The sequence below is a fragment of the Oncorhynchus tshawytscha genome, linkage group LG22 (genome assembly GCF_018296145.1).
Source record: "Oncorhynchus tshawytscha isolate Ot180627B linkage group LG22, Otsh_v2.0, whole genome shotgun sequence".
NCBI classification, from domain to species: Eukaryota; Metazoa; Chordata; class Actinopteri; order Salmoniformes; family Salmonidae; genus Oncorhynchus; species Oncorhynchus tshawytscha.
Genome location: NC_056450.1, coordinates 1,491,140 through 1,557,378, shown reverse-complemented (window position 1 = coordinate 1,557,378; position 66,239 = coordinate 1,491,140). Strand labels below are relative to the sequence as shown.

The window sequence follows — 66,239 nt, the reverse complement described above, 5'->3', positions numbered from 1 at the left end:
ACGTCAAAATGAAGGGTGTTTCACAGAACAAAGTCATCATCGCTAACTAATCAGGGTATCAAAGCCAGAATGTCTAGAAAGCCGCTATACCCACATATTGTTCTGGCTCTGGCCCAACCCATCGGTTTCTGGGACCATTCAGATGGTCTAGAATACATTTCCATTCTAGAAATCGTCGGGGAGGTACTCAGATCCAGACTCATTGCGGAGAAGAACTAACGTCCGTGGACGTGGCATAGCGTTTTGCAGGAGCAAGGATTCTGGGTAGCCAGGCAAGGTCATTGGCCCTAACACCGCAAATCTACTTTAGTGCAGATGCATGTTTAAAGTCACAGTAAATTCAGCTGTACTTTTGGATTCATCACTTTGCCCTTTCAGGATGTGCTGTAGGTTAGAAACAGTGTGTGATGACTTACGAATGGATTGCACCCATTTGATCAAACATAAGCACACATAGTTGGACTACTTTGCAGAAAACAAATTGGATGTACTTCTCTTCTGATGATTCATAAATTAGACCCACTCTCCAAACATGCCTTCTCTCAGCAGACATGGCTCTCAACCAGGGTTGATCAGTGCCATCAGTCATACAGTGACAGCGTTGCCTGGCTCCCATTCCTTCCATTTCATAACTTCCGATTGTTGTATATATTTATTTGTGTGGGACCTCAGACTCTATCCATAACCCAGAGAATGCTTAATACGACTCAGGAGAGCTCCTGAGAGTCGGTTGCCAGATTGGGTAGGGATACTGCCTAAATGCTGTCTCTTTGCTTCTGTCTGTTTTGTTCCAGCATCAATAACAAACTGCAGCAGCCAGAGGCAGCATCTGGGGTCCTGGAGTATGCCATGAAGCACTTTGGTGAACTGGTAAGAGACTTCACTGACTTGTGGTCCATCCATCTCTATTGTACATACACTTTAAATTGTCCCTAGAAAGTGTCTCCTTATCTCCTACCTTGAAAAGCATCCCTTAACAACAGGATGAGCACCATTTGAAACATGGTCCAGGGGAATTTCCTGTGCTCACTCTCCAACTCGTGGCGTGCTCTGTATGCATGGGTAGATATATTGGTATTTTCTCCTGTAGTTTATGTATGTTTGCGTGGGTAGATATATTGGTATTTTCTCCTGTAGTTTATGTATGTATGCATGGGTAGATATATTGGTATTTTCTCCTGTAGTTTATGTATGTATGCATGGGTAGATATATTGGTATTTTCTCCTGTAGTTTATGTATGTATGCATGGGTAGATATATTGGTATTTTCTCCTGTAGTTTATGTATGTTTGCGTGGGTAGATATATTGGTATTTTCTCCTGTAGTTTATGTATGTATGCATGGGTAGATATATTGGTATTTTCTCCTGTAGTTTATGTATGTATGCATGGGTAGATATATTGGTATTTTCTCCTGTAGTTTATGTATGTATGCATGGGTAGATATATTGGTATTTTCTCCTGTAGTTTATGTATGTATGCATGGGTAGATATATTGGTATTTTCTCCTGTAGTTTATGTATGTATGCATGGGTAGATATATTGGTATTTTCTCCTGTAGTTTATGTATGTATGCATGGGTAGATATATTGGTATTTTCTCCTGTAGTTTATGTATGTATGCATGGGTAGATATATTGGTATTTTCTCCTGTAGTTTATGTATGTATGCATGGGTAGATATATTGGTATTTTCTCCTATAGTTTATGTATGTTTGCGTGGGTAGATATATTGGTATTTTCTCCTGTAGTTTATGTATGTATGCATGGGTAGATATATTGGTATTTTCTCCTGTAGTTTATGTATGTATGCATGGGTAGATATATTGGTATTTTCTCCTGTAGTTTATGTATGTATGCATGGGTAGATATATTGGTATTTTCTCCTGTAGTTTATGTATGTATGCGTGGGTAGATATATTGGTATTTTCTCCTGTAGTTTATGTATGTATGCATGGGTAGATATATTGGTATTTTCTCCTGTAGTTTATGTATGTATGCATGGGTAGATATATTGGTATTTTCTCCTGTAGTTTATGTATGTATGCATGGGTAGATATATTGGTATTTTCTCCTGTAGTTTATGTATGTATGCATGGGTAGATATATTGGTATTTTCTCCTGTAGTTTATGTATGTTTGCGTGGGTAGATATATTGGTATTTTCTCCTATAGTTTATGTATGTTTGCGTGGGTAGATATATTGGTATTTTCTCCTGTAGTATATGGGAAAATGTTTTTTTTTTTTTAAAGTCACAACTGATACTATTATTTCTACAATTTCTCTTTTCTCAAAATGATAAAATGCATACCAAAAACCATACCAAAATCCCTCACCGTATGTGTAGTATACACACTATTTTCTCATGTTCCTGTGGGATTGCTTCACATGCCAAGTGGAAAGCCTGCAAATTGGCACTTTTTCACATTTGGGGCGTAGGTGTTCATATCAACATGAACTATTTTGTTATTTTTTGTAAGATTCTTGGCCAAGGTCTATTTCTCTTTGTTACCGATTTTCAGAAGCTCCTCTCTTATTTTAACTGGGATATGTATAACTCCCTTCTGTTATTCCTCAAAGTGTTTGATATTCTCCAGAGGGATCAGCTCCAGATATGATATAACATTTTCTAAACAGAGGGCATACCTTGGAAGCCCTCACCCTGCTTCCACACACACACACACACACACACACACACACACACACACACACACACACACACACACACACACACACACACACACACACACACACACACACACACACACACACACATTACATAACCCTCCAGAAAGGCAGATCAGCTTTAATATTGCAGATAGATTGTGGCTTCCATCAATGTCCTGTTCTGCATAATTCTTTGTAGATATAGATATAAATTATATACACTACCTGTCAAAGGTTTTAGAACAAGTACACATTCAAGGGTTTTTCTTTATTTTTACCATTTTCTACATTGTAGAATAATAGTGAAGACATAAAAACAATGAAATAACACATATGGAATCATATAGTAACCTAAAAAAGTATTAAACAAATCAAAAAATATTTGAGATTTTTCAAATAGCCACCCTTTGCCTTGATGAGCTTTGCACACTCAAGTCCGGTCTCTGGCTGGGACACTGAAGGACATTGAGATTTGTTCCGAAGCCACTCCATCACTCCAGACTCACAGGTGTCTGCCTTTCCAAATCATATCCAATCAATTGAATTTACCACAGGTGGACTCCAAGTTGTAGACACATCTCAAGGATGACCGGTGGAAACAGGATGCACCTGAGCACAATTTCGAGTCTCATATCAAAGGTATTTAAATAAATAATAATATTATTTTATTTTTAATACATTTGTTTTCACTTTGTCATTATGGGATATTGTGATGTAGATTGAGTTTATTTTTATTTAATCCATTTTAGAAAATAAAAAAATTATAATATTTGTCACATGCGCCGAATACAACAGGTTTCACCTTACAGTGAAATGCTTTCTTACAAGCCCTTAACCAACAATGCCGTTGTAAGAAAAATACAAAAAATAAATAAATAAAAGTAACCAATAATTAAGAGCAGCAGTAAAATAACAATAGCGAGGCTATATACAGAGGGTACCGGTGCAGAGTCCATGTGTGGGGGCACTGGTTAGTCGAGGTAATTGAGGCAATATGTACATGTAGCTAGAGTTATTGAAGTGATTATGCATAGATAATAACAGAGTGTAGCAGCAGTATAAAAGGGGGGCAATGCAAATAGTCTGGGTAGCCATTTGATTAGATGTTCAGTAGTCTTATGGCTTGGGGGTAGAAGCTGTTAAGAAGCCTCTTGGACCTAGACTTGGCACTGCGGTACCGCTTGCCGTGTGGTAGCAGAGAGAACAGTCTATGACTAGGGTGGCTGGAGTCTTTGACAATTTGTATGGCCTTCCTCTGACACCACCTGGTACAGAGGTCCTGGATTGCAGGAAGCTTGGCCCCAGTGATGTATTGGTCAGTACGCACCACCCTCTGTAGTGCCTTGCGGTCAGATGCCGAGCAGCTGCCATACCAGGCAGTGATGCAACCAGTTTCGATGGTGTAGCTGTAGAACCTTTTGAGGATCTGAGGACCCATGCCAAATCTTGGACCATGTTAGTTTGTTGGTGATGTGGACGCCAAGGAACTGGAAGCACTCAATCTGCTCCATTATAGCCTCGTCGATGAAAATGGGGGCATGGTCGGTCCTTTTCCTGTAGTCCACAATCATCTCCTTTGTCTTGATTACATTGAGGGAGAGGTTGTTATCCTGACACCACACTGCCAGGTCTCTGACCTCCTCCCTATAGGCTGTCTTGTCATTGTCGGTGATCAGGCCTACCACTGTTGTCATCGGCAAACTTAATGATGGTGTTGGAGTCGTGCCTGGCCATGCAGTCTTGAGTGAACAGGGAGTACAGAGAGGGACTGAGCACACACCCCTGCGGAGGGAGGTTCTTAGTCCCAGGGTCCTTAGCTTAGTGATGTGCTTTGAGGGCACTATGGTGTTGAACGCTGAGCTGTAGTCAACGAATAGCATTCCCACATAGGTGTTCCTTTTGTCCAGGTAGGAAAGGGCATTGTGGAGTGCAATAGAGATTGCATCATCTGTGGATCTGTTGGGGCGGTATGCAAATTGGAGTGGGTTTCTGGGATAATGGTGTTGATTTGAGCCATGACCAGCCTTTCAAAGCACTTCATGGCTACAAACGTGAGTGTTACCGGTCGATAATCATTTAGGCAGGTTACCTTAGTGTTCTTGGGCTCACAGTGTTCTTGGTATTACAGACTTAGTCAGGGACAGGTTGAAAATGTCAGTGAAGACACTTGCCAGTTGGTCAGCGCATGCTCGGAGTACACGTCCTGGTAATCCGTCTGGCCCTGCGGCCTTGTGAATGTTGACCTGTCATCCTGAACAACGGATGCTCTCATGCATGTTTCAGTGTGGCTTGCCTTGAAGCGAGCATAGAAGTTATTTCGCTCATCTGGTAGGTTTTTGTCACTGGGCAGCTTATGGCTGTGCTTCCCTTTGTAGTCCGTAATAGTTGTGAGTCCTTCTGGGTAAGTCTGTAAGAGCTTTCCACATCTGGATTGTACAACATTTGCCAATTATTATTTCTAAATTCTTCAAGCTCTGTCAATTGGTTGTGGATCATTGCTAGACAACCATTTTCATGTCTTGCCATATTTCAATTTACGCTAAAAACTTTAATTCCGCCACTCAGGAACATTCACTGTCTTTTTGGTAAGCAACTCCAGTGTAGATTTGGCCTCGTGTTTGGGTTATTGTCATCCTGAAAGGTGTATTCATCTTCCAGTGTCTGGTGGAAAGCAGACGGAACAAGGTCTTCCACTAGGATTTTGCCTGTGCTCCATTCTGTTTCTTTTTAATTCTTAAAAAACTTCCCAGTCCACCTTGATGCAGCCACCACTATGCTTAAAAATATGGAGAGTGGTACTCAGTAATGTGTTTTATTGGAATTGTCTTAAACATAACAATTTGTATTTATGACAAAAAGTCATTTTTTGCAGTATTACTTTAGTGCCTTGTTGCAAACAGGATGGATGTTTAGGAAAATAAAATTCTGTACAAGCTTCCTTCTTTTCACTCTATAGTTACTCCACATTACTAACCAAACTGAAAATGTTGTTGAACAAACCTTGGTCGTCTCCTATCACTGCCATTAAACTCTGTAACTGTTTTAAAGTCACCCTTGGCCTCATGGTGAAATCCATGAGCAGTTTCCTTCCTCTCTGGCAACTGAGTTAGGAAGGACACCTATATCTTTGTAATGAGTGTGTGTATTGATACACCATCCAAAGTAATTAATAACTTCACCGTGCTCAAAGGAAATTTTAAGGGTTTTTTACCCATCTACCATTAGGTGCCATTCTTTGCGAGGCACTGGAAAATCTCCCCGGACTTTGTGGTTGTTTCTGTGTTTGAAATTCACTGCTTGACTGAGGGACATTAAAGATAATAGTATGTGTGGTGTACATAGATAAGGTTTGCTCTCTTACTGGGAGTCTGGTGAGTGAAAACATCCGAAGCTCATCAAAGGTAAACGATTTAATTTGATTGCTTTTCTGATTTTCGTGACCAAGTTGCCTACTGCTAGCTGGACATAATGCTATGCTAGGCTATCGATAAACTTACACAAATGCTTGTCTTGCTTTGGCTGTAAAGCATATTTTCAAAATCTGAGATGACAGGGTGATTAACAAAAGGCTAAGCTGTGTTTCAATATATTTCACTTGTGATTTCATGAATAGGAATATTTTCTAGTAATATTTAAGTCCATTGCGTTATGCTAATTAGTGTCAGATGATGACAACGATCCCGGACCCGGGATGGGTAGTTACAACAGTTAACAAGTCCAATACAGCAAATGAAAGATAAACATCTTGTTAATGTACCCATCGTGTCCGATTTAAAAAATGCTTTACAGCGAAAACACAACATATGATTATGTTAGATCACCACCAAATCCCTAAAAAACACAGCTATTTTTCCAGCCAAAGATAGAGTCACAAAAGCAGAAATTAGAGATAAAATGAATCACTAACCTTTGATAATCTTCATCAGATGACACTCATCGGACATCATGTTACACAATACATTTATGTTTTGTTCGATAATGTGCATATTTATATCCCACAAATCTCGGTTTACATTGGCGCCATGTTCAGAAATGCCTCCAAAATATCCGGAGTAATTGCAGAGAACCACGTCAAATAACAGAAATACTCATCATAAACTTTGATGAAAGATACATGTTTTACATATAATTAAAGATACACTTGTTCTTAATGCAACCGCTGTGTCCGATTTTTTTTTTTACTTTACGGAAAAAGCATACCATGCAATAATCTGAGACGGCGCTCAGAAATACACAACATTTCTCCGCCATGTTGGAGTCAACAGAAATACGAAATTACATCATAAATATTCCCTTACCTTTGATGATCTTTCATCAGAATGCAGTGCCAGGAATCCTAGTTCCGCAATAAATCGTTGTTTTGTTCGATAATGTCCATTACTAGTGTCCAATTAACTACTTTTGCTAGCACGTTTAGTTCACATGTCCAAACGCTGGTGCCGGTCCAGGCGAACTTGGACGGAAAATTCAAAAAGTTATATTCCAGGTCGAATAAACTGGTCAAATTAAGTAGAGAATCAATCTTCAGGATGTTGTTATCATAATATATCTAAAACGTTCCAACCGGAGCATTCGATTTTGTCTACAGAGTAATAGAATGCATGGCGATATCATGAGTAATGCGCATGACCAGGAACTGGCATTCTGCCAGATCACTGACTCAAATAGCTGCCATCCGGCCCCACATCACACTAGAGGCTTCATTCCACGTTCTACTAACTGTTGACATCCAGTGGAAGGCGTAGGAAGTGCGAACAGATCCATATCTTACTGGGATGTGAATAGAAGATGAGTTTAACATCAACCAGCCCCAGAATTTCCACTTCCTGTTTGGAAGTTTGCCTGGCATATGAGTTCTGTTATGCTCACAGACATAATTCAAACAGTTTTAGAAACTGCAGAGTGTTTTCTACCCAATAGTAATATTAATATGCATATATTAGCACCTGGGACAGAGTAGGAGGCAATTCACTATGGGCACGCAATTCATCCAAAATGAAAATGCTGCCCCCTATCCCTAAAAAGTTAACCGTTTTAGAAACTTCAGAGTGTTTTCTATCCAATGCTACCAATTCAGCAGGAAATTCAGGATACTGCCCCTAGCCCTAAGAGGTTTTAATTTAATGACTATTGTTGCACACAGAGTGAGCCGATTCAGTCTGTAACACAGCAATGTGGAAAAAGTCAAGGGGTGTGAATACTTCCTGAAGGGACTGTATCTGAGTCATTTCTTTAGTGCACGATGGCAGTGCCTGTTTAAATGTGCTTGTCTTTTTATGGAGACCATAAGGGGGAAATGAGTTGCAGGCAGTTTGTCTCGGTACAAGCACTAAAAGCAGTAATACAGGCTTTGTGTCGCTTGACTTTTCCTGAAGCAGACATGTGTGTGTCAGGGTTAAGTCGCAAAAAATGTAATTGGTCCAAACACGAAAATATGTAGCATCGAGTTTATTTCATTTCCTTCTTTAAAAATGTGTTTTTTTCATTGCACAGGGTCCAGTTGCACAAGCAGTGTTGTGAGGAGTGGACTCTGGTCACTGAGGATATGCAGGCCAAGATGGCACGGATGGCTGCCACTGCAGCCTGGGGTCTAGCTACGAGCTCTCACTCATCCCTGCATCATCACCCAAATATTACTATGGCAATAACATTACAATAGTATTACTATGTTTCTATTTTGTAACTGCAGTAACTTGCCAATTACATAACTATTTAAATGTGGATTGAACAAGGCAAACTAATTCATACAGACTCATTTTACAAATTGATGTAAAATGTATTACATTGTATTACAGTATTACATCTATTCAATACAGCTAGCCTATACATTTAAAAACCAGTTGATACAGCGGAACAGTCGACACATTTCATAAAGGCTGCAGTGTTGTTTGCCACAACTCTGCCACAGAGCTCCCCTGGGAGCACTAAACAGTAAGTGGGCTTCCATTTTCTCTGACTGGCTGGAACTGAAGCCAAACAGTGAAGATAACAGCCACAGCTCGACCGTCTAGATGGGAGTTGGCATCCACCCGTATGTATCCATAGATAATCAAATAAACGTTTATTGATCGCGTACACAGTTTAGTTTAGCAGATGTTAGTGGGTGGTTATGTTAATAGCTCCTAACAATGCAGTATAGTGTCAAATGAGTACACAAATAATAATTTTAAAAAGAAAACAACGTGAGATCAAGAAATGTCACAACGAATAAAATTAACAACTGAAATACCAGTGGAACAGTAATCAAAATGCAATCTACATATGTCAGTGGAGGCTCCTCAGAGGAGGAAGGGGAGGACCATCCTCCTCAGTGAACATCAGAAAAATATAAATAATGATACATTAAATGTATCCTTTTTATATAAAAACTATACTACATATACTAAAGTCACCAAATAATTGATTAAAACACACTTTTATGCAATGAAGATCTACAGGAAATGTTTGGCCTTTTATAAACGCATTTCATGCAATTCTACGTCATTTTACATGACTGGAGACTTTGGCGTAATATGTTTTAATTCCCCGTTCATGACAACTGGGAAATTGGAGCTAGGAAATCTCTGACTTCAGTGCATTCAAGACAACTGGGAAATCGGGTAAAAACGAGCTCCAACTTGGAGAAATCAATTTGAACAGTCATCCTACTAGGAATTCCAAGAACTCTGGCCACTTTCTAGAGCTCCAACTTTCTGACCTGAAGATCACTGACGTTTTTTCCCGTGTTTCCAGTCATCTTGAAAGCACCTTTAATACCGCACAAATGATCAAATGCCAGACTACTTTGACACTGACAAACTGAGAATCTGAGATCAATGAAAACAACTTCCCGACTGTATGCTATGCCTTGTAATTGGGCTACACTCCACAACTAGGCTATTAAAAATAAGCAATTTATCCTCTATGGCAAAAGTTTAGGCTTGCTAATGGTGTAGTAGGCTATTCTGATTTTTTTTTTTTTTTGAACAGACAAATTTCTTTCAATTTCTAATGCATGCTGCAGAACCCCTCACGTGGCTATTGTTCTATGAGGAAATCAATTATGAAGTGCCACGAGAGTTGCAGGCTCATGTCTATCAGAGCAGAGGGAGAGAGATCACAGAAAGTGAATCTCATTCTAGTTCTGTGACAGATGCAGGGGGGCAGGAGAAATAAGGAAGAGGCAACGAGAATGGACTTTGATTGTGTTTATTTAAATTTTTACATTGCAAAAAGTGATCATTATTTTTCATGCCATGAAAAGGTACCAGATCCGGCCAAAAAATGGAACAAAACAGTCCAAAACGGAGAGGTGACGATCGGGCTCAAATTAAGCACTGCTGCTATGAAAGTGAACTGTGTTTGTGTGTGATCAGGGGCGTATTCATTCCTCCAATTCTGTTGGGGAACGTTTCTTAAAACTTCTGTGGGATAGGGGGCAGTATTTTCACTTTGGATGAATAGTTTGCCCAGAGTAAACTGCCTTCTACTCAGTCCAAGATGCTAATATATGCATATTATTATTAGTATTGGATAGAAAACACTCTGAAGTTTCTAAAAGTGTTTGAATGATGTCTGTGAGTATAACAGAACTCATATGGCAGGCAAAAACCTGAGAAAAAATCCAACCAGGAAGTGGGAAATCTGAGGTTTGTAGTTTTTTAACTCACCCCTATCGAATACACAGTGGGATATGGGTTATTTTGCACTTCCTAAGGCTTCCACTAGATGTCAACCATCTTTAGAACATTGTTTCAGGCTACTCCTGTGAAGGGGGGCCAGATGAGAGCTGTTTGACTAAGGGGTCTGCCAGCAGCCTCGTTCTCAGTCACGCGCATTTCACATGAGAGGTAGCTCTCTTTCCATTGCGTTTCTACAGACAATGGAATTCTCCGGTTGGAACATTATTGAACATTTATGATAAAAACATCCTAAAGATTGATTCTATACTTAGTTTGACAAGTTTCTTCGACCTGTAATATAACTTTTTGAACTTTTCGTCCGACTGGACCAGAACGCGCTTTTGGAATTGTTTACCAAACGCCCTAACAAAAGAAGCTATTTGGACATAAATGGACATAAATGATGGACATTATCGAACAAAACAAGCATTTATTGTGGAACTGCGATTCCTAGGAGTGCATTCTGATGAAGGTCATCAAAGGTAAGTGAATATTTAGAATGCTATTTATGACTAATGTTGACTACCCAACATGGCGGATATTTCTCTGGCTGGTTTGGGCTCTGAGCGCCGTTCTCAGATTATGCTTTTTCCGTAAAAAATGTTGAAATCTGACACAGCGGTTGCATGAAGGAGAAGTGTTTCTAGTTCCATGCATAACACTTGAATTTTCATCAACATTTATAATGAGTATTTCTGTGAATTCATGTGGCTCTCTGCAATATCACTGCAGGTTTTGGAACTACTGAACATAACACACCAATGTAAAATACGATTTTGGGATATAAATATGAACTTTACCGAACTAAACATACATGTATTGTGTAACATGAAGTCCTATGAGTGTCAGCTTCTGACCCACTGCAATTGTGATACAGTGAATTATAAGTAAAATAATCTGTCTGTAAACAATTGTTGGAAAAATGACTTGTGTCATGCACAAAGTAGATGTCCTAACCGACTTGCCAAAACTATAGGTTGTCAACAAGAAATTTGTGGAGTGGTTGAAAAACTAGTTTTAATGACTCCAAATTAAGTGTATGTAAACTTCAGACGTCAACTGTATACCAAAACGTTTTAGGGTCCATACACAGATTGGCTACACATCCTTAGGCATAAAGGTTTTTTTATCCTCCAACCGAAGTGTATGTAAACGTCCGACTTCAACTGTATATATACCAGATTTGCGCAAAATATAATATGTACAATAGTAGATATATGGCAACACTTTACTTGACACGTAGTGTCATAACACGTTATGACACTGTCATAACCATGTCATAATATATCGTAACAGCTGACATAACTTTTCGTAACCTGTCATATTATGGTCATAGCACTGTCATCACCCATATATTTATACCTGTTGTGAAATACAGTACCAGTCAAAGGTTTGGACACTTATTCATTCCAGGGTTTTACTTTAGTTTTATTTTTTCTACATTGTTAAAAAAGTAGTGAAGATATCAAATCAAATCAAATCAAATTTATTTATATAGCCCTTCGTACATCAGCTGATATCTCAAAGTGCTGTACAGAAACCCAGCCTAAAACCCCAAACAGCAAGCAATGCAGGTGTAGAAGCACGGTGGCTAGGAAAATTGGCGGATATCAAAACTGAAATAACACACATATAATCATGTAGTAGTCAAAAAAGTGTTAAAACAAATCAACATATATTTTATAGTTGAGATTCTTCAACGTAGCCACCCTTTGCCTTGATGACAACTTTGCACACTCTTGGCATTCTCTCAACCAGCTTCATGATGTAATCACCTGGAATGCATTTCAATGAACTGGTGTGCCTTGTTAAAAGTTAATTTGTGGAATATCTTTCCTGGTTAATGCGTTCTGCAGCAATATGCCATCTATAACGTGTGCGTTGGGAGTCAGGAAGCAAGTTCAGGGAGTGAATAATTTAATGAATTAAACATAATACAAAACAAGAAACACAAACAACGCACAGACAGGAAACTGAAACAGAGTCAATAACGGAAGGAACCAAAGGGAGTGACATATATAGGGATGGCAATCAGGGAAGAGATGGGAGTCCAGGTAAGTCTGATGACGCATATATATATATAAATATATATATATATATATATATATATATATATATGTAAATAAATATATATATATATATATAAATATATATATAAATATATATATAAATATATATAAATATATATATATATATAAATATATATATAAATATATATATAAATATATATATAAATATATATATATATATATAAATATATATATATATATATATATATATATATATAAATATATATATATAAATATATATATATATATAAATATATATATAAATATATAAATATATATATAACAGGTGCGCGTAATGATGGTGATAATGAACAGCCTGGTGACCCAGAGGCCGAAGAGGGAGCACACGTGATATATATATATATATATATATATATATATATATATATATATATATATATATATATATATATATATATAAATATATATAAATATATATATATAAATATAAAAATAAAAACTTGAATGTGTAGGTGTGTACAAACTTTTGACTGGTACTGTATATTGTGGTGTTTTATGGCTGGTTATGACACCTACATAAGAGTGTCAATACCCACATTCATTCAAAGTCTTTTTTTCCTTGCTGGGAAGTTTCCTTGATTTTTAAGTTCGTTTCTTAAGTTGTTTGTTGTTATTTTAATGAATGTTTTCTTCATCATATTAAATCATTTGTATTACATATACTTTATGACACTGTCAAGAAGCATTATGACCATCATAATCATATCATAGATAGGCCTGTCACGTACATGCCCTTATATCAGTCATCAGTCAAAAAGAGGGTGTCTTGTCCTGCTCCTGAAATCTACTCCTGCATTCATCCCAGTTTTCAGTAACCGAGCATTGGGGTAGGTACATGTCTGACATCAGTGAGTGTGCAATTACAGTTATAATTTATGGTCAAGAACAAAATGTGAACATAGCCTTTGTGTCAACAGTATGTTTATGGTGTAATGGAATGTTTTGCCTTGTGTGGTAAGTTTAGTGGGTTTTGACACTCTTGTGTAGGTGTCATAACCAGTAATAAAATATCTACCGTGGTAGGTTTTGTGGGTTTCTACACTCTTATGTAGGTGTCATAACCAGCCATAAAATAACTACCGTGGTAGGTTTTGTGGGTTTCTACACTCTTATGTAGGTGTCATAACCAGCCATAAAATAACTACCGTGGTAGGTTTTGTGGGTTTCTACACTCTTGTGTAGGTGTCATAACCAGCCATAAAATAACACAATATATGTCACAACAGGTCTAAATATGACAGTGTTATGACCATATTTTAACAGGTTATATCAGCTGTTATGACATGATTATGAATGACTGTTATAACACGTTATGACGCTGGGTGTCAAGTAAAGTGTTAACATATTGGTATTTAAATACACAGTACAAAACCCCATGGCAAAATGAATAGAATTGCAGGAAATTAGCTTCCGGACCAGAGTACGGAATATAAATCTATATGTAATACAGCCCAACAGGATACTCTCGATTGTGAATCTCTAGACGTTTGTGAGGGTCTTATGGGCCAAGACAAATTTCTGCAGCCTCATGTGGTTAAAGAGGCGCTATTGCGCCTTTGTCATCACGCATTTAAGGTCCTAAGTGATGTGTGATGAGTACGCCGATGAACTTTAAGCTTTTGACCCTCTCCACTGCGGCCCTGTAGATCTGGATGTGGGCGTGCCCCTCTCTGCTGTCTCCTGTAGTCCACGATCCGCTCCTTTGTTTTGTTGACGTTGTGGGAGAGGTTATTTTCCTGGCACCACTCCGCCAGGGCTCTCACTTCTTCCCTGTAGGATGTCTCGTCGTTGTTGGTAATCAAGCCTACCACTATTGGGTCGTCAGCAAACTTGATGATTGAGTTGGAGACTTGTGTGGCCACGCTGTCATGGGTGAACAGCAAGTACAGCAGGGGGCTGAGCACGTACCCCTGTGGGGCCCTGTGTTGAGGATCAGCGTGGCTGATGTGTTGTTCCCTACCTTCACTACCTGGGGTTGGCTCGTCAGGAAGTCTAGAACCCAGTTGCACAGTGAGGAGTTCAGACCCAGGTCCCTGAGCTTGGGGATGAGCTTGGAGGGTACAATGGTGTTGAAGGCTGAGCTGTAGTCAATGGACTGCATTCTTACATAGGTATTCATCTTGTCCAGGTGGGATAGGACAGTGTGCAGTTCATCGTCTGTGGATCTGTTGGGGTGGTATGCAAATTGTGGTGGGTCTATGGTGTCGGGTAAGGTGGAGGTGATATGATCCTTAACTAGCCTTTCAAAGCGCTTTATGATGACAGAAGTGAATGCTACTGGGCGATAGTCATTTACTTAAATTACCTTTGCTTTCTTGGGTACAGGAACACTGGTGGACATCTTGAAGCAAGTGGGAACAACAGACTGGAATAGGGAAATATTGAGCATGTCCTTTAACACTCCAGCCAGCTGGTCTGAACATGCTCTGAGGAAGCGGCTTGGGATGCCATCTGGGCCGGCAGCCTTGCAAGGGTTAATAGGCTTAAATTTCTTACTGACGTCGGCCACAGAGATCATAATGTGCAAGACCACACTTACTGCTTATCAATTCCAGGTGGTCTATGGCTTCATTACATTAGAGCCTGATCCGTAAGCCCAACACAGTGTCTAGCCACTGGGCTCCATATACCCCATACACGCCCAGACATAGACTGCGGTCTTTAGTTTGTACATTGAGAAAACATACACATTAAATAATAATTAGTATGCTTATTGGATGTATTTGATTCATTCCATATCTGGATGATATTAAGAATAAAAAATATGTAAAATAGAAATTTATATTTACAGTCAGCTTAAATGTCATGGTGAAGTTGTACAAAGCACACAGCTAAAATCATACATGAAGCATAGAAAGGATTGTGTGTGTGTGCAGGCCACTGGGACAGCATGGAGGGGTCACACACAATGGAGCCTTATACAGGGTCGTGCTGGCTCTGCATCAGGACCTCATTGGCTCAGCAGGGGAGAGACATCAGCATCCATTGTTTTCCCAAAATGGTTTTCCTTGGCGTGGTGCAAAGGCCCCCGAAGTGACATGAAAGTGATTCAAATACCAATATATTCAATTGAAATCAGTAGAGACACGATTGTTTAGGTGTGGGTAACAAAGGTTACGGTAAGGGAAAAATACTTGACATATGCTAACCCAAGAGTAGACGTTTTTCTGCAGGTTTTACTTTGTCTTAAAGGATACTGTCCTGACACTTTTGAAGATTTCATAGCGAGGTGTGAAAAGGATGATCTGTTTATTTCCTTTTAGAACTTTAACATTGCTAATCATTTTACAGTCTTTTCCTGTTGAAAATACATGTACTGTATCGATAACCTTACAAGATTCCCATTTGTTGAATTCTTCCTTTCATAAAAGGGATAAAACATCCAACAGCTTTTTATTTTTCAACGTGGCACTTCCTTGGTGTGGAAACATTATGTAACTCCCACTCATAAATGTAACTTTCACCCCGGAGCAAACAATCAATCCCTATACCAGTCTGCTGTTCCCACATGCTTCAAGAGGGCCACCATTGTTCCAGTTCCCAAGAAAGCTAAGGTAACTGAGTTAAACTACTACCGCCCGTAGCACTCACATCCGTCATCATGAAGTGCTTTGAGAGACTAGTCAAGGACCATATCACCTCCACCCTACCTGACACCCTAGACCCACTCCAATTTGCTTACCGCCCAAATAGGTCCACAGACGATGCAATCTCAACCACACTGCACACTGCCCTAACCCATCTGGACAAGAGGAATACCTATGTGAGAATGCTGTTCATCGACTACAGCTCGGCATTCAACACCATAGTACCCTCCAAGCTCGTCATCAAGCTCGAGACCCTGGGTCTCGACCCCGCCCTGTGCAACTGGGTACTGGACTTCCTGACGGGCTGCCCCCAGGTGGTGAGGGTAGGCAACAACATCTCCTCCCCGCTGATCCTCAACACTGGGGCCCCACAAGGGTGCGTTCTGAGCCCTCTCCTGTACTCCCTGTTCACCCACGACTGCGTGGCCATGCACGCTCCAACTCAATCATCAAGTTTGCGGACGACACAACAGTGGTAGGCTTGATTACCAACAACGACGAGACGGCCTACAGGGAGGAGGTGAGGGCCCTCGGAGTGTGGTGTCAGGAAAATAACCTCACACTCAACGTCAACAAAACTAAGGAGATGATTGTGGACTTCAGGAAACAGCAGAGGGAACACCCCCCATCCACATCGATGGAACAGTAGTGGAGAGGGTAGCAAGTTTTAAGTTCCTTGGCATCCATATCACAGACAAACTGAATTGGTCCACTCACACAGACAGCATCGTGAGGAAGGCGCAGCAGCGCCTCTTCAACCTCAGGAGGCTGAAGAAATTCGGCTTGTCACCAAAAGCACTCACAAACTTCTACAGATGCACAATCGAGAGCATCCTGGCGGGCTGTATCACCGCCTGGTATTGCAACTGCACCGCCCTCAACCGTAAGGCTCTCCAGAGGGTAGTGAGGTCTGCACAACGCATCACCGGGGGCAAACTACCTGCCCTCCAGGACACCTACACCACCCGATGCTACAGGAAGGCCATAAAGGTCATCAAGGACATCAACCACCCGAGCCACTGCCTGTTCACCCCGCTGTCATCCAGAAGGCGAGGTCAGTACAGGTGCATCAAAGCTGGGACCGAGAGACTGAAAAACAGCTTCTATCTCAAGGCCATCAGACTGTTAAACAGCCACCACTAACATTGAGTGGCTACTGCCAACACACTGTCAATGACACTGACTCTACTCCAGCCACTTTAATAATGGGAATTGATGGGAAATGATGTAAATATATCACTAGCCACTTTAAACAATGCTACCTTATATAATGTTACTTACCCTACATTATTCATCTCATATGCATACGTAGATACTGTACTCTATATCATCGACTGCATCCTTATGTAATACATGTATCACTAGCCACTTTAACTATGCCACTTGGTTTACATACTCATCTCATATGTATATACTGTACTCGATATCATCTACTGTATCTTGCCTATGCTGCTCTGTACCATCACTCATTCATATATCCTTATGTACATATTCTTTATCCCCTTACACTGTGTATAAGACAGTAGTTTTTTTTTTGGAATTGTTAGTTAGATTACTTGTTCGTTATTACTGCATTGTCGGAACTAGAAGCACAAGCATTTCGCTACACTCGTATTAACATCTGCTAACCATGTGTATGTGACAAATAAAATTTGATTTGATTTGATTTGAAACTAAGTGAGTGAGGTATCAACAAGGTCTGTCCCATAAGCTGTGTTTCATTCTGGGATGAGCGATGGAGTCCGAGATGAGCTCATGGTCTCTCGATGTGGAGCCGTCCAGGCCAAATGCCAGGGAGGTGTCTGACACGGTCTGGATCGACCACTGACACCAACCAGTTCCTCTGGGCCCTGTCAACCCATCCCGCCCGTCACTCTATAACCCTAACCCCCAGAGACATGCACCCTGCGTGCACCCTCCGATCCTTTGTCCCTCCTCTAATTCTTAGATTAACTCCAGGTGTGGCATATAGGTTTCCCTCCGCTGAAAGGGAGAACGGTGACTATTAGAAGATCAGCCTATTCTCATTGAATGAGGCTGAATGATGGGGGAAAGGGTAAAAGCCCAGATGTCAACATGAACTCCGTTGTGTCTTCCGGGTAATGCTTGTTAATCTTTTAATTCCGGACCGTTGTACTCTGCGGATGTCTTTGGCGTAAGAGATACGTGTGTACTGGGAGGTTGAGAGCATGCATCTATCTGCCTGAGAAGTCATACGTCTATCTGGTAAATCAGCTGAAGTGATTGGTCTGTTACTACATCGTTTTCATAGACACAACAGTGTTGCTTAGAATGATCATTTACAATGCCAATATATAAAGCTCTACACTCTCCATTGCCCAGTTGATAACCAAAATGTCCTTTTCGTGTGTGTGTGTGTGTGTGTGTGTGTGTGTTCCAGTGGAAGCTGCTGAGGGGAGAACGGCTCAAAATAATGTCCGGGACAGAGCAAATGAGCTGGCATCATACACCTTGAAACCAATGTGTCTGATGTATTTGATACCATTCCACTCCAGTCATTACCACGAGCCCGTCCTCCCCAATTAAGGTGCCACCAACCCCCTGTGGTGTGTACCTACGTGTGTGCTATTCCAGTACATCGACAAGACCAGAGATCTACTGGATGCAGAGCTGACCGCCATGGCTGGAGAGAGTTACAGCAGAGCTTACAAGGTAAGCACGAAACTCTCCACTAATGTTTCACAACAACATTTGCAGGTATAACTAGTTGACAAAGGCTTGATGGTCGAAACGTGTCCATGTGACCACTGATAATAAATAATTCAATATCATTCATATTTTATTTGTGAGTGCTGGCCGACTTTTCATACCAATAATATAGAACCAAGTACCATACATACAGAAAAGCTTGTCATTGTCTACAATGGACATTTGAAGAAGCTAAGATCAGGATGTTAAGCTGACGATCAGCATACACTAGGACTTTGATCTGTATACTAATTGTCTAGGAAGTTAGCCTGGTCCTAGATCTGTTTGTGTCGAGGCGAACACTGATAACATTGTTTATGAAAGAACATTGCATGGCTCACTTCGCTATCAGTCAACTCTCAACAAGAGAGAATTCAAATTGAATGTGCTTTATGAAAATGGTCAACGGAGAGATGCAGAAAGCCTCCACAACAGATGAAAGAGGTTATTTAGTTAGTTAGCCCTACCTAATGGGATTATGCATTGATGTGGCTTTTCCAATGCCACGCTGGTGTTACACTGGTGTATACACCCAGATTCCTAACAACATGCACGTGGTTAGTTAGATCCTGTAATACACTCTTCAAGAGCAGTTAGGACAGTTAACCAATGTTAACCATTGACGGCCTGCTTTTGACATGTTTATACATTTTAATGAGCCATTTGCAGTTTAACTGTACCGCCCATGTGTACTTAGACTTGCATGGCTTTATCTTTGAGACATGCATATGCTACTGACACAATCAACCAGGTACAATGTATGTGTATGACTGTGCAACTCAATACGAACACCGACGAGAAAATGACCCAAACTAAAAATGTACTGGATCCATGTGCTGTGTATAGTTAGCCCCATTACCACCATCCTAATTGGAAATCAAAACAAGACCTTGGAGGTATTTTTAGGCCACTGTCGGTGCACGCTCAGACAGAAAACTTAAAAGTAGGTGTGGTGAGAGTTCCAGTATGCACTCAATGCCAATGCAAGGGAAGCAGTTCCCAACACGTGATGACTTCACTTTCAGAAGAGTGGTAAAAGTCATGTTTAATACTACCACTCTTTGTCTGGCTGGAATTCCAGCCTCTCTCTCTCTCTCCCTCTGTGAGGTAGAGTCTTGTTGACATTTTGAAGCTTTGCCTAAGACACCACGCAAACACACGCATACCCCTTCACCCTCACACACAAACCTCCACACAAGTGTTGCTTAGACACAAACCCAACAAGGCTATTATTTACTTCTCCTTAGGGCCTGTCACATCTCCCAGGGGGATATGTAAACCCCCAAACCTTAGATGGTTCCACTTTCCATTCATAAAGAAGAGAGGTGGGGGGGACCAGCAGAGTAAACAAGGGGATATGTAAACCCCCAAACCTTAGATGGTTCCACTTTCCATTCATAAAGAAGAGAGGTGGGGGGGGACCAGCAGAGTAAACAAGGGGATATGTAAACCCCCAAACCTTAGATGGTTCCACTTTCCATTCATAAAGAAGAGAGGTGGGGGGACCAGCAGAGTAAACAAGGGGATATGTAAACCCCCAAACCTTAGATGGTTCCACTTTCCATTCATAAAGAAGAGAGGTGGGGGGGACCAGCAGAGTAAACAAGGGGATATGTAAACCCCCAAACCTTAGATGGTTCCACTTTCCATTCATAAAGAAGAGAGGTAAAAGAAGAGAGGGGGGGACCAGCAGAGTAAACAAGGGGATATGTAAACCCCCAAACCTTAGATGGTTCCACTTTCCATTCATAAAGAAGAGAGGTGGGGGGGGACCAGCAGAGTAAACAAGGGGATATGTAAACCCCCAAACCTTAGATGGTTCCACTTTCCATTCATAAAGAAGAGAGGTGGGGGGGGACCAGCAGAGTAAACAAGGGGATATGTAAACCCCCAAACCTTAGATGGTTCCACTTTCCATTCATAAAAGAAGAGAGGTGGGGGGGGACCAGCAGAGTAAACAAGGGGATATGTAAACCCCCAAACCTTAGATGGTTCCACTTTCCATTCATAAAGAAGAGAGGTGGGGGGGACCAGCAGAGTAAACAAGGGGATATGTAAACCCCCAAACCTTAGATGGTTCCACTTTCCATTCATAAAAAGAAGAGAGGTGGGGGGGACCAGCAGAGTAAACAAGGGGATATGTAAACCCCCAAACCTTAGATGGTTCCACTTTCCATTCATAAAAGAAGAGAGGTGGGGGGGACCAGCAGAGTAAACAAGGGGATATGTAAACCCCCAAACCTTAGATGGTTCCACTTTCCATTCATAAAGAAGAGAGGTGGGGGGGGACCAGCAGAGTAAACAAGGGGATATGTAAAACCCCCAAACCTTAGATGGTTCCACTTTCCATTCATAAAAGAAGAGAGGTGGGGGGGGACCAGCAGAGTAAACAAGGGGATATGTAAACCCCCAAACCTTAGATGGTTCCACTTTCCATTCATAAAAGAAGAGAGGTAAAAGAAGAGAGGGGGGGGACCAGCAGAGTAAACAAGGGGATATGTAAACCCCCAAACCTTAGATGGTTCCACTTTCCATTCATAAAAGAAGAGAGGTGGGGGGGGACCAGCAGAGTAAACAAGGGGATATGTAAACCCCCAAACCTTAGATGGTTCCACTTTCCATTCATAAAGAAGAGAGGTGGGGGGGGGACCAGCAGAGTAAACAAGGGGATATGTAAACCCCCAAACCTTAGATGGTTCCACTTTCCATTCATAAAGAAGAGAGGTGGGGGGGGACCAGCAGAGTAAACAAGGGGATATGTAAACCCCCAAACCTTAGATGGTTCCACTTTCCATTCATAAAGAAGAGAGGTGGGGGGACCAGCAGAGTAAACAAGGGGGATATGTAAACCCCCAAACCTTAGATGGTTCCACTTTCCATTCATAAAGAAGAGAGGTGGGGGGGACCAGCAGAGTAAACAGGGATATGTAAACCCCCAAACCTTAGATGGTTCCACTTTCCATTCATAAAAGAAGAGAGGGGGGGACCAGCAGAGTAAACAAGGGGATATGTAAACCCCCAAACCTTAGATGGTTCCACTTTCCATTCATAAAGAAGAGAGGTGGGGGGGGGACCAGCAGAGTAAACAAGGGGATATGTAAACCCCCAAACCTTAGATGGTTCCACTTTCCATTCATAAAAGAAGAGAGGTGGGGGGGACCAGCAGAGTAAACAAGGGGATATGTAAACCCCCAAACCTTAGATGGTTCCACTTTCCATTCATAAAGAAGAGAGGTGGGGGGGACCAGCAGAGTAAACAAGGGGATATGTAAAACCCCCAAACCTTAGATGGTTCCACTTTCCATTCATAAAGAAGAGAGGTGGGGGGGGGACCAGCAGAGTAAACAAGGGGATATGTAAACCCCCAAACCTTAGATGGTTCCACTTTCCATTCATAAAGAAGAGAGGTGGGGGGGACCAGCAGAGTAAACAAGGGGATATGTAAACCCCCAAACCTTAGATGGTTCCACTTTCCATTCATAAAAGAAGAGAGGTGGGGGGGGACCAGCAGAGTAAACAAGGGGATATGTAAACCCCCAAACCTTAGATGGTTCCACTTTCCATTCATAAAAGAAGAGAGGTGGGGGGACCAGCAGAGTAAACAAGGGGATATGTAAACCCCCAAACCTTAGATGGTTCCACTTTCCATTCATAAAGAAGAGAGGTGGGGGGACCAGCAGAGTAAACAAGGGGATATGTAAAACCCCCAAACCTTAGATGGTTCCACTTTCCATTCATAAAAGAAGAGAGGTGGGGGGACCAGCAGAGTAAACAAAGGGGATATGTAAACCCCCAAACCTTAGATGGTTCCACTTTCCATTCATAAAGAAGAGAGGTGGGGGGACCAGCAGAGTAAACAAGGGGATATGTAAACCCCCAAACCTTAGATGGTTCCACTTTCCATTCATAAAAGAAGAGAGGTGGGGGGGGACCAGCAGAGTAAACAAGGGGATATGTAAACCCCCAAACCTTAGATGGTTCCACTTTCCATTCATAAAAGAAGAGAGGTGGGGGGGACCAGCAGAGTAAACAAGGGGATATGTAAAACCCCCAAACCTTAGATGGTTCCACTTTCCATTCATAAAAGAAGAGAGGTGGGGGGGGACCAGCAGAGTAAACAAGGGGATATGTAAACCCCCAAACCTTAGATGGTTCCACTTTCCATTCATAAAGAAGAGAGGTGGGGGGGGACCAGCAGAGTAAACAAGGGGATATGTAAACCCCCAAACCTTAGATGGTTCCACTTTCCATTCATAAAAGAAGAGAGGGGGGGGGGGGACCAGCAGAGTAAACAAGGGGATATGTAAACCCCCAAACCTTAGATGGTTCCACTTTCCATTCATAAAGAAGAGAGGTGGGGGGGACCAGCAGAGTAAACAAGGGGATATGTTCCACTTTCCATTCATAAAAAGAAGAGAGGTGGGGACCAGCAGAGTAAACAAGGGGATATGTAAACCCCCAAACCTTAGATGGTTCCACTTTCCATTCATAAAAGAAGAGAGGTGGGGGGACCAGCAGAGTAAACAAGGGGATATGTAAACCCCCAAACCTTAGATGGTTCCACTTTCCATTCATAAAGAAGAGAGGTGGGGGGGGGGGACCAGCAGAGTAAACAAGGGGATATGTAAACCCCCAAACCTTAGATGGTTCCACTTTCCATTCATAAAAGAAGAGAGGTGGGGGGGACCAGCAGAGTAAACAAGGGGATATGTAAACCCCCAAACCTTAGATGGTTCCACTTTCCATTCATAAAAGAAGAGAGGTGGGGGGGACCAGCAGAGTAAACAAGGGGATATGTAAACCCCCAAACCTTAGATGGTTCCACTTTCCATTCATAAAAGAAGAGAGGTGGGGGGGACCAGCAGAGTAAACAAGGGGATATGTAAACCCCCAAACCTTAGATGGTTCCACTTTCCATTCATAAAGAAGAGAGGTGGGGGGGGACCAGCAGAGTAAACAAGGGGATATGTAAACCCCCAAACCTTAGATGGTTCCACTTTCCATTCATAAAAGAAGAGAGGTGGGGGGGGACCAGCAGAGTAAACAAGGGGATATGTAAACCCCCAAACCTTAGATGGTTCCACTTTCCATTCATAAAGAAGAGAGGTGGGGGGGGACCAGCAGAGTAAACAAGGGGATATGTAAACCCCCAAACCTTAGATGGTTCCACTTTCCATTCATAAAAGAAGAGAGGTGGGGGGACCAGCAGAGTAAACAAGGGGATATGTAAACCCCCAAACCTTAGATGGTTCCACTTTCCATTCATAAAGAAGAGAGGTGGGGGGGACCAGCAGAGTAAACAAGGGGATATGTAAACCCCCAAACCTTAGATGGTTCCACTTTCCATTCATAAAAGAAGAGAGGTGGGGGGGGACCAGCAGAGTAAACAAGGGGATATGTAAACCCCCAAACCTTAGATGGTTCCACTTTCCATTCATAAAAGAAGAGAGGTGGGGGGGGACCAGCAGAGTAAACAAGGGGATATGTAAACCCCCAAACCTTAGATGGTTCCACTTTCCATTCATAAAGAAGAGAGGTGGGGGGGGGACCAGCAGAGTAAACAAGGGGATATGTAAACCCCCAAACCTTAGATGGTTCCACTTTCCATTCATAAAGAAGAGAGGTGGGGGGGGGGGGACCAGCAGAGTAAACAAGGGGATATGTAAACCCCCAAACCTTAGATGGTTCCACTTTCCATTCATAAAAGAAGAGAGGTGGGGGGGACCAGCAGAGTAAACAAGGGGATATGTAAACCCCCAAACCTTAGATGGTTCCACTTTCCATTCATAAAAGAAGAGAGGTGGGGGGGGGACCAGCAGAGTAAACAAGGGGATATGTAAACCCCCAAACCTTAGATGGTTCCACTTTCCATTCATAAAGAAGAGAGGTGGGGGGGGACCAGCAGAGTAAACAAGGGGATATGTAAACCCCCAAGATGGTTCCATTCTTTCCATTCATAAAGAAGAGAGGTGGGGGGGACCAGCAGAGTAAACAAGGGGATATGTAAACCCCCAAACCTTAGATGGTTCCACTTTCCATTCATAAAAGAAGAGAGGTGGGGGGGACCAGCAGAGTAAACAAGGGGATATGTAAACCCCCAAACCTTAGATGGTTCCACTTTCCATTCATAAAGAAGAGAGGTGGGGGGGGACCAGCAGAGTAAACAAGGGGATATGTAAACCCCCAAACCTTAGATGGTTCCACTTTCCATTCATAAAGAAGAGAGGTGGGGGGACCAGCAGAGTAAACAAGGGGATATGTAAACCCCCAAACCTTAGATGGTTCCACTTTCCATTCATAAAGAAGAGAGGTGGGGGGGGGACCAGCAGAGTAAAAAGGGGATATGTAAACCCCCAAACCTTAGATGGTTCCACTTTCCATTCATAAAGAAGAGAGGTGGGGGGGGACCAGCAGAGTAAACAAGGGGATATGTAAACCCCCAAACCTTAGATGGTTCCACTTTCCATTCATAAAGAAGAGAGGTGGGGGGGGGACCAGCAGAGTAAACAAGGGGATATGTAAACCCCCAAACCTTAGATGGTTCCACTTTCCATTCATAAAAGAAGAGAGGTGGGGGGGGGGGGGACCAGCAGAGTAAACAAGGGGATATGTAAACCCCCAAACCTTAGATGGTTCCACTTTCCATTCATAAAGAAGAGAGGTGGGGGGGACCAGCAGAGTAAACAAGGGGATATGTAAACCCCCAAACCTTAGATGGTTCCACTTTCCATTCATAAAAGAAGAGAGGACCAGGGGGGGGACCAGCAGAGTAAACAAGGGGATATGTAAACCCCCAAACCTTAGATGGTTCCACTTTCCATTCATAAAAGAAGAGAGGTGGGGGGGACCAGCAGAGTAAACAAGGGGATATGTAAACCCCCAAACCTTAGATGGTTCCACTTTCCATTCATAAAGAAGAGAGGTGGGGGGGACCAGCAGAGTAAACAAGGGGATATGTAAACCCCCAAACCTTAGATGGTTCCACTTTCCATTCATAAAAGAAGAGAGGTGGGGGGGACCAGCAGAGTAAACAAGGGGATATGTAAACCCCCAAACCTTAGATGGTTCCACTTTCCATTCATAAAGAAGAGAGGTGGGGGGGGACCAGCAGAGTAAACAAGGGGATATGTAAACCCCCAAACCTTAGATGGTTCCACTTTCCATTCATAAAAGAAGAGAGGTGGGGGGGACCAGCAGAGTAAACAAGGGGATATGTAAACCCCCAAACCTTAGATGGTTCCACTTTCCATTCATAAAAGAAGAGAGGTGGGGGGGGACCAGCAGAGTAAACAAGGGGATATGTAAACCCCCAAACCTTAGATGGTTCCACTTTCCATTCATAAAAGAAGAGAGGTGGGGGGGACCAGCAGAGTAAACAAGGGGATATGTAAACCCCCAAACCTTAGATGGTTCCACTTTCCATTCATAAAGAAGAGAGGTGGGGGGGACCAGCAGAGTAAACAAGGGGATATGTAAACCCCCAAACCTTAGATGGTTCCACTTTCCATTCATAAAGAAGAGAGGTGGGGGGGACCAGCAGAGTAAACAAGGGGATATGTAAACCCCCAAACCTTAGATGGTTCCACTTTCCATTCATAAAGAAGAGAGGTGGGGGGGACCAGCAGAGTAAACAAGGGGATATGTAAACCCCCAAACCTTAGATGGTTCCACTTTCCATTCATAAAGAAGAGAGGTGGGGGGGGGACCAGCAGAGTAAACAAGGGGATATGTAAACCCCCAAACCTTAGATGGTTCCACTTTCCATTCATAAAGAAGAGAGGAGGGGGGGGACCAGCAGAGTAAACAAGGGGATATGTAAACCCCCAAACCTTAGATGGTTCCACTTTCCATTCATAAAGAAGAGAGGTGGGGGGGGGACCAGCAGAGTAAACAAGGGGATATGTAAGTAAACAAGGGGATATGTAAACCCCAAACCTTAGATGGTTCCACTTTCCATTCATAAAGAAGAGAGGTGGGGGGACCAGCAGAGTAAACAAGGGGATATGTAAACCCCCAAACCTTAGATGGTTCCACTTTCCATTCATAAAGAAGAGAGGTGGGGGGGACCAGCAGAGTAAACAAGGGGATATGTAAACCCCCAAACCTTAGATGGTTCCACTTTCCATTCATAAAGAAGAGAGGTGGGGGGGACCAGCAGAGTAAACAAGGGGATATGTAAACCCCCAAACCTTAGATGGTTCCACTTTCCATTCATAAAGAAGAGAGGTGGGGGGGGGACCAGCAGAGTAAACAAGGGGATATGTAAACCCCCAAACCTTAGATGGTTCCACTTTCCATTCATAAAAGAAGAGAGGTGGGGGGGGACCAGCAGAGTAAACAAGGGGATATGTAAACCCCCAAACCTTAGATGGTTCCACTTTCCATTCATAAAGAAGAGAGGTGGGGGGGACCAGCAGAGTAAACAAGGGGATATGTAAACCCCCAAACCTTAGATGGTTCCACTTTCCATTCATAAAGAAGAGAGGTGGGGGGGACCAGCAGAGTAAACAAGGGGATATGTAAACCCCCAAACCTTAGATGGTTCCACTTTCCATTCATAAAGAAGAGAGGGGGGGGGGACCAGCAGAGTAAACAAGGGGATATGTAAACCCCCAAACCTTAGATGGTTCCACTTTCCATTCATAAAAGAAGAGAGGTGGGGGGGGACCAGCAGAGTAAACAAGGGGATATGTAAACCCCCAAACCTTAGATGGTTCCACTTTCCATTCATAAAGAAGAGAGGTGGGGGGGGACCAGCAGAGTAAACAAGGGGATATGTAAACCCCCAAACCTTAGATGGTTCCACTTTCCATTCATAAAGAAGAGAGGTGGGGGGGGGACCAGCAGAGTAAACAAGGGGATATGTAAACCCCCAAACCTTAGATGGTTCCACTTTCCATTCATAAAGAAGAGAGGTGGGGGGGGACCAGCAGAGTAAACAAGGGGATATGTAAACCCCCAAACCTTAGATGGTTCCACTTTCCATTCATAAAGAAGAGAGGGGGGGGGGACCAGCAGAGTAAACAAGGGGATATGTAAACCCCCAAACCTTAGATGGTTCCACTTTCCATTCATAAAGAAGAGAGGTGGGGGGACCAGCAGAGTAAACAAGGGGATATGTAAACCCCCAAACCTTAGATGGTTCCACTTTCCATTCATAAAGAAGAGAGGTGGGGGGACCAGCAGAGTAAACAAGGGGATATGTAAACCCCCAAACCTTAGATGGTTCCACTTTCCATTCATAAAAGAAGAGAGGTGGGGGGGACCAGCAGAGTAAACAAGGGGATATGTAAACCCCCAAACCTTAGATGGTTCCACTTTCCATTCATAAAGAAGAGAGGTGGGGGACCAGCAGAGTAAACAAGGGGATATGTAAACCCCCAAACCTTAGATGGTTCCACTTTCCATTCATAAAAAGAAGAGAGGTGGGGGACCAGCAGAGGGGGGGGACCAGCAGAGTAAACAAGGGGATATGTAAACCCCCAAACCTTAGATGGTTCCACTTTCCATTCATAAAGAAGAGAGGTGGGGGGGGACCAGCAGAGTAAACAAGGGGATATGTAAAACCCCCAAACCTTAGATGGTTCCACTTTCCATTCATAAAGAAGAGAGGTGGGGGGGGGACCAGCAGAGTAAACAAGGGGATATGTAAACCCCCAAACCTTAGATGGTTCCACTTTCCATTCATAAAGAAGAGAGGTGGGGGGACCAGCAGAGTAAACAAGGGGATATGTAAACCCCCAAACCTTAGATGGTTCCACTTTCCATTCATAAAGAAGAGAGGTGGGGGGACCAGCAGAGTAAACAAGGGGATATGTAAACCCCCAAACCTTAGATGGTTCCACTTTCCATTCATAAAAGAAGAGAGGTGGGGGGGACCAGCAGAGTAAACAAGGGGATATGTAAACCCCCAAACCTTAGATGGTTCCACTTTCCATTCATAAAAGAAGAGAGGTGGGGGGGGGGGGGGGACCAGCAGAGTAAACAAGGGGATATGTAAACCCCCAAACCTTAGATGGTTCCACTTTCCATTCATAAAGAAGAGAGGTGGGGGGGACCAGCAGAGTAAACAAGGGGATATGTAAACCCCCAAACCTTAGATGGTTCCACTTTCCATTCATAAAGAAGAGAGGTGGGGGGGGACCAGCAGAGTAAACAAGGGGATATGTAAACCCCCAAACCTTAGATGGTTCCACTTTCCATTCATAAAGAAGAGAGGTGGGGGGGGACCAGCAGAGTAAACAAGGGGATATGTAAACCCCCAAACCTTAGATGGTTCCACTTTCCATTCATAAAGAAGAGAGGTGGGGGGGGGACCAGCAGAGTAAACAAGGGGATATGTAAACCCCCAAACCTTAGATGGTTCCACTTTCCATTCATAAAGAAGAGAGGTGGGGGGGGACCAGCAGAGTAAACAAGGGGATATGTAAACCCCCAAACCTTAGATGGTTCCACTTTCCATTCATAAAAGAAGAGAGGTGGGGGGGGACCAGCAGAGTAAACAAGGGGATATGTAAACCCCCAAACCTTAGATGGTTCCACTTTCCATATATAAAAGAAGAGAGGTGGGGGGGGGGACCAGCAGAGTAAACAAGGCTCGTTTAATGACAGCGCCAGAGTCTCAGGTTCAAATCTTGACAGGCTTCCCTTCTACCGTGACTTATTGGCGTCTAACCTGACCCCTCTGTCAAGAGAGTCGCACACTCCTCTGTCAAACGACCTAGATTGAGTTCCAAATAGTACCATCTTCCCTTCCTGGTCAAAAGTAGTGCACTTTGGGAATAGGGTGCCATTTGGGACGCAGGCCTGGAATGAAGGGGAATGCATTGCATGAGCTAAAAACCATGTTGACTGTGTCCCCACATTAATGTCCTGGGCTCTCAAACAACGCTGCAGGACACACTTGTGCACACTATGGTCGTTGTTGTGTTTACCCATTACTTATATGCGCTTGTGTGCACTTTGTGGGTAATTTCTTCCCCCTTCAACCAGGCTGGTCTTCAACCAACTTTTGTTTGCACACGTGTGTTTGTTTGTATTCTCTAGTGTCTAGAGAATGTGTTTCTAAAAGAGGAAAATACCATCTACCTGGACATTGTGTGTAAAGTCTGGTCAATTCTCCTGGAAAGCAATTTGTGAAAACTACAAATGTGTACAGTTCCTTCAGAAAGAATGCATACCCCTTGACTGTTTCCACATTTTGTTGTGTTACAGCCTGAATTTAAATGATTACATTGAGATTTTGGCCTACACACTATCACTGGGCTACACACAAAACCCCATAATGTGGAATAAAAATGAAAACCTGAAATGTCTTGATTCAATAAGTGTTCAACCCCATTGTTATGGCAAAGCCTAAATATGTTCAGAAATAAAAATGTGCTTAACAACTCACATAATAAGTTGCATGGACTCACTCTGTGTGCAATAAAAGTGTTTAATGTGATTTTTGAATGACTACCTCTTCTCTCTACCCCACACATACAATTATCTGTAAGGTCCCTCAGTCGTGCAGTGCATTTCAAACACAGATTCAACTACAAGGACCAGGGAGGTTTTCCAATGCCTAGCAAAGAAGGGCTCTTATTGGTAGAGGGGTAAAAACTCAAATAAACATATCCCTTTGAGCAAGGTGACGTTATTAATTACACTTTGGATGGTGTATCAATACACCCAGTCACTACAAAGACACAGACATCATTCCTAACTCAGTTGCCGGAGAGGAAGGAAACCACTCAGGGATTTCACCATGAGGCCAACAGTTAGAGATTAATGGCTGTGATAGATGAAAACTGAGGATGGATCAACAACATTGTAGTTACTCCACAATACTAACCTAAATGACAGAGTGAAAAGAAGGAAGTCTGTACAGAATAAAATATTCCAAAACATGCATCCTGTTTGCAACAAGGCACTAAAGTAATACTGCAAGTAATGTGGCAAAGGAATCCACTGAATACAAAGTGTTATGTTTGGGGGGAAATCCAACACAACACATCACTGAGTACCACTCTTCTTATTTTCAAGCGTAGTGGTGGCTGCATTACGTTATTGGTATGCTTGTCATCTGCAAGGACTAGGGATATTTTTGTATAAAAAGAAACTAAGCACAGACAAAATCCTAGAAGAAAACCTGGTTGTCTGCTTTCCAACAGACACTGGGAGACAAATGTACTTTTCAGCAAGACAATAACCTGAAATACAAGGCAATATACACTGGAGTTGCTTACCAAGGCGACATTAAAAGTTCATGAGTGGCCAAGTTACAGTTTTGACTTAAAATTGTCTTGAGAATCTATGGCAAGACTTAAATTGATGTTTAGCAATTAGTAGTGAGCGATTTACATAAATGTCAGTTCAATTATTTGAATTCCATTTTTTCTTTCTATGAGGTCAATGCACAGTTTTTGTAGAGATAAATAAGCTTGAACTGTGTGACATAGTAGGGAGTTAATAGTTTTAAAAAAACTTGTATTTGTTTTATTCTGTTTTGTTACAACATTCAAACCACATAATGCATAGTGCATTTAATGTCAAAACAAATAATTAAAACTGAAATCAATAACTGAGATTATTTGTTTATAATCGAACCGACCTCGAAAAGCACGAATCGCTCAACACATCTACAACTACTACTACAGTGATCAACAACCAACTTGACATAGTTTAAAGAAATAAAACAATTATAATGTGCAAATATTGTACAATCCAGGTGTGCAAAGCTCTTAGACTTACCCAGAAAGACTCAAACCTGCCAAAGGTGATTCTAAAATGTATTGACTAAGGGGTCTGAATCTTTATGTAAATTTGACATTTTCTGTACTTAATTTTCAATAAATTAAAGCGAAATGTTGAACAACTTTTTTTCAGTTTGTCATTATGGGGTATTTATTGTATGTAGCTGGGCCGGAATAAAACCCTATCTAATCCATTTTGAATTCAAGCTGTAGTAAAATAAAATGTGGAATAAATCAAGGGGTTTGAATACTTTCTGAAGACACCCTAAGAAGGGCTTTATAAAATACATTGAATTGATAGATTGAATTCAGGCTGTAGTAAAATAAAATGTGGAATAAATCAAGGGGTTTGAATACTTCCTGAAGACACCCTAAGAAGGGCTTTATAAAATACATTGAATTGATAGATTGAATTCAGGCTGTAGTAAAATAAAATGTGGAATAAATCAAGGGGTTTGAATACTTTCTGAAGACACCCTAAGAAGGGCTTTATAAAATACATTGAATTGATAGATTGAATTCAGGTTGTAGTAAAATAAAATGTGGAATAAATCAAGGGGTTTGAATACTTTCTGAAGACACCCTAAGAAGGGCTTTATAAAATACATTGAATTGATAGATTGAATTCAAGCTGTAGTAAAATAAAATGTGGAATAAATCAAGGGGTTTGAATACTTTCTGAAGACACCCTAAGAAGGGCTTTATAAAATACATTGAATTGATAGATTGAATTCAGGCTGTAGTAAAATAAAATGTGGAATAAATCAAGGGGTTTGAATACTTCCTGAAGACACCCTAAGAAGGGCTTTATAAAATACATTGAATTGATAGATTGCTCTTTGTTTCTCTTTCTCTAGGTTTACCAGCGGATCGTAGAGGACTGGCAGAGGACCCTGATGGTTTGCTCGCTGGTCATCAACCTCCACGACGACATGAGGACCTGGCTCAAGTACGCCAGCCTCTGTGGCAAGAGTGGACGTCTGGTGAGTTCACTAGCACAGGACAGCTAATGGGTCAAGGGCCAAATGTTTCAAAATAGGGATGCCAGTAAGGGTTATTTTTGCAACCGGTTAGCCTGCACCTCTTAGGGAGGCTGCAAATTTTCGCAGCTTTTTGTTAAAAATCGCGCAACATTTCAGCGCCCTGCTACTCATGCCAGGAATATAGTATATGCATATGATTAGTATGTGTGGATAGAAAACACTCAGACGTTTCTAAAACTGGTTAAATCACGGCTGTGACTATAACAGAACGTGCGTTTCATCGAAAAGTGCAGGAAAATCTGATCACTGAAAATGGGAAAATATATCCATGCGCCACTTCAACCCATTGTTAAAAGTGACCAACATTAAATGGGGCCGAGGTTGCAGTACCTACAGCTTCCACACGATGTCAACAGTCTTGTCATTTGTCTCGGATTTGTTTCTTGGTCAAACCGAAACAAGGCAGCCGATTTATTCCGGTCTCCGACAGGATGTTTTGGTTGAGACATATCCGGACATGATTTCAAGACGTGAAGCTAAAGAATATACATCGCCCCATAATCATTTTGATAGATGATTAACGTTTACTAATACCTAAAGTTGCATTACAAAAGTATTTAGAAGTGTTTTGTGAAAGTTTATCGGCGACTTTAATTTTTTAAAAATGACGTTGCGTTATCAAACTCAGTTTTTTCCTTGATTACACAGTCTTCATAGATCGATATCTAGGCTATATATGGACCGATTTAATCGAAAAAAGACCCAAATAAATGTTTATGGGACATCTAGGAGTGCCAAGAAAGAAGCTCGTCAAAGGTAATGAATGTTTTATATTTTATTTCTGCGTTTTGGGTAGCGCCGGCTACCGCAAAATCTGTCGTGTTAGGTGACGTTGCAGTATTTTGGGGGTACATGCTATCAGATAATAGCTTCTCATGCTTTCGCCGAAAAGCATTTTACAAATCTGACTTGGTGGATAGATTTAATAGCTTTAATTCACTACCTTGAATGTGTATTTTAATGAAAGTTTAATGAAATTATGAGTTTTATCAAAAACTATAGGTGGCGCTCTGAAATCCGCTGAGTGTTGTTCCTGCATGGGAACAGCATTCTGCGTCATCCTTAAGAAGTTTTAACCAGTTATCCTTTCCCAAAATGTTTTTGTATAAAATCACGATTAAATGCACTACGTTGTCCAGCTCACGTCGTTTTATCAAGTGTAACGTTTTGACCAGGCCTGACAAAGACCTTCTGGACAAAACGTTGGACTCCATAAAACAGCGGGCACAGATATCTCTGTCAGAAATGGCTATAAAACCCAGTATTTGGCAATCAGATTGTATTTAAAAACCTTTCATCTGGATACAGACTTAAGTTGCTGTATCAGGTTCAAAATACGTCATTTATTGCCACTTGACTTCACTACAACCAGAATGTGACAAATTTGCTTAAAACAATATTTTGAAGCTTTCCTGTCAATCCAAGGGGATACCTCAAACCTGTTTAATAACATTGTTATAGTTTTTCCTCCCCCACGCCACTTTTATTGTAAGTGATTGTATTGGCTAGCAGGCAGCCGAACCTGTTTTCCACTCTCAACATAAAATCATTTCATTACGTTTAGGTATGATGTCATAGCAGCAAAACAAAGTGAATTGGTCCATACAGTTTAGCAGATGTTCTAGCAGGTTCAGTGAAATGCTTCTGTTACTAGTTCCTAATAATGCAGTAAAATGTCAAACAGATGCTCAAATAATAATAAAACACTTTTGTTTATCCCAGTAAGAACAAGAAATCAAGAAATGTCTGAAGGAATCCAATGAAAAACCCAAATACTGTAACAGTCGTCCAAATACAATCTATATGTATATACACCAGATTCATTTACACAAGATATACTAAGAAATGTCTGAAGGAATCCAATGAACAACCCAAATACTGTAACAGTCGTCCAAATACAATCAGGGGCAGAGCGACAGATTTGTACCTTGTCAGCTCGGGGATTTGATTGAGCAACCTTTTGGTTACTGGCCCAATGATCTAACCACTAGCCTACCTGCCGCCCCGAATACAGTTTATAAATAAATATGCAGTGTGTATGAACAGTGTAACTAAAATGCTGTTCATTGAATGGTGTATATAGAAATGATGGATGGTATGTATAGTAGTGGTTATATATGATGAGTGACCAGTGTTCAGTGTCTCTATGTATATAGAGCAGCATTCTCTAAGGTGCAGGGTAGAGTACCGGGTGCTAGCCGGCTAGAGGTGACTGTTTAACGGTCTGATGGCATTGAGATAGAAGCTGTTTTTCAGTCTCTCTGTCCCTGCTTTGATGCACCTGCACTGACCTCACCTTCTGGATGATAGCGGGGTGAACAGGCAGTGGCTCGGGTGGTTGTTGTCCTTGATGATCTTTTTGGCCTTCCTGTGACATCGGGTGGTGTAGGTGTCCTGGAGGGCAGGTAGTTTGCCCCCGGTGATGCGTTGTGCAGAACGCACCACCCTCTGGAGAGCCTTGTGTTTGAGGGCGGTGCAGTTGCCATACTGGTGATACAGCCCGACAGGATTCTCACGGTTGTGCACCTGTAAAAGTTAGTGAGGGTTTATGGTGACAAGCCACATTTTGTCAGCCTCCTGAGGTTGAAGAGGCGATGTTGCGCCCACCAGCATGCTGCCCGCCACAGAGCTATAGTAGGGCCAGCTGCAGGAGCCGCTCACAAGGCAGGAATCTTAATGACACATGCACCCCGGTCCCTGCCAGAGAGGAGCCGTCCATCCCCACTCTGAAGGGGGAAACGTTTTGAAACTAATTTAAAGATAAAGACAAATACTGTTGAACATCACTCTTATCAGATGGTGTTGGGGAATAGCGTAGAGAGCCTGGAGCCAGTTGTATTTTGACTATGTCAGGAGAGTTGAGTTGAATCACTGTTTTGAATGAGAATTCCTATTTGACCCCCCCGTGTGTGTCTGTTGTTCTTCCGTCCCCCATGAAATTGAAGCCTTCCAGCACACACAACACTTTGTCCAGGGGATGCAGCAACAGGCCCAGCATGCCGCTGAAGACAAGCAACACCAGCAGGAGCTCCACAAGCTCATGGCCAGGACTCCTACCGCAACTACTTTAGGAGAAAAACAAATCAGTCGCACTCTATTTGTTATTGCAGTGTGAGCTTTAAAAACACACAAACGTTTTCTCAGCCCACATGTTCTCCCTCATCTAAAGGGTCACATACAGAGTGTTCTACTCTTTCTCCGGGACCGTGACCCGACCCCGGTGCTGTTACTCTTCTACGTCTTGCAACCCCAGCCAATTTCTCTCTCGTTTCATTCTGTGTAAACAGACTCTGGGACAGTTGTAGGATGGTAGATCCCAAATTCATACAACCAGTAGGCCTAGGCTAGATCCAATTATAAGCGCAGCAATGCGCACATGGCAGTAGGCTAGGTTACACGCAAACGTTTGTTCCATAATGCAATTAGTGAGAGAACACCATTATGAGTGGTTTCATGTGACAGACATCAAAAAATCTGTTAGAAATTTAGAAAGTGGGGACATCCAAATATGCAACAACTAGTATGTGTTGCCAATATCACTAGGATTGTGCCTTGTGCTACTGGACAATGAAAGAACATTGATTTTAAAAACCAATAGAACATGAGAGAAAAATACTTCTGGTTTATAAAATAATTGCCTGCATGTTTAGTTGGATTTTAGCTCGGCTACTTTGAAGCAACATAAGACAAGCCTCATAATACCCTTGGTACCATGCCACATTTGGTTGGAGATAAGTAGCTGGATACCTGCTGGCTGAGGATGATTGATTATACAGTCTCCAACGGGCAGCTTCATTAAATAGTACCCGCAATACACCAGTCTCAACATCAACAGTGGAGAGGCGACTCCAGGATGCTGAACTTCTAGTCAGAGTTCCTCTGTCCAGTGTCTGTGTTATTTTGCTCATCTTAATCTTTTATTTTTTTTGGCCAGTCTGAGATATGGCTTTTTCTTGACGTTGAGACAGGTGTTTTGTGGGTACTCTTTAATGAAGCTGCCAGTTGAGGACTTGTGAGGCGTCTCTTTCTCAAACTAGACAGACTAATGTACTTGTCCTCTTGCTCAGTTGTGCACCGGGGCCTCCCAACCCTCTTTCTATTCTGGTTAGGGCCAGTTTGCGCTGTTCTGTGAAGGGAGTAACGATCTTCAGTTTCTTGGCAATTTTTCCCATGGAATAGCCTTCATTTCTCAGAACAAGAATAGACTGAGTTTCAGAAGAAAGGTCTTTGTTTCTGGCTATTTTGAGCCTGTAATTGAACCCACAAATGCTGATTCTCCAGATACTCAACTTGTCTAAAGAAGGCCAGTTTTATTGCTTCTTTAATCAGGACAACAGTTTTCAGCTGTGCTAACAAAATTGCAAAAGAGTTTTCTAATGATAAATGAACCTTTTAAAATTATAAACTTGGATTAGCTAACACAAAGTGCCATTGGAACACAGGAGTGATGGTTGCTGATAATGGGCCTTTGTACGCCTATGTAGATATTCCATAAAAAAATCAGCCTTTTCCAGCTACAATAGTCATTTACAACATTAACAATGTCTACACTGTCTATAAGAGTGTGCAAAGATGTTATCAAGGCAAAGGGTGGCTACTTTGAAGAATATAAAATATATTTTGATTTGTTTAAAACCTCTTTGGGGTACCCCCCCCTCTTCTCAATTTCCGCCTAAAGACATACCCTAATCTAACTGCCTGTAGCTCAGGCCCAGAGGCAAGGATATGCATATTCTTGGTATCATTTGAAAGGAAACACTCTGAATTTTGTGAAAATGTGAATTGAATGTAGGAGAATATAACACAATAGATCTGGTAGAATAAAATACAAGGAAATAAACATACGTTTTCTGTTTTTTATTGTTGCTGCATCATCTTTCAAATGACCAAGAACAGCCAAACATACAGATAGGATGCTGGGAATGATTGTAATGAAGAACATAAGACGGCAACAACAGCTGAGCAAAGTTGTGGACAGATAACTTCAAAAATGAGCGAGCTACATGACATTGAGCATGAAGTCACCCAGGTGTCCCACACAAATGTACCCAAATGTACCCAAGTGGCCGAATTGGTACAGTGATACATTTGGAAGGAAATAACTATATACAAAATACATAAATGCTATTCTAACACACCCCAAAAAATAATATATAAAATGAAAAAAATAATAATAATAATAAACAAACATATAACCAGGGTACCTATCTACACATTTTCTATTCACAATATTGTGAAGACCCTCAGTCCTCTACACAATATTGTGCTGCTGGTGCCATGGCCCATAGCAGTCTCTTTCTGCTGTAAAGCAGAGGCTTACTGAACAGGTGGTGCAGGTGATGGGGCATTTCCTGTGACAAAGGGCACAACGATGTCTGCCTACTGTGCCCTTTCTGCCCTGTGGCACATTCATGCCTGCAGAGAGTGAACACCACTGGTTGGAGCAGAAGGTGCTGCAGTGGACTTGCTGTAGCTAGCAAGCTCCTGGTTGAGCAGGTCCCTGAAGGCTAGCTGTGAGATGGGGGGCTGTCCACAGCTCTTAGCCATTTCCTTCTGGAGGATGAAGGCATTCATCACAGCAATGTCAATGAAATGATAGAAACATGTCTTGTACCATTTCATGGTCTTGTGAAGAACATTGTAGTATCCTATCAGCGCATCTGACAGGTCCACACCTCCCATGCTCTTGCTGTAGTCCTTCACAGCAGCTGGAATGGGGACATTTTTTGTGGTCCATACCCCGGCACCGTCCTTCACACGCCTGATGACGTGATCTCCACTGAAGGACTTGTGGATACTGGAGCACATGACCACCTCTCTGGTACCCATCCACTTCACAAACAGCAGGCTATCTTCACGGATCCATCACATGGTACCCCGCTCAACCCGCTTAGGCATGTCGTTCACCTTGGTCTTTGGAAATCCCACCATGTTGGTACGAATGGTGCCACAACCCCACACCTCCCGCTTCCTGAGCTCTGTAAACAGGGTAGGGCTTGTATAGAAGTTGTCCACAAACAGTTTGTAGCCCTTCCCCAGCAGTTGACAATCCAACGGAATCATAACTCAGTCCATTACCGGTAGCAAAACTGTTTTTCCCCTCATAAATGAAAAAATTGCAAGTGTCCACACAGAATCATGAATCACGCTATATCTACCGTGTATCTTGATTGGACTGATCATGTCAAGCTAGACAAGCAGTCATCATCATGAATCACGCTATATCTACCGTGTATCTTGATTCTTGATAGACAAGCAGTCATCATCATGATCTACCGTGTATCTTGATTGGACTGATCATGTCAAGCTAGACAAGCAGTCATCATGAATGAATCATCTTGATTGGACTGATCATGTCAAGCTAGACAAGCAGTCATCATCATGAATCACGCTATATCTACCGTGTATCTTGATTGGACTGATCATGTCAAGCTAGACAAGCAGTCATCATAATGAATCATGTCGACAATCCACTAACTGGGGTTTCACTGCCAAAATACAATGAAACCATCTAGTGTTCAGTGAATAACAACACAATGTCAAAGACAGGTAGCCAAACCCTTTTAACCTGTGGTGAGTTATTCACAATTTTGTAAGATGGCTAAATAAAGAATAAAATAATTGATTTTTATATTATTATTTGTGCCATGGTCCTATAAGAGCTCTTTGTCACTTCCCACGAGCCGGATTGTGACAAACACTTGATCTTACGTTTAATAAATGTATCGTATAGTGTGTGTGTGACAGGCTTACAATGATGGCAAAAAAAACAACATTTGAGAGTGCGCTGACCCTGGTGCTAGAGGTGGTATGCAGCTGGAGGTTGAATGTTTGAAGGGGTATAAAAAGTTTGGTAACCAATCTACTAGAAAATCCTTCTAAATTCTTGTCATATGAAGAGAAATTATAGATAAAACGTATCGCTGCTCATTGGCCATTGGACATAAACATTGAACAACAAGCTGGAAATTTCAAATTCAACAATGAGTGGTTTGGAAGGAATCAGTGGCTAACTGCAAGCATTGCAAAACAATCACTACCCTGCTATTCAGTAGAGTCGGTGTGTGGTCTGGGTTTAAGGGTGTCTTTTCCAAGCTTAAAATGATAAACATTCTACACCATGGGCCAGAAAAGGTTGAATACATTGGCCATGCTGTCAATCCAGCATGATTTATGCCACGTTCAAAACAACTGGAAACTCGGAACTGGTCAATTTCAGACTTTGGTAAGGTCAAGACAACTGGGAACTCTGGAATAAAAAGAGCTCCAACTGGGAAAATACGTTTTGAACGGTCATCCAACTCCGAATTCCAAGTCGGGAACTCTGGCTTCTTTCTAGAGCTCTGGCCTGAAGCTCAATGATGTCATGATTCGACTTTTTCCGAGTTCCCAGTTGTCCTGAATGAACCATAAATCCAGAGAATGCCAGAATTTGATGACAACATTTTCCCACAAAAAGGATAGCTGCGCCACCTTCCTGTTGTGAGCACAGCACTACAAGGTGAGTCCAAAAATGTCTTGTATGCTGCTGCATAAATGATGTAATATGCCAGGGAGATACAGTTGTAGTCGGAAGTTTACATACACCTTAGCCAAATACATTTAAACTCAGTTTTTATGCTTTTATGTTTTTATGACATTTATGCTCGTAGAAATTCCCTGTATTAGGTCAGTTAGGATCACCACTTTATTTTAAGAATGTGAAATGTCAGAATAATAGTAGAGAGAATGATTTATTTCAGCTTTTTATTTCTTTCATCACATCCCCAGTGGGTCAGAAGTTTACATACACTCAATTCGTTTTTGGTAGCATTGCCTTTAAATTGTTTAACTTGGGTCAAATGTTTCAGGTAGCCTTCCACAAGCTTCCCACTGTAATGTGGGTGAATTTTGGCCCATTCCTCCTGACAAAGCTGGTGTAACTGAGTCAGATTTGTATGCCTCCTTGCTCACACACTCTTTTTCAGTTCTGCCAACAAATGTTTAATGGATTGAGGTCAGGGCTTTGTGATGGCCACTCCAATACCTTGACTTTGTTGTCCTTAAGCCATTTTGCCACAACTTTGGAAGTATGCTTGGGGTCATTGTCCATTTGGAAGACCCATTTGCGACTAAGCTTAAACTTCCTGACTGATGTCTTGAGATGTTGCTTCAATATATCCACATAATTGTCCATCCTCATGATGCCATCTATTTTGTGAAGTGCACCAGTCCCTCATGTAGCAAAGCACCCACACAACATGATGCTGCCACCACCGTGCCTCACATTTGGGATGGTGTTCTTCGGCTTGCAAGCCTCCCCCTTTTCTTCCAAACATAACAATGGGCATTATGGCCAATCAGAACCTTCAGGTGTTTGGAAATTGTTCCCAAGGATGAACCAGACTTGTGGAGGTCTACAATGTTTTTTCTGAGGTCTTGATTTCTTTTGATTTTCCCATGATGTCAAGCAAAGAGGCACTGAGTTTGAAGGTAGGCCTTGAAATACATCCACAGGTACACCTCCAATTGACTCAAATTATGTCAATTAGCCTCTCAGAGCTTCTAAAGTCATGACATAATTTTCTGGAATTTTCCAAGCTGTTTAAAGGCACAGTCAACTTATTGCATGTAAACTTCTGACCCACTGGATTTGTGAATTATAAGTGAAATCTGTCTGTAAACAATTGTTGGAAAAATTACTTACGTCATGCACAAAGTAGATGTCCTAACTGACTTGCCAAAACTATAGTTTGATAACAAGAAATGTGTGGAGTGGTTGAAAAACGAGTTTTAATGACTCCAACCTAAGTGTATGTAAACTTCCCACTTCAACTGTATCTACACAACCTACTCCAAAGATTCAAAGTGCAATAAATAAAACATTTAAAAATCAATTTAAAAAAAGGAAAATGTCTTGATTGCATGTCTTCACACCCCAGAGGTTATTATTGGTGGAAACTATTACATCTGTGAATCATGAATAATATTCTGCCAACTTTTCACAACTCTTAGGGAAACAAGTGGCCATTGTTTTTGCCAGAATTGCTCAAGCTCAGTAATTTTGGTTGGGAATCATTGATGGACAGTAATATTCAAATTGAAAGCTGAAATAAATAATTCTCTCTATTATTCTGACATTTCACATTCTTAAAATAAAGTGGTGATCCTAACTGACCTAAGACAGGGAATTTTTACTAGGATTAAATGTCAGGAATTGTGAAAAACTGAGTTTAAATGTATTTGGCTAAGGTGTATGTAAACCTCCGACTTCAAATGTATGTAGGATTAGATTACATTTTCAGGCATTGCAGTCTTCACCTTTTAAGGGGCATGCAGTCTTTCACTAGCCACTCTACAAACACACCTCATAATTCCATTGAGGCAACAAGCGAACATGACACCAGGAAAGGAATGTTTCATACCTGCCATTGCACTTCCTGACAGGGATTCTCATTGTCTGTGGAATGTTGTTTCGGGAAAACACCTGTGTAACTTGGTTAGCACCATTTTCTTCCAGACGTGCTGACACACTTTCCCGAAAACAGGTCGGCACTGTGGAAAGGTGCACACCTGGTCCGTGCACACACACACACTCCATCTCCCCAAAATAATTTGCTGTAATTTTAGAGCTATTTATTTGAAAACTGGACACGTTACAAGGCAATTACCATGATAAGACCTGCAACCTTGGAATCTTCTGAGTTCTCGTGGTAACACAGAAGCACTACTGGCACTAGTTTTTCTGTGTTTTTCTTAAGGAGAAGAGGTTTGTCAGAGACAAACTGAACCGGTTGTGTATTTTCACATGGAAAAGTACTCAGCAGGATTAGGTAATGCTGATGGATCATTTATTAGAAGTTCTCTCTGGAAATAGTGCTCCACACAGTTAGGAGCTGAGGGGTGGAACGCTGTGCAGCACTCTCCAGTTCCTGGTGAGATGTGTTATAAACCAATCACACGCTTGGCAATATTAAAAAGAGAAAGAAGATTGATGTCGCGCAAAGACGTTTATCAAACTTAGGCATCATTACCAAAAGCAGCGGCACATTACTTTAGCTACAGAAAGGTCTTAGAATCACTTGTGATTTTTTATTACAACTCTTCCCATCATTCTTCTTCATTTTAATTAATGGACTGCACTTGTACTGTGTTGGACATCCATTGCCAACTCTCCCAGACAACTTGTGGTGACAGTGAGCACAGTGTATAAATGATAACTTTACCAACATATTTAAGAAGTTGTAACAACCGAACAGACTTTTCTCATAGTCAAGTAAAAAGTGGATTCAGTGAATTCAATTTTACTCCCGAGTTTAGCACAGATCTGGGCCTAAGGCCATGTCAGTGGACAAACAAGGCAATAAGGGGTAGAGAGGGGTGTGTGGACGTGCCTCCTCTGTGGCAACTTCTCTGTAGATTGGCTGCCAGGAAACACCACGTGGAAAGCATTCATCATCATGCTAACAAACAAGTTTATATGGCCTGACTTACTGTAAGAGCTTCATATCACATACCAGCCCTTAGCTGTTGACACAAGCTTGCCAAGGCTCTTCAGATTAATTGGACCTTGATGCAACCCTCGGCCCGTATTCATGAAATGTATCATAGTATGAGTGTTGATCTAGAATTATTTGGCTTCTAGATATTTATGAATGAGATGGGGACTTGATCCTAGATCAGCACTCCTACTCTGAGAGACTTTGTGAAAACAAGCCCTAGAGCGTAGGCCGTATTCGGCTGACGACCCATCGTGTGACCAAGACTCTCTCCCTCCATCCCTCCTTCCCTCTCTAAGTGCTTCCTGGAGCGAGGTGAGTGGCAGCTCAGTCTGGAGGGCTTCAACGATAGCACCATCCCCAAAGAGCTGCAGTACTACAGCCACTCCAAGAAGCACGACCGCAACTGATACAACGTCAGTCACCTCCCTCACCTTTCACCTCTAACCCCTGTCACTGCCATCAGGCATTCATGTTGAGTCCTCCATTTACAGTGGTTCCTCCTTAAACAGTTGTGGCACACCTTGCGGGCAGCATTTTGTGGCACGTCATTTAATTGGGCCATTTTTTTTAGCAATTTTTTCTGTTAATGCAAGTTATTGCTAGTTTGACCACCAGAGGGCACCTTTGAGAAGCATTTGATAGTCTTTCATATTCCAGGCAAGCAGGAGACCAAAGTTCAATCCCCCGACCGGGAGGAAGGGGTAGGCTGTCCTTGTAATAAGAATGAGTTCTTAACTGATTCCAAATATGTTATTTATTCTACAATGTAGAAAATAGTAAAAATATAGAAAAATCCTGGAATAATTAGGTGTGTCCAAACTTTTGACTGATGCTTGCTTATTTATTCTACTTGCTACTTGCTTAATTCATTTGATTAATATTATGGTGTTTCTATTCCATGAAAAATGAAAACCCCTCTGGGTAAATTGAGAAAGTTTCACTCTCAGAGCGCACACTGAACATAGGGTTGATTTGAGTGTTCTGGCCTTACAACGGCAGTCATACACACAACCTAACGTTGGCTAGCTTGCTAGCTACTTCCAGACACAAATGAGACCTCTGACCATTTTACTCACCATAAATTCATTATTCTACGAAAGCACCTGAATGTCCATTGAGAACGCAGAATGACTATAGCATTTAGCTACGCTAAGAATGACGGGAATAATCAAGTCATTAAATGTTGAGTAGTTAGTTAGATAGCCTATAGTTAATATACGGGCAAGTTTGATGTATAACTACTAATGTTAGGTAGCTAGCTAACATACTGCTGTAATGATATGCTATGTGGTTTGTAAGGACAGCGTAGCTAACAAATTGTCAGCCAACATCACGTGTAAGGTAACTTATTTGAAAAGTCATTACTTTATTACATTGAGTAGCAAGCTACCGCAAGGGCACACTCTATCGACTCTGGGGCTTGAGCATGCTTTTGTGCACTGTCGATAATGCGCTGGCCTTCAGGCAAGAAGGTTGAGGGTTTGAAATCTGCTCCCTGTTTCATTCGTCCACAATAATCAGTTTATTCTTTGGTTTATACTGCCCATTCAGTCAGTTAGAGACACAGTAGAGCATTGGGACAAAAAATAATAATAATAATCAGTGCTCTAACTACCCCTTTGTCGTCAGGGCAAATCTGGTCAGTGATAGGGCGGGCGGTTTCACACCTAGCTCGGCTATTAGACTATTCTTTACTAAAGGTTGAATAGTCTATTGTTCAGCTATTAGCCCCCCTCCCCAACTTGGAACAAATGGATTTCTTTTTGTTGAGAGCAAAACGTTTTTATTTTCAATCCAAAATATTTTTTTCTGAAGGCAAAAACGAGGCTTCAAAGTAAAAAAAAAAAATTTGCAATCAAATATTTTGTAATACAGCGCAAAACATTATGCTTTTTATTCCCCAAGAAGATTTAGAGAACAAAAAATGCATTTGAAAACAAAAAAGGAAGTCATAGCGGACACCTACGTAGAAGGACTGTACGGCATCTCAGGTAAGCAGCACTGGGCGCTCTTCCGTCCAACTTCTAACGTTACATAGCTAGTAGTTAGCTCCTAAGATTCAGTGTCGGTTCATAACATACTACTATATTACATACATACATACAGTGGGGCAAAAAAGGATTTAGTCAGCCACCAATTGTGCAAGTTCTCCCACTTAAAAAGATGAGAGAGGCCTGTAATTTTCATCATAGGTACACTGGACAGGTATCTTTTATACTGATAACAAGTTAAAACAGGTGCCATTAATACAGGTAACGAGTGGAGGACAGAGGAGCCTCTTAAAGAAGAAGTTACAGGTCTGTGAGAGCCAGAAATCCTGCTTGTTTGTAGGTGACCAAATACTTATTTTCCACCATAAGTTGCAAATAAATTCATTAAAAATCCTACAATGTGATTTTCTGGATTTTTTTCTCTCCTTTTGTCTGTCATAGTTGAAGTGTACCTATGATGAACATTACAGGCCTCTCTCATCTTTTGAAGTGGGAGAACTTGCACAATTGGTGGTTGACTAAATACTTTTTTGCACCACTGTACATCCCGTAGAATGATAAATCATGCAATTTTTATTCTCATGCTAACTAAAAATATTTAGCTACAAATTCCTGTTCTCGCCATTTTCAGTTGAATTCATCTAACTTTCTTTCTTGGCAACTCATAAGCAGGCCATGTCGTATTTGCTTCATAGTCGATATGTAATCATATTTCATGACAGTGTAACGGTTAGCTGTTTTTACAGAGTGATGAAAGAACACAATATGTCTGTAAGGGAATGCTATTCTGATATGTCAGATGAAGAGTTAGACCAGAAAGTCAGGGACATTAAGGCAAGATGCCCCATGCGGGCTTTAGAATGGTCAAAGGAAGTCTCAGAGCAGTGGGCCATCGTGTACAATGGTGAATAGTTAGGGAGTCTCTGCAGTGTGTAGATGGTGCAGGTATCATTGCCAGAATGATCCAGCTTCGTTGCATTGCTCGGCAAAAATACTCAGTTCCTGCACCCCTGTCTCTTGTACACATTGATACAAATCATACATTGATAAGGTACTAAGATGTATAATGTCTCCATCAAATCTAAGAAGTTATTTTATCTTTTTTAATCTTACTTATTCCTAGACACATTTTCAATGATGTATGAAATTGGATATGTTAAACTGGTAATAGATAAATAATGAATCAGGTTAATAGGTTAAACATTTCACATTTAATTCCAATGTGGTTTTTTTCAAGATACAACATTTGGTGGTATAGATGGATTTTCAAGGAAGGTGAGTATATTATTTTGTATACATATTGCATATGTCCCATCACCTAATGAACAACCACAGCAGCAGTCTGGTGTTAAGCTTTCTGTGCTCTATTGTCGCATCCTGAAAATTACATCTGCTGCTTTAGATTGAAAGGTCATATCTCAGTTATTATTTTCATATCTACAAAAAATAAGCTATTTTCTTTCATTTCAGATGTATGTTCACTGTCCGAGGAACAGGCCGTGGAAGCTTTATTGCTGCCAAAAGTGTCCATAACCAGAGGTAATTAAACTGTTCTGTGTTGTTTTTCTCTCTTCCTCTCTGCCTGTCTTGTTGTACATGGAACCTGTCTCACAAGCATTAATTAAACAACCCTTAAGGTGTCAGCTGCTAATATTCAGATTTACACCACATTAACACTCAACCATTTTCACTGGACTGTCAAGCCCCTGTTGCTGCCAAATGTATTGTCACTGTTACAGATGTGTTTCTTTTGAGCGTTCCAGATTCAGCAGGTGGAGGACCTGTGTCACGGTCTTCCTCCTCTTCTTCCGAAGAGGAGAGGCGAAAAGGAGAGTCGGACCAAAATGCGGCGTGGTAAGTGTCCATGGTAAATCTTTAATAAAGAAAGTACTGACACTGCATACAAAACAATAAACAAATGACGACCGTGAAGCTACAACATAGACCTGTGCTGACACAGGCCACTAACATAGACAATCACCCACAAACAAACAGTGCAACCCAGGCTACCTAAGTATGATTCTCAATCAGAGACAACTAATGACACCTGCCTCTGATTGAGAACCATACTAGGCCGAAACATAGAAATGCCCCAAAACATAGAAAAACAAACATAGACTGCCCACCCAACTCACGCCCTGACCATACTAAATAATGACAAAACAAAGGAAATAAAGGTCAGAACGTGACAACCTGCTTTCTCAGGAGGATAATCTGGTATCTGGAAACACTGACAATGGGGTCATTGTTCCTGACATCCCATGCCCCTGTCTACTGGGAATCTTGCTGTGCTGCAACGTCAAGTGAACCCTACCACTGACTCCTCATATTTTGGTCAGGACATATACATGCATGCTATTCGATTAGTTATGAGTATCCAGCCTTTTTAGGTGCAGTCCTGCCACACTATGTAGGATATTGTTTTAGCCCCAGTGCCACTCATGATAATTGCAAACAGTTGTATTTTTTGGAGGAGGGGGAAGGATAGCAGGCCCAGCTGTCAAAGTGAGAGAGTAGGCTATTCTGGATAGAGCAGGTACTTTTGTGTAGTCTACTTCTTGTGAGATTTTCTGGCCTCAGATAAAGAGAGCTGTGAAAGCCTGTCTGCAGATTAAGAGTTCCCAATGAAGAGCAGTGGTTCTCATTCCTGGGGACTCAGAGGTGCACATTTTTGTTTTTGCCTCAGCATTGCAAAGCTGATTCAAAGGATCGACTCATCGTCAAGCTTCAAGTGGTATTTATGTATTCATTTGTGACGCTATCTTTGATATTATCCTGCTCTTGTCACATGCTACACGTATCTATCTATCCAATGTTAGCACTATGTGTTATACGGGATTTTATACAGGAAGTATTATTAAAGAGATGCTTTACATTGAAATACAGATAGAGATGCAGAAGTCCCAGAGTTAATGATCCAAGGTCAGTTTATATTATACAGGAAGTATTATTAAAGAGATGCTTTACATTGAAATACAGATAGAGATGTAGTAGTCCCTGAGTTAATGATCCAAGGTCAGTTTTGCATTTCACCTCCTGATGATGACTGACCGTGTTAGAATAAAAAAAACATGGCTTAATCATGCTCTCTGTCTGTCACTCGTCTGCAGGTATGTTTTGATGTGAGAGACGGTGCCAGTCCCCTTAACGCCACCTCACCCGCTCTTAAGATAACCTTCGGGCCGACTAGGAGCCTGGTTAGGAGACACCACAAGAGACACTATAATTGTGATGAACTGAGAGAGTATTAGGTAGCATTGGAATTCATTAATCTTATGCTGTCTTCCCTGCTCCTCTGTTCTTACCTCTTTCCTTTTGTCTTCTATACTTCTCTCCCCACCTTTCTTCCTCGTTTTATAATGCAAACCAGATGTGCATTGAAGTACAGATTGAACTTGTATTTATAATAGAATATTTATAACACCTGGATAATGAACTTTCAATAAAGCGTTTCACATTCTCCACTGGTGAAATTAAGTATCTCATTGAAATACTATCCTGTGTCCTCAGATTAATGCAGATGAAGGGAGTTAGATATGCATAGGAAGTGTGGTGTACTGTTTTTTTCTGTATATATGAATTACAAATCAGCCTTTACTTAAATCATGTTTCTAGTCTATTACATAGTTACAATGTGTAATCATTGATGGAGCAGGAGTGGTAAACACTGTTGAAGTGTATAATTGTAATACATACATGCAGAAACAGCATCATTCAAATAATGGAATTTGATACATCTGGAGATTCATACCTGAACCACACCTTTATTTACCAAGGTCGAGTACATGATCAGTGAATATATTCAATGTACAGGCTACAATGTCAGAATCTCATTCGTGGTAATAACTACAGTACATGTATATAGGACTTGCATCCTTGTCACAATAAAGTTATTATATTCTACTCAATCCATTGGCTTCATTAATGCCATTCAGACTTGAAGTCGATACAACAACAGGTTCATAGGTTCTGAACTAATGGTCCATACACAGATCAGCTACATACTGTAGCTAGCTACACATCCATAGGCGTACAGTTATTTTTATCCTCCACTACACAATAAGCAAATAAATAGCTAGCTATGTTACTTCAACTGTATTGCATGGCAAATATAAGCAATTCAAGCTAACACAGTTCTACATTAAATTTGCAGTAAATGCTTTAGCTAGCTAGATTCTTTACATCCACTGTTTCACAAGACGACAGCCTGGTTTGCTGGTTTTCTCAGGAGTCCATAAAACATTAAACAACACGCATTACAAATTCATTCTCATGTCATAACACCAGCCAGCTAGCTGGCTAATGTTAGCTAGTCAGCTAACTTGCTAAATAGGGATTTTTGTAAATTAACTTTATGGCAAAAAAATATGCACGTTTGTCTCTACATCAACTAACATATTCCTCTCAATTATACATTTCTTGCTTGACTCGTTATGACGTTATAACCACTTACATTTGCTTCTACCATAATGTTTTGTCAAATTTGTTATTGGAACCACTCGATATGATTGGTCATATGAAAACCTTGGGACCCAAATGCATAATGAGTGCTCTAACTCCCCCTTGTGGTGGTCTGGAGCAATGAAGCCGTGACGCAGGGTACCTCTAAGTCCCACGGTGTAAGCTCACAACTTTTAAAGGAGGAACCACTGTACTAAACATAAGGTTTGTGTGTTGTTATGAGTTGATTTGAAAGGAACCAAGGACACTCTTGGAGTGTTATACTGTATGCCCATGCCCACACTGCAGACAAGAAATGCCACTTTTTCATCCCTTGAGTGCCATCCTCTATCTCTCAACTATCTCATTACATAACAACATAACAAATCAAGAACATGGTCTGTTTAGACCCAAAACATTTCCCAGAGGCCCTACTCCTCTGGGACATCTCACATATCTTTCATATTGGCTAACACACTAGAAGTTGATGTGATAACATGAGTTCAAACGTATGTTTAAACATGTACACCTAACATTCTATAACCCCTAATAAAATTAAAACATTAAAACACCTGGTGTATTTTTGTTGTTGTTGCAGGCCTGGCACTCATGGGCAGTGTACACAGAACCAGAACCAGGGACGGGACAAGAAGAAAAGAAGGACCACGCCTGTGGTGCCAGCGCCAACAGTGAGGCCAGCAACAGCGAGCTGGACTGCACAGAGTAGAAGGCCAACAAGGCAAGGGCGGCAGCCATCTTGAACCCTTTTTCCTCCTACATCCACAAACACTAACCTGCCCTTTCAATCTTCACTATGGGACCAATCCGAACTAATTTGACAGACCTGTGTGTAACTTGAAACGTTGCCTAAATCACATGTTGATGTCAATGAGAGACAAGGAGAGAATCTGAGTTGAAGGACACGTGAGGCTGGTGTGACAACTTCATATCACACCAAAAAAGAGGTGCCGAAAGAGTGACAGAAAAAACCTATTGTGCAAGCAGTAGATTAAGGTTTCCCTCTGCTCTGTTGACAACAAATTGGTTGTTTGTTTGTGGTAAGATAATTCAGACAAATCTATTAATTTCAAATGGACCAACTTAGGTCTTCTGTCTATGAATTAATGCCTTACTGAATTCAAAGTACAATCAATCACAAAGGAGAAAGCTCTCCTTCATTCTCCCTGTTGTTTGGCAAGCACAGGACCTCTCCAAGATGGTACTTCTCTATGTGGTTCCTGCTGTCCAGGGTTTCTTCCACTCCATCTCCCTCTCCAGGGGGAACACCTTCCAGGACACCCTCAGGTAAGTCTCCACACGGGGCCAGGTCCAGTAGTCACAAAAGGTCTTAGAGTAGGAGTGCTGATCTAGTAGGAGTAGGAGTAGGAGTGCTGATCTTCTCTTTTAGATCAAAATGAATAATATTATAAGGATGGGGGAGACCTGAACGTAGATCAGCCCCCCTACTCCTACTCTCCTATATTGATAGACCCTGAATTGAAATATGTTGAGAGGGAGCCCTCTGGTGGCAGAGAGAATAATTTGTGTTGCTTCATGGACTTGATGCCTTGGTGTCGATTTGCTTTGGTTTGAATGTGTGTTGAAATTCAGCTTTTCAAGGAAACTTTTTTGTTTTGTTGTGTGTGAACCTGTCAATAAATATGCAATGGACACAAGACTTGATGCTTCTGTTTACTTTCTCCAGGGTGCTGACCCTCTGGTTTGACTATGGGTACTGGCCTGAAGTCAACAAGGCACTGGTGGAGGGCATCAAAACCATTCAGATGGACACCTGGATCTCACATGCTCATTTTCGATTTGCTTTTATTGTTATGTCCGTTGTGATAAAAGTTGAAACTGAATTCTTCCCATGGGCAAGGTTGGTCTTGGGCCATGAATCATCCATAACAGTTATTCAACAAAGTCTTATAGGACAGTAACAGAATAGGAAAGCCACATTGCATTTCCACGGGGGGATAACTATGTTATGTCTCCCTCTTGCCCCCTCGCCCATAGGTGATCCCCCAGCTGATTGCCCACAATGACACTCCCCGCGCTCTTGTGGGCCGCCTCATCCACAAGCTGCTCACTGACATTATTCGGTAAGACCCCCAGGTAACGATTGACATACTGCTGCTGGAGCTAGGTAGCCTTGGTTGGAAGCCTATTTCTGCTCTCTTTCCAACTTCATTAAATGATCGTGCCATGTTCTATCTCTCCCTCTTTTCTTCTGGTCTTTGAGCTATCCGTTGACCGTGGCCTCCAAGTCTACCACCAATGCCCGCCACAACGCTGCTAACAGGATCCTCGAGAACATGTGTGAGAACTGCAACACCCTGGTCCAGCAACCCATCATGGTATGTGATGCTAGTCAGTGCACAATACTCCACCTCACAGTACAGCTATATACAGTACCAGTCAAAAGTTTGGACACAGCTACTCATTCCAGGGTTTTTCATTATTTTTGTACTATTTTCTACATTGTAAAATAATAGTGAAGACATCAAAACTATTAAATAACACATATGGAATCATGTAGTAACCAAAGAAATGTTAAACAAATCCAAATATATTTTTGATTTTATATTCTTCAAAGTAGCCACCCTTTGCCTTGATGACAGCTTTGCACACTCTTGGCTTTCTCTCAAACAGCTTCATGAGGAATGCTTTTCCAACAGTCCCACATATGCTGAGCATTTGTTGGCTGTTTTTCCTTCACTCTGCAGTCCAACTCATCCTAAACCATGTCAATTGGATTGAGGTTGGGTAATTGTAGAGGCCAGGTCATCTGATGCAGCACTCCATCACTCTCCTTCTTGGTCAAATAGACCTTACACAGCCTGGAGGTGTGTTTTGGGTCATTGTCCTGTTTCATATCACATAGACAACGTATTGGATGGGAATTTGACAGATAACAGTAGGATGATGTAAATATATCACTAGCCACTTTAAACAATGCTACCTTATATAATGTTACTTACCCTACATTATTCATCTCATATGCATACGTAGATACTGTACTCTATATCATCGACTGCATCCTTATGTAATACATGTATCACTAGCCACTTTAACTATGCCACTTGGTTTACATACTCATCTCATATGTATATACTGTACTCGATATCATCTACTGTATCTTGCCTATGCTGCTCTGTACCATCACTCATTCATATATCCTTATGTACATATTCTTTATCCCCTTACACTGTGTATAAGACAGTAGTTTTTTGGAATTGTTAGTTAGATTACTTGTTCGTTATTACTGCATTGTCAGAACTAGAAGCACAAGCATTTCGCTACACTCGCATTAACATCTGCTAACCATGTGTATGTGACAAATAAAATTTGATTTGATTTGATTTTTTCAGTGTTATATTGGTAGGTCAGTATGATCTGTTTCTGTTAGTCAGTCAGCCTGATGTTAGTCACTGTCACCAGCTTCATTAATGAGTGCATCGAATATGTCATCCCCAGAGTGACTGTACGTATACAGTTGATTTCAGAAGTTTACATACACCTTAGCCAAATACATTTAAACTCAGTTTTTCACAATTCCTAACATTTAATCCTAGTAAAAATTCCCTGTCTTAGGTCAGTTAGAATCACCACTATATTTTAAGAATGTGAAATGTCAGAATAATAGTAGAGAGAAGGATTTATTTCAGCTTTTATTTCTTTCATCACATTCCCAGTGGGTCAGAAGTTTACATACACTCAATGAGTATTTGGTAGCATTGCCTTTAAATTGTTTAACTTGGGTCAAATGTTTTGGGTAGCCTTCCACAAGCTTCCCCCAATAAATTGGGTGAATTTTGGCCCATTCTTCCTGACAGAGCTGGTGTAACTGAGGCAGGTTTGTAGGCCTCCTTGCTCGTACACACTTTTTCAGTTCTGCCCACACATTTTCTATGGGATTGAGGTCAGGGCTTTGTGATGGCCACTCCAATACCTTGACAGTGTTGTCCTTAAGCCATTTTGCCACAACTTTGGGAGTATGATTGGGGTCATTGTCCATTTGGGAGACTCATTTGCAACCAAGCTTTAACTTCCTGACTGATGTCTTGAGATGTTATATCCACATAAATGTCCAACCCCATGATGCCATCTATTTTGTGAAGTGCAACAGTAACACCTGCAGCAAAGCACCCACACAACATGATGCTACCACCTCCGTGCTTCACGGTTGGGATGGTATTCTTCGGCTTGCAAGCCTCCCCCTTTTTCCTCCTAGCATAACGATGGTCATTATGGCCAAACCATTCTACTTTTGTTTCATCAGACCAGAGTACATTTCTCCAAAATATTACGATCTTTGTCCCCATGTGCAGTTGCAAACCATAGTCTGGATTTTTTATGGCAGTTTGGAGCAGTGGCTTCTTCCTTGCTGAGCAGCCTTTCAGGTTATGTTGATATAGGACTGGTTTTACCGTGGATATAGATACTTTTATACCGGTTTCCTCCAGCATCTTCACAAGGTCCTTTGCTGTTGTTCTGGGATTGATATGCACTTTTCACACCAAAGTACGTTCCTCTCTACGTGACAGAAAGCGTCTCCTTCCTGAGCGGATTGACGGCTGCGTGGTCCCATGGTGTTTATACTTGCCTACTATTGTTTGTACAGATGAACGTGGTACCTTCAAGTGTTTGGAAATTGTTCCCAAGGATAAACCAGACTTGTGGAGGTCTACAATGTATTTTCTGAGGTCTTGTACCAAGTTCCAAACTGCCTCTGGAAGAAATGTCAGCACAATAATTGTGAGATTGAAGAAATTGGTTTCCATGGCGAGCAGCTGCACACTAGCCTAAGATCACCAGGCGCAATGCTAAATGTCGGCTGGAGTGGTGTAATGCTTGTCGCCATTGGAATCTGGAGCAGTGTAAACACATTGTCTGGAGTGAGCATCATGCTTCACCATCCAACGGACCAATCTGTGTTTTGCGGATGCCAGGAGAACGCTACCTGCTCCAATGCATAGTGCACAATGTAAAGTTTAGTGAAGGAGGAATAATTGTCTGGGGATATTTTTCAGCGTTCGGGCTAGGCCCCTTTCAACTTTGTGGCAACTGCGAGCCGAGCCATCAGCATAATGGCTGAATGGAAGCAAGTCCCCGCAGCCAACATCAGTGCTCAGAAGACCTCACTAATGCTCTTGTGGCTCCCAGAAGCAATGAGCCTTCCCAGAATGGAAGAAGCAACATCTAGTGGAAAGTCCCCTGTTATAGCAGCAATGTTCCAACATCTAGTGGAAAGCCTTCCCAGAAGAGTGGGGTCTGTTAAAGCAGCAATGTTCCAACATCTAGTGGAAAGCCTTCCCAGAAGAGTGGAAGCTGTTATAGCAGCAATGTTCCAACATCTAGTGGAAAGCCTTCCCAGAAGAGTGGAGGCTGTTATAGCAGCAATGTTCCAACATCTAGTGGAAAGCCTTCCCAGAAGAGTGGAGGCTGTTATAGCAGCAATGTTCCAACATCTAGTGGAAAGCCTTCCCAGAAGAGTGGAGGCTGTTATAGCAGCAATGTTCCAACATCTAGTGGAAAGCCTTCCCAGAAGAGTGGAGGCTGTTATAGCAGCAATGTTCCAACATCTAGTGGAAAGCCTTCCCAGAAGAGAGTTATAGCAGCAATGAGGCTGTTATAGCAGCAATGTTCCAACATCTAGTGGAAAGCCTTCCTAGAAGAGAGGAGGCTGTTGAAGCAGCAAAGCAGAGACTAACTCCATAGGCTGTTGAAGCAGCAAAGCAGAGACTAACTCCATATTAATGCAGCAATGTTCCAACATCTAGTGAAAGCCTTCCCAGAAATGCCCATGATTTTGGAATGAGATGTTCAATGAGCAGGTGTCCACATACTTTTGGTCATGTCGTGTATGTACGGCATCTACCTCAATTACCTCGTACGCTTGCACATCAACTCGGTACTGGTACCCTGTGTATATAGCCAAGTTATCGTTACTCATTGTGTATTTATTCCTTATTATTTTTGTTGGGGAGGGCCCATAAGTAAACATTTCACTGTTAGTTTACACCTGTTGTTTACAAAGCAAGTGACAAATACAATTTGATTTCATTTAAGTCATCTCCTTATCATTTAGAAGTGAGCTTTGATTCATTGCTAGTCCAATATGTCTGCCTGAATCCAACATGACCTTCTGCTGGCTCACTGCATTTGTCATGCACATTGGGATGTTCTGGTGCACTCATATCCTATTTGGGTTGAGCCGGCACATTGCTTCTTCCAGACAATCATGTCCACCATGCTGGCTATCTTCCCTGGAGTTGCCGTACATGGTTGACAGTTATGGTGCATGGGGAGGATGCAACCACAAATGACAAGTGCATAAGGCAGGTGTTCACTATAATGAACCAACACAACTTGACAGTCATTGACAAGAAATGTCATCAACTTAGTGGGCCTTCACATGTCATAGGACCACCTCTCCAATGTCAATGCCATCCTGAATCTCCCAGAACTGTCCTTGATAAGCTCCACCATCAGTCCTCCCCTCAGGCAGAGACACTGTGGAACTGGACTGCCACATGTCAGGCCATTCAACGGCCAAAATGCCGTCTGGAAATTGATGGTGTGTATTGCCGTCATATGTACCTATTTTTCTACCACCCCATGGCTGGCAAGCCCATGTGATACCTGAACTGGACTCGGCATGTGCAGGATGAGCTTTCATATTGGGGAGACTCATGCATTGTTCTGGAAAACTGTGCAGTATGGCCAAGATGTTCAAATGTTCATAGATGACCCCTTTGTCAGATAATATTAATCACAGTGGTTGTAGAGGGTGCAACAGGTCAGCACCTCAGGAGTAAATGTCAGTTAGCTTTTCATAGCCAATTATTCAGAATTAGAGACAGCAATCTCTCCAAAAGAATGTGGTGATCGATCGTATCAAAAGCAGCACTAAGGTCTAGGAGCATGAGAACAGATGCAGAGCCTCGGTCTGATGCTATTGAAAGGTAATTTACCACCTTCACGAGGTGGTAGTTTCAATGCTATGTTGGGGTCTAAAACCAGACTCAAGTGTTTCATATACATTGTTTGTCTTCAGGAATGCAGTGAGTTGCCACACAACAGCTTCTAAAAAATGTTTTTTTGAGAGGAACGGGAGATTCGATATAGGCCGATAGTTATTAATATTTTCTGGGTCAGGGTTTGGCTTTTTCAAGAGAGGCTTTATTACTGCCACGTTTAGAGAGTTTGGTGCACATCCGGTGGATAGGGAGCTGTTTATTATGTTCAACATAGGAGCGCCAAGCACAGGAAGCAGCTCTTTCAGTAGTTTAGTTGGAATTGGGTCCAATATGCAGCTTGAAGTTTTAAAGGCCAGGACTATTTTCATCAATGTGTCAAGAGATATAGTATTAAAGAAACTTGAGTGTCTCCTTTGATCCTAGGTCCTGGTAGTGTTGTGCAGACTCAGGACAACTGAGCGTTGGAGAAATATGCAGATTTAAAGCGCAGTCCGTAATCTTAAATTTAGTTCCTCAGTTAGGTGGTTAACCGATTTTTGTACTCTGACGTCCTTGGGTAGGTGGAGGGAGTCTGGAAGGGCATCTAGGAATCTTTGGGTTGTCCGAGAATTTATAGCACAACTTTTGATGATCCTTGTTTGGAGTCTGAGCAGATTATTTGTTGCAACTGCAAACATAATAAAATGGTGGTCCGATAGTCTAGGATTATGAGGAAAAACATTAAGATCCACAATATTTATTCCACTGGACAAAACTAGGTCCAGAGTATGACTGGCAGAGTAAGTCCGGAGACATGTTGAACAAAACCCACTGAGTCAATCGCTCTGAAAGTCTTTTGGAGTGGGTCTGTGGACTTTTCCATGTCAATATTAAAGTCACCAAAAATTTGAATATTATCTGCTATGACTACAAGATCCGATAGGAATTCAGGGAACTCAGTGAGGAACGCTGTATGCGGCCCAGGAGGCCTGTAAACAATAGCTATAAAAAGTGATTGAGTAGGCTGCATAGATTTCATGTCTAGAAGTTCAAAAGACGAAAACGCAGTCTTTTTTTGTAAATTGAAATTTGCTATCATATGTTATCAACACCTCTGCCTTTGCGGGATGCGCAGGGGATATGGTCACTAGTGTAACCAGGAGGAGAGGCCTCATATAACATAGTAAATTCATCAGGCTTAAGCCATGTTTCAGTCAGGTCAATCACATCAAGATTAACGTCAGTGATTAGTTCATTGGCTATAACTGCCTCGGAAGTGAGGGATCTAAAATTAAATAGCCATATTTTGAGATGTGAGATATCACAATCTCTTTCAATAATGACAGGAATGTAGGTCTTTATTCCAGTGAGATTGCTGCGGCGAACACCGCCATGTTTAGTTTTGTCCAACCTAGATCGAGGCACAGACACGGTCTCAATGGTGATAGCTGAGCTGACTACACTGACTGTGCTAGTGGCAGACTCCACTAAGCTGGCAGGGTGGCAAACAGTCTGCTGCCTGGCCTGCACCATATCTCATTGTGGAGCTAGAGGAGTTAGAGCCCTGTCTATGTTCATAGATAAGATGAGAGCACCCCTCCAGCTAGGATGGAGTCCATCACTCCTCGACAGGCCAGGCTTGGTCTTGTTTGTGGGTGAGTCCCAGAAACATGGCCAATAATCTACACATTCTATCTTTTGGGAGGGGCTGAAAACTGTTTTCAACCAGCAATTGAGTTGTGAGACTTTGTTGTAGAGCTCATCACTCCCCCTAACTGGGAGGGGGCCAGAGACAATTAATCGATGCTGACCAATCTTTCTAGCTGATTTACACGCTGAAGCTATGCTACGCTTGGTGACCTCTGACTGTTTCATCCTAACATCATTGGTGCTGACATGGATAACAATATCCATAAACTCTCTACACTTGCCAGTTTTAGCCTTAGCCAGCACTATCTTCAGATTAGCCTTAATGTCAGTAGCCTTTCTCCCTGGTAAAGAGTGTATGATCGCTGGATGATTATTTTTAATACTGCGGGTAATGGAGTCACCAATGACTAGGGTTTTCAATTTGTCAGAGCTAATGGTGGGAGGCTTCGGCATCTCAGACCCCGTAATGGGTGGAGAAGAGAACAGAGAACACTCAGACTCTGACTTCAACTCGTTGCTAAATGGGGAGAACCGGTTGAAAGTTTCTGTCGGCTGAATGAGTGACACCGGTTGAGCATTCCAACAGCATTTCCGCCTAGAAGCCGTTAGAAAATTGTCCGGCTGAGGGGACCGTGCAAGGGGATTTATACTACTATTTGTACTTACTGGTGGCACAGACGCTGTTTCATCCTTTCCTACACTTAAATTACCCTTGCCTAATGATTGCGTCTGAAGCTGGGTATGCAGAATGGCTATCCTCGCCATAAGGCAATCGTTCTCCTGTATATTATGAGCACAGCGACTGCAATTAGAAGGCATAATGTTACTACTTAGCTTCGGCTGGTGGAGGTCCTGTAGAACCATGTCCAGATAAAGTGACCGGGGTGAAAAAGTTGACTGAAAAAAGTTGAGCGAGGGAAGAAGAAAAAAAAAGATATATAAAACGGTAATTAAAAAGTAAAAACTGTAAAGTTGGCAGGTAGCAAAGAAACGTTAGCAACAAACAGCACAGCAGCACGTAAAGAAGTCCACAAGTTGTGACCAGATAAGACGTCAAATCACCTAGCAACCGCACCAAGCGCCATGTTGGAAGACCAAACTCCAGACGTGTCCCCCTGCTTAAGCCAGTACATGTCCAGGCCCATCTGAAGTTTGTTAGAGAGCATTTGGATGATCCAGAAGAAGATTGGGAGAATGTCATATGGTCAGATGAAACCAAAATATAACTTTTTGGTAAAAACTCAACTCGTCATGTTTGGAGGACAAAGAATGCTGAGTTGCATCCAAAGAACACCATACCTACTGTGAAGCATGGGGGTGGAAACATCATGCTTTGGGGCTGTTTTTCTGCAAAGGATCCAGGACGACTGATCCGTGTAAAGGAAAGAATGAATGGGGCCATGTATCGTGAGATTTTGAGTGAAAACCTCCTTCCATCAGCAAGGGCATTGAAAATGAAACGTGGCTGGGTCTTTCAGCATGACAATGATCCCAAACACACCGCCCGGGCAACGAAGGAGTGGCTTCGTAAGAAGCATTTCAAGGTCCTGGAGTGGCCTAGCCAGTCTCCAGATCTCAACCCCATAGAAAATCTTTGGAGGGAGTTGAAAGTCTGTGTTGCCCAGCAACAGCCCCAAAACATCACTGCTCTAGAGGAGATCTGCATGGAGGAATGGGCCAAAATACCAGCAACAGTGTGTGAAAACCTTGTGAAGACTTACAGAAAACGTTTGACCTCTGTCATTGCCCACAAAGGGTATATAACAAAGTATTGAGATAAACTTTTGTTATTGACCAAATACCTATTTTATACTATAATTTGCAAATAAATTCTTTAAAAATCCTACAATGTGATTTTCTGGATTTTTTTCCCTCATTTTGTCTGTCATAGTTGAAGTGTACCTATGATGAAAATTACAGGCCTCTGTCTCATCTTTTTAAGTTGGAGAACTTGCACAATTGGTGGCTGACTAAATACTTTTTTGCCCCACTGTATAAAATATCCACATAGTCTAGTAAAGGTATAAATGTAGCTGATACTACTAGCCTACTTCTGGCTTCAATATTTTGTATGTTGTTGAATATGCAATTTAAAAGAGAAGCCGTCATCAATTAAAATTCCAAGATATTTATATGAGGTTACAACCTCAATCTCCTTGCCCTGACAGGTAGTAATATGGGAAAGGTTCAGAGGTCTATTTCTTGCTTTTTAAAACACCATTAGTTTAGTTTTGTCAGTATTGAGGATAAGCTTCAATTGACACAAGGTATGTTGAACAGTATAAAAAGCAGTTTGCAAGTTCTGGAAAGCTTTTGTAAGAGACGAGGCACAACAGTGTCATCAGCATAAAAATGAAGTTGCGCATTTTGGACAATTTGGTCTAAATCATTTATATGAATAGTGAATGAGAGAGGACCAAGTACAGGGCCTTGGGGCACACCATTAAAGACAGACAATTTAACAGACATAAGCCCATCAAATTGTTCTATCAGCAAATTGTTCTATCAGCAGCAGTTCTATCAGACAGATAGTTAGCAAACCATGCAACTGCATGCTCTGAAAGACCTACACTCGACAATCTCTGCCTTTGTATAGCATGACCAACTGTATCAAAAGCCTTAGAGAGATCAATAAAAAGTGAGACACTGTGCTGTTTTTTGTCAATGGCTTCAGTGATATCATTTAAAACCTTCATGGCTGCTGTAATTGTGCTATGCTTCTTCCTGAAGCCTGATTGGTACATTGATAAAATAGAGTTAGTAAATAAAAACTCTTTTAGCTATTCACTCACAAGGGTTTCAAATATTTTCACCAGGGGTGACAGATTTGAGATTGGCCTATAATTATTTAAAAGATTTGGATCTCCCCCTTTTAAAAGTGGTGGGACAAATGCTGATTTCCAGATTTTCGGGAATTTCACTACATTCCAGGTTTATATTGAACAGATATGTAAGTGGTTCAGCTATGAAATCAGCTGCCAGATTTAAAAAGCAGGGATCCAAAACATCAGGACCTGCAGGCTTTCTCTGATCTAAGGATTTCAGGGCTTTATGTACCACCTGCACTGGGAATGGCAAAAAGCTAAAAGTTTGACCAGCTCTCACTGGTTCATCCACACAGGGTTGTACAGAGACAGAGGACACTGAATCAAACAGTCTACCAGATGATACAAAGTGCTCATTGAAACAATTCAGCATTTTAGTTTTGTCTTTTCCAGCAACAGAGTCCTTCAAAACACATGACGGTAATTCATGAACATTACTGTTACCAGACATAGACTTAATAGCCTTCCAAAACTTTCTAGGGTCATTTAGGTTATCAGTGGTAACAGACATAAAATATTCAGACCTTCCTGAGAAGAAAAGAACACTTGTTTTGTCACTGCCTAAAAATAAGCCAATCAGCATCAGAACATGATTTCCTTGCTTTAGCCCAGGCTAGATTGCGGTTGTGAATAATACAAGACAGCTCAGAAGAAAACCATGGACTTTCCCGCCCTTTAACCCTGAACCTGCGGAATGGGGCGTGTTTGTTTATTATTTGGAAGAAAATATAATGAAAGAATTTCCAGGCAGTTTCCACATCAGGGTCAATCTGCTCCAGTCAAAATAAAACAAATCATGAAAGAAAGCCTGCTCATTAAAACACTTCAAATGTCTCTTACGAATAAAACGTGGGTTTGTTCTAGGAACCTTAGTATTTCTAACAGCAACAACAGCACAATGGTCACTTACATCATTACAAAAACACCAACTGAAGAATATTTATGTGTAACACTGGTCAAAATCAAATCAATCAGGATAGATTGATCTGGGCATTTAAGATTTGGGCGAGTGGGTGAGTTCATCAACTGGGTAAGATTCATAGAATTACAAAACATTTTTAAATCATCAGACACCGGCTTTAACCAACACCAGTTGAGATCACCAATCAAGATCATTTCACTGTAAAGAAGTTTAGACATAAGGTGCGTCAAAGAAGAAAATGCATCACCGAGAGCAGAGGGGGGTCTATAACAGCCAATCACAGTTATAGAGAGCAGAGGGGGGTCTATAACAGCCAATCACAGATGCATAGAGCAGAGGGGGTCTATAACAGCCAATCACAGTTATAGAGAGCAGAGGGGGGTCTATAACAGCCAATCACAATTATAGAGAGACAATTTGAAACCTCAATATTCAAAGCAAGAAATTCCAACTGTTTACAAATAGTTTCAGACTTTGCCACACTTACAGGGAATTTAATTTTTACATACATAGCCACACGCCCAACTTTCTTACCCCGATCAGTGCATTACACATTGTAACCATTTATACAAATATCCTTATTAAGAACAGACTTGCTGAGCCAGGTTTCAGAAAATACAATTAGCGTCAGTTGATTTAGCCCCAATCCTAACCCCATCCATTTTTGCATACATTTAAATGAAAAATACCAAAACCAGATCTTGAATCAGAGGGGGTTTGGAGACATTGCATATCAGGGCCAGGGTTAGGTTGCACATTACCTGATATCAACAAAAGAAGAATAACTAGGCACCTCGGTTTAATAACATTGCACGGCTTCTCTTTTTTAAGAGACAAGCGAATTCTACAAGTGAGTTTCCAGACAATACAAAACAGTCATTTAAAACCATTAGACCTTGGTAGTGACACAAATTCGTACTGTTCACAACTGTTCAACAATACAATATTCAGGGCTGTCTAACTTGAGAATAATGCAGCCTGTTTCTTAAATTTCATCTGTCATCGGACACTGCCGGCAGATACTGAGGTCCCAATGAATGTCCCAAGAGAATAAGGGTACATCCCTGTATACCATGTATTATACAGTTGACGTCTGAAGTTTTCATACACTTAGGTTGGAGTCATTAAAACTAGTTTTTCAACCACTCCACAAATTTCTTGTTAACTATAGTTTTGGCAAGTCGGTTAGGACATCTACTTTATGCATGACACAAGTAATTTTTCCAACAATTGTTTACAGACAGATTATTTCACTTATAATTCACTGTATCACAAATCCAGTGTGACTTTAAACAGCTTGGAAAATTCCAGAAAATGATGTCATGGGTTTAGAAGATTCTGAAAGGCTAATTGACATAATTTGAAACAATTGGAGGTGTACCTGTGGATGTATTTCAAGGCCTACCTTCAAACTCAGTGCATCTTTGCTTGACATCATGGGAAAATCAAAAGAAATCAGCCATAACCTCAGAAAATAAATTGTAGACCTTCACAAGTCTGGTTCATCCTAAACACCATGGGACCATGCAGCCTTCATACCACTCAGGAAGGAGACGCGTTCTGTCTCCTAGAGATGAACATACTTTGGTGCGAAAAGTGCAAATCAATCCCAGAACAACAGCAAAGGACCTTGTGAAGATGCTGGAGGAAACAGGTACAAAAGTATCTATATTCACAGTAAAACGAGTCCTATATCGACATAACCTGAAAGCGCACTCAGGAAAGAAGAAGCCATTGCTCCAAAACCGCCATAAAAAAGCCAGACTACGGTTTGCAACTGCACATGGGGACAAAGATCATACTTTTTGGAGAAATGTCCTCTGGTCTGATGAAACACAAATAGAACTGTTTGGCCATAACGACCATTGTTATGGTAGGAGGAAAAAGGGGAGGTTTGCAAGTCGAAGAACACCATCCCAACCGTGAAGCACGGGGGTGGCAGCATCATGTTGTGGGATGGATTGCTGCAGGAAGGACTGGTGTACTTCACAAAATAGATGGCATCGTAAGGAAAGAATATTATGTGGATATATTGAAGCAACATCTCAAGACATCAGTCAGGAAGTTAATGTCATGTATTGTCATATTATGTCTTGTTCCTGTTCTTTCTCTTCACTCCGTTTCCCTCTGCTGGTCGTATTAGGTTACCTTAACTTCTCTTCCTCTCCTTCCCCCAGCTGTTCCTCATCTTCTCTAACTACCTCGTTCACTCTTTTCCCACCTGTTCCCTTTTTCCCTCTGATTAGGTCTCTATTTCTCTCTCTGTTCCTGCTTCTTTCTTTGTCAGATTCTCGTTTGAGTTTCTCATGCCAGAACCAAACTATTGTCTTGTTTGCTTCACCCTTGTCCCATCCTGTCGGAATCTGCCTGTTCTTCTGATGCTACGTGTGATCAGGTACCTCTGTCCGCTACGACCCGAGCCTACCCAGAGAGACCAGCAGTCTGTCGCCGCAACCCAGCTATTCTCCTCTGCTGCTAAGAAGGGGACTCTTTTGTAAATATCAGAAGGACTTTCTGTTTCATTTGTCACCCTCTCTGAGGGTTGTCTATTTTGCAATTTTCTACATCTGAAGAGGATCTATGTCTTCCCTGTGTTTTTACATTAAAGGACTCTGTTTTTGTTAAACCGCTTTTGGGTCCTTACTCAAGTGCACAACAGAAGAATCTGACCAAGAATGGACCCAGCGATTTCGGATCCTTTCCACTCAGCCGTCGAGATCCAGGGAGCGATGCTAGGCAGACACGAGCAGGAATTGTCTGTTGCTCGACATGCCGTTGAGACCCTGACCGCCCAAGTCTCCGACCTCACAAGACAGGTTCACCATTCTCCGCCTCGATCCACCGGCCACTTCTAGGGCTTCCGAATCTCCGGAGCCCAGAATCAATAACCCGCCGTGTTACTCTGGGAGGCCACTGAATGCCGCTCGTTCCTCACACTGTGATATTGTGTTTTCTCTCCAGCCCAACACTTACTCCAGGAGCACAGCTCTTATCGCCTACGTCATATCTCTCCTTACTGGACGGGCTCGTGAGTGGGGCACGGCTATCTGGGAGGCGAGGGCTGAGTGTACTAACCAGTATCAGGACTTTAAGGAGGAGATGATACGGGTTTTTGATCGTTCTGTTTTTGGGGAGGAAGCTTCCAGGGTCCTGGCTTCCCTATGTCAAGGTAATCGATCCATAACAGATTACTCTATTGAGTTTCGCACTCTTGCTGCCTCCAGTGACTGGAACGAGCCGGCTTTGCTCGCTCGTTTTCTGGAGGGTCTCCGTGCGGAGGTAAAGGATGAGATTCTCTCCCGGGAGGTTCCCTCCAGCGTGGATTCCTTGATTGAACTCGCTATTCGCATAGAGCGACGGGTTGATCTTCGTCACCGAGCTCGGGAAAGGAGCTCGCGTTCTCCGTTGCCCCCTCTCCGCATCACTACCATCTTCCTCCGCCGGCTCGGGTGCTGAGCCTATGCAGCTGGGGGTATCCGCATCTCGACTAAGGAGAGGGAACGGAGAATCACCAACCGCCTCTGTCTCTATTGCGGTTCCGCTGGTCATTTTGTCACTTCATGTCCAGTAAAAGCCAGAGCTCATCAGTAAGAGGAGGGCTACTGGTGAGCGCTACTACTCTGGTCTCTCCTTCAAGATCCTGCACTACCTTGTCGGCCCATCTACGCTGGACCGGTTCGTCAGCTTCCTGCAGCGCCTTGATAGACTCTGGGGCGGAGGGCTGCTTTATGGACGAGACCTGGGCTCGGGAACATGACATTCCTCTCAGACAGTTAAAGGGCCCACGGCCTTGTTCGCTCTGGATGGGAGTCCTCTCCCCAGGATTCAGCGTGAAACGCTACCTTTAACCCTCACTGTCTCTGGTAATCATAGCGAAACCATTTCTTTTTACATTTTTCGTTCACCTTTTACACCTGTTGTTTTGGGTCATCCCTGGCTAGTTTGTCATAATCCTTCTATTAATTGGTCTAGTAATTCTATCCTCTCCTGGAACGTCTCTTGTCATGTGAAATGTTTAATGTCTGCTATCCCTCCTGTTTCCTCTGTCTCTTCTTCACAGGAGGAGCCTGGTGATTTGACGAGGGTGCCGGAGGAATATCACGATCTGCGCACGGTGTTCAGTCGGTCCAGGGCCACCTCTCTTCCTCCGCACCGGTCGTATGATTGTAGTATTGATCTCCTTCCAGGAACCAACCCCCCGGGGTAGACTATACTCTCTGTCAGCTCCCGAACGTAAGGCTCTCGAAGATTATTTGTCTGTAGCTCTCGACGCCGGTACCATAGTCCCCTCCTCCTCTCCCGCCGGAGCGGGGTTTTTTTTTTGTTAAGAAGAAGGACGGGTCCCTGCGCCCCTGCATAGATTATCGAGGGCTGAATGACATAACAGTTAAGAATCGTTATCCGCTTCCTCTTATGTCTTCAGCCTTCGAGATCCTGCAGGGAGCCAGGTTTTTCACTAAGTTGGACCTTCGTAACG

The 66,239-nt window shown here is 41.9% G+C and overlaps 1 pseudogene; it reads left to right on the top strand.

Annotated features, from left to right (window-relative positions):
• The first annotated feature begins 34,579 nt into the window (after positions 1 to 34,579).
• On the top strand, positions 34,580 to 65,519 carry LOC112221494 (annotated as a pseudogene).
• The last annotated feature ends 720 nt before the right edge of the window (positions 65,520 to 66,239 follow it).